The sequence below is a fragment of the Cryptomeria japonica genome, chromosome 9 (assembly GCF_030272615.1).
Source record: "Cryptomeria japonica chromosome 9, Sugi_1.0, whole genome shotgun sequence".
NCBI classification, from domain to species: Eukaryota; Viridiplantae; Streptophyta; class Pinopsida; order Cupressales; family Cupressaceae; genus Cryptomeria; species Cryptomeria japonica.
The window spans coordinates 534536698-534608786 of record NC_081413.1 but is presented as its reverse complement, the minus strand read 5'-3'; the positions used below and the strand labels follow the sequence as shown (position 1 = coordinate 534608786).

Genomic DNA, 72089 nt, shown 5'->3' with positions numbered 1-72089 from the left:
TGACTCTCTTTGTTTCTCTTCCTTTGCTTCATATTTGCACATTGTCTTTGTTTACTGCTCTCTTTCTTCTGCAACTCTGATTTGTTTCTACCACAAGACTTCATCTAGTTTGTCTCCATAAGCTTTTTATCATCTGGTTCTATCTGTCCATCAGACTTATTTATCAGGTCCTTCTATAAACTCATGTCACCTTCTAGTATAAATTGAATATAATATAAACACCATATTTGACCACTAGACAACCCTACTAACTCCAAAATGGACCCACTACACCTATCTTATATCCAATAGTGTTGCCAAAATCTGCCAATATCTAGATAGTCTCATCAACTATGGCCATTTTATACTATCATACTGGAAGCAAGAAAAAAATATAGAGATAATACTACTCAAAATTCAGGGTTTCTACCCTGCAAATACACAAAAAACAAAACAAAACCATAATCTTCACACTGCCTTGACATATGCATCCTTGGGTTCAATGGCATCTGGGTCAACCTCCTTGTCCTCCTCCAAGTCTTGATCAAGCACCTTTTCTTTTTGGGCCATAATAGCTCTCGAGACCACCGGGCACTCCAAACCATAATCTGCATGAACTTCAGAATCTGCCATTTCTTTAGAGAGACTATCATCATCCGGGATCCACTCCTCACCACGACTAAATCCCCACTCATTCTTTGGGTCTTCCTCTTGATTTTCCAGGATTCCAATATCTTTCCTTCCACACAAACTTTTCACCGCAATGTACTGCCTCTTCCAAGATTTGCTAAAGCCAAATAGTATGCTTGTAACCCTTAATAGGAAGAAGATATTTATGACCTTCATCTCCCATTTTGAAACCATACTCTCTTGATCAAGAGCTTGCACTACACAATTTTCTTAACCTCAACACCTGCACCAAGAGACATGTAATAATTTTGAGGAAGGGGGTGCACAAATTAGCATCGACATTGTCCAAGATAGTGTCAATCTCCCCCAGAAAACAATGCTTGAAGATTATCTTGGTAATCTTTTTCACTCTCTATTTAGTCACCCCCATATATATCAACATGGATACAAACATGGTCAGGATATCCGAATTAACCCAATATCGGTGATAAGCTTTGAGAAAATCCACACCCAAAATTATTTTCACAACATGCAGAATGAGAGGCTGTTTAGTGGCCATAACTGCTAACAACCGCTTGTCAGAAATTTCCCCCAAAAATGCCATCTGGCATTTTGTATCCTCCAGCATGATAGGCATGTCCATCTCTAGCTATACTCAGTCTCATAGCCCTACCACTTCAATCTAGCTCTCAACAACCAAATGTAGTGTAAAAATAGAGAAACAAAAAATTTATAAATAGACACTTCCATGTAATATCATGAACGCCGAGAAAGTATGAGATGTCCAATCACCCTCATCATTAATTTATCCTACATGCCACACAACTTCCAAGCCACCACAACTTGAGATTTCAATGACCTTGGTAATCCAACTCTTATTAATCATGTCAAAACATACCTAGCCGGAGCATATGAAAAATGAATACTTGAATTTACCTATCCTTAAGTGAAAATAGGAGAGAATAATGCCACATCAAACATTAGTAAAACACCAAGCTCATCCATATTGTCTCATGATGTGACCCATAGTACAAAGAAATTATGGATTAATTAATAACCCCACTATTTTTGCCAACCTATCTACCACCTCATTGCCTTCTTAATACACGTGGCTTATGTGATAGTCTTCCAATCCGTCCAAGATGGTTTTGATTGGGTGGAGCCATTGGTTAAGGATCCAACTTGGGGTCTCATTCTTCCTAATTGCATTAATCACATTTAATGAGTCACCTTCCAAGTGGATTCTTCAAGCCCCAACATCGACTCTAGCCTGGAGGCCACACAATGCAACACAAAATTTGCCACATTGTTTGTGGCAACCCCAATATGCTATATCACCTCAACCAAAGAATTTCCATGCTCATCTTTGATAACACAACCAATACCGCTAGGGCCCAGATTTCCAGTCGATGCCCCGTCAAAATTAATCTTGACCGAACCAAGTTCAGGAGCACTCCACTTGACCAAAGGTCTGGAGTTGGTCAAATGTTTGTTGCAATCGCTTCCAAACAAAGTAGGAACATAAAGGTCTGAGAAGGTTAGTTTCATTTTTCCATCCCATCTAGTTTATGAGTTCTTCAAGGTTTTCAATTTGGTAGATTCATTTGCAAGACCAATCAATTAGGTTTTAATCTTCTGGCAAAAGCTTTTGGAGCCCATGTTTTTGTCATGGAAGATTCTTTGGTTGCGCTCCTCCCATAGCTCCCAAATCAATAGGGAGGGGAGGATCAACCATAAATCACCAAAAATTGTCTTTGAAGAATATCATGACCACATCCTAAACCATTCATCAATCTCGAGCAGGAAGGGGCAAGAGAAATTTAACTTGTGCATGAAATGCCACCAACAATTGCTCGTATATTCACACGACAATAACAAGTGGTTGACCGACTCCAAGTTCTGCCCATAGAGAACACAACTGCTAGGCCCCTGCACACCAAATCTCATGAGTTTATCACTAGTTAGAATTTTCTTATGTAGAGCCAACCAAGAGAAAGCCCCCACCTTCGGTAAGCAGTGCTTATTCCATAGCAATTTTGACGACCATTCTTGGTTGGCAATCAAACTTCTTTAAGCTTATAACCTAGGCTGACTTTATACTTCCCATATTTTGATCCACACCATCAAATTATATCCTCTTCCTCGGAAGGGAAAATCATACGGCTACTTAATATGTTGCTCAAGGTATCCTTTGTTGATGATCAACATTTAGGCTGTCCAGGGACCGTCATACCCACTTGCCTTCTCCATTTTGTTGTACTATCTCCCCAAAGTCACCGATCTTGCATCCCCACAATCTAGATGTCACATCCTTGATCTCATTCAAATTAGGGAGTAAACTCAAGATCTCCCCAACCCCCCAAGAATCATTCCAAAAGGTTCAACATTCTATCCATTTCCTATTTCCCAGGTTACATGGTTGCTGGTGATATCCTGACATTCCAATATATAATTCCAGATAGATGAACCCTTGAGAGGATCGAGAGTTGTGAGGATCCTCTTTGGCTCAGTTGAATCTCGATACTTGTTCTTAAGTATCTTGACCCACTTTTTTTCTCTACCACTGCATACGAACCAAACTAATTTTGCTCCCATGGCCAGCTTCATTATTGAGAGTTGGCAGATGCCTACACCCCCTGCATCCTTGGGTTGACTGACCTTTTTCTAGGCAACTAGAGGAAATTTGTTTTGGTCACCAACCCCATTCCACAAGAACTTACGCATGATCTGGATGAGCTCTTTTTCTATTGCCATAGGGATTTTCAAACATGCCATTGAAAATACAGAGAGAACAACCAACACCGGTTTGGTCATAGTGAGCCTCCTAGCTGAAGATGGCCACTTTCCTTTCCAGTTTTCAAGTTTGGCCTTGCATTTCTCAATCAATTTATCTTAATAACTAACCTTGTTTAAACCTACAAACAAAGGTGTGCCTAAAAAATCTTCCTGGGAAATTAACAACTTTTAAATTTAAAATCCTAGACAAAGCTCTCTACAATCTAGGTTGGGTATTGATGAAAAAAACTTCCGATTTATTCCAATTAATGCTTTGCCCTAATGCATTACACTAATCCTCCAGGAAGGACTTGATGATTCTTGCCTCACACCTGCTTGAAACACCAAATAGAATTGTGTCATCCATGAATTTGTAGGTGGGTGGTATGCTCAACTCTATTTGTCACATTAACCCCAAGCCAATGCCCATCCTAATAGAGTTTGCATATTGATCTTCCAAGGGCCTCTACCATAATGATGAATAAAAAGGGGGAAATTGGGTCCCCTTGCTGAATACCTCTTGTGGAGGGGAGGAAACCATGGGCAACCCCACTGATTAATATAGAGAAATTAGGAGTAGACAGACAAATCTTAACCCACTTAATCCAACAACTTCCAAAGCCAAACCTATCCAATACTTCAAAAAGGAATTGCCTATCCACCAGATCATAGGCATTCAAGATATCCAATTTCAAAATCATACAAGCATTTGTGGTTTTTCTAGTAGAGTGCAGGGTTTCATGGGTTGTAATTATACTTTTCACAATCAATCTCCCAAGGAAAAATCCACTCTGCTCGTCAGATATGATGTGATTAACAATCTATTTCAACCTATTTGCAACAATATTCGTGACTATCTTATATATTGTATTACAAATGGCAATTGGTCTAAAATCTCCCATCTCTTGAGGGAAACTTTTTTTGGGGATTAAAGCTAGAAAGGTGTGATTGATTGTTCCCACCATTGTCATCTTCCTCCTTGACTCTTCCATAGCCAGATGAAGATCTTTTCCTATGATGCCCCGATAAGCTTGAAATAAATTTGCAGGGAATCCATCAGGCCCAAGGGCCTTGTTTGGGTTGAGTTGAAAGGTAGCTTTTTTTACTTTCACCTCATCAATCCTTTTGTATAGGTTCTTGTTCCGTTCTTCTGATATCAAGGTTGGGATGGAGTCCAAAATATTGTCCCTAGCGCCTTTGTCCACTTGGTTGTCTCTGTTCAAAATTGATTGAAAATAATTTACAACCTCTTTACTGACATCCTCTGAGTTTTGGGCCAAGCTGGCATTCGCTCTCCTAATTTCTGAGATCATGTTCTTGTTCCTGTTAGCAATTGTAGATATGTGAAAGAAATTAGTATTTCTATCCCCCTCCTTGAGCCATATCTCTTTAGATTTCTGCCTCCAATGTATTTCTTCCCTTTTCAAAATTTCATTGTGTTCTTACTTAAGAATCTTTTCTTTCAGGTAATCCAAATTATCCATTCCTCTACTGATCACAACTTTATTTATCCTTTCAAGTTTAGCCTCCACTCTTCTTTTATTTTGCAAAAATATTTTTGAATTGGTCTTGATTCCATTCTTTGAGTTTTATTTTAATATATTTTAGCCTCTTACAAAATTTGTATAGGTTTCAGTTATTTCCCACGTTAATCTCATTCCACCAAGTTGCAATCAAGTTTTGTAATCTAGGATCTCTGCTCCACATTTTCTCAAACTTGAATGGGATGCCTCCCCCAGGGTGACAAGGTGATGTGGTTAGTCGAATAAGAAAGTGATTTGAGCCCGTAAGAGGGAGGATGGAAGTTTCCATAAGAGGACCTTGCATAATCCAATCCCCACACATTAGGAACCTATCTAACTAATGGGGAGGTAGGGCAAGGGGGTTGCCAAATAGGCTTGTATTTTTACTAAGTGATAGGTCCTTTGCTAGTTTCAAAGTGTAGTCACCAAAATCAGAGTGCAAAAAGCTTATAAGAAACCTAGAAACTCTCCTTGATCCACCTCCCTAAGTCAAACACTCCCTGGTTGCTCAAGGGCTTCAACTCCATTGTTTTAGGCTTTGTAGTCTAACGCCTTACTCTCTCTCAATTGGAATTCATTTCCTCTGTACCTGACCTATTCTCTGACTGCACAAGGTCTCCTCTTGATGAATTACAAGTTTGTGTCAAGTTCTACCCCCATGGGTGTCTTTGGTCTTCTATGGTTTGGAGTGTAGTAATCCTTCACAAGTGCTACAAACCGACTTATGGAGTCTATCTCACCAAATGTTTTAAATGCATGCAAGATTAACTTATTTTGACTTGATTTGATGGGTTTTATGCTTTACAAGCTTCCTTTGTGTACCCGATTTGACAAAAAACCATATTTTAGGCCTAAAACGGGCTACAAGGAATTAGCCCTCTTTTTGGGGTTTTGTGCTCATCTTGCTCCAACGATGAACTTCCAGACAAAAAAAACCTTATATTCTGATACCCTTTTGGAAGTTCTTGAGGATTTTCTAAGTCTTAGGGTCCATTAGGCCTCCTCCATGACTGTCCCAAAAATGGGTGCAAAAAGAAGGGTTTGCTAGGGTTTTGATAGCAAGAATCAACTTACAAGCTAGAAACCTCCAATGTGAATCATGCAACCTTAGTTAAACCATGCCACATACTAATTAGGCCAAAATAAAGTGGTTTTACACCTTCAAAGGTTAGAGAACAAGGTTTTACAAAAGATGCTCATAAGGAGTGTGCAACATTTACAACTTTTCCCTTTCTTGCTTTCCACAAATACATCATTGCATGAGTACCAATTACATTCAAAACATGTAAACATGTCCAAAATTAGTGACAAAGGAGAACCACATTAGCCTTCACAAAAAGGCATTAGGCAATTACCAACCAATGAATCATTCACTGTCAAAACTTGTTATCACTGCACTTTGCCTCTTTCACAGCATTTTCACTTTAACCTGCATTTACCACTGTCAAAACTCTTTTCCAAAGGTCTGTTTGGTGATTTTGATCAATGCTCTATCTTTAAATGTTTGTTGACCTTCATACCTGCTATTTGGAAGAGGAAGATTGCATAAAAAACTCAACAAAAATGCAAAAATCAGTCATAATTGACTGTTACAGCCAGCTGGGCATTACAACATTGCCTAAAGGATCATTAACTGATCTTGGCAATATCAAAACCCATGGGCAGGGTCAAAGACCACTCCTTGTTCTTGTTTGCAAACAAATAAAAGGAGATACAAGGCTTTACAAACACCGATATATGGTGGAGAGTAAGCAAATGAGTGGAAACCAACGCCAAAACAGTGACTCACTGTTTTTTTTTCACAATTTTCACAAACTGAAAAAATGCAACCATCCTTATCATGGCTTAGAAATCCTCTTTGCTTTCACATACAACTTGAACATCAAGATAGGTCTGTCCACCTGATGAATGCATTTGCTATAGAAGAGAAAAGCATCAAACCACTTCAAAGACCCTAGCAAAATAGCACACTTGCCTAGGGCTCCATGGCCACAAAACTTCTTGCACCCGCATTTTTGAAATAAAAACATGTATTTACATATCTTACAAGTTGACCAACTGGTTCTTGGGAAGCCATGAACATTTAGGGCTTCAAGAAGCCAAGTTGGTCAAGCATCCTTGCCAAATTCCTAAACAAGGCAGGGAAACTGTCAAAACCAATTAATTTTGCTTAGAACTCAAAACTTAATGAAATTTGATGCCACCAAAGGGAAAAGCTCGAGGAAGCATAAGAGAACTTGAAAATGTAAGAACAGTATGGCCAAGTACAGCAGGTGTATGGACTGCTGCTCACATGGAGTTAAAACTTAGAGAAAAACAAGATAAAAACTAGTGCAAACTTTCAAAATGCTTGATATCTCCACAAAATCAACCCTTACAATGGTTAAAGCAGGAGAATAAATACCTCTACAAGTCATTTATCCTCCTGTACGGACATGTACATGTCCAAGAGCACTCAAATTTGACATTTTCATGTCTAAAATGACAACTTTTAATGCCTAGATGATGCAAGGTTGATCTCAAAGACTACCAATCACCTAAGAACACTACTCACACCTAAAAACCAAGCACAAAGCATGTCTAAAAACTTTTCAAAACAAAAACACATTGAAAACTCACTTTTCCCAACATTTTGCTAAGCAACTCCAAACTGACAACTTTTGAGCAAAAAGATGAAAATGGGAAACATGACCACACAATGAGTTCAAAACTCATCCAAACAACTTAGAACAACTCAAAAACATCTTAGACAAACTTTCCAACTCAAGACTAATAAAAATCAAACCTGCTATCAAATCTGTGATGAAATGAAGCTAGGTGCTCTTGCACCATACTCCCCCGGTGACAAAGAAGTCATGTGACTCCTTTGGTCAGAAAAGAGAGAGGAATACCAGCCTTGTGGAAGTCACTTTTAGGTATCCAAGTGGCTTCAGAGGCTGGTTGATCCTTCCACTTGATCAAATGTTCAAAGTAGTCATGTTGTCTAGTCTTCTTGATGATTCTGGAGTCAAGTACCTATTCAGGAATGGGAAAAGAAGAAGAGGGGAGAGATAGATCAGAAAGGGAATGTGAAATGTCTAAAGCTCTCTGAGTCTCTTCTGGAGGCTGCCCCTTGAAAGGTACCAAATCTGCAACATTAAAGATAGGAGACAAGGAAACATCAACAGGTAAATCAATCTTATAAGCATTAGGACCATACTTAGCCAAAATCCTGCAAGGCCCTATTCTTCTCATCTATAATTTGGTAGGAACTCCCTTTTGCAATCTGGACTTGTTGAGATGCACCATCACAAAATCTCCAACTGAGAATTGGACATCCCTCTTTGAAGCATCCACCCTTGCCTTGACTCTTGTTGTGGTGTCCTGCAAAGACTGCTTAACCTATTCATGGATCTCTTTCAAAGACTATGCCATATCCTCTGCTGTCCCACTGACATGTTGCAAGTTAGTCACATCATGTAACTCAAAAACACCTTTTGGATGCATACCATAAACAATCTGAAATGGACTCTTACGAGTGGATCTGTTTACACTATCATTATAGGCAAATTTTGCCTGTGGAATGAGTTGATCCCAGCTTTGTCCATACTCCTTGGTGAGACATCTGAGTAGATTACCCAATGTTCTATTCACCACTTCTGTTTGGCCATCTGTCTGTGGATGATAAGCTGAGCCAAAAGACAAGTTAGTACCCAATTTCTTCCACAAAGTCTTCCAAAAATGACCCAAAAACTTAACATCTCTATTTGACACAATGTTAGATGGCAAACCATGTATCCTAACAACTTCTTTAAAGAAAAGGAAAGCAATATAACTAGCATCATTAGTAGTTTTGCAAGGTATAAAGTGAGCCATTTTGCTAAATCTGTCAACAACCACAAAAATACTGTCATACCCTACTTTTGTCTTTGGTAAACCTACAACAAAATCCATGTTGATGCACTCCCATGGCCTAGAAGGAATGGGAAGTGGCTGATATAAACCAACATTAGTGCTATTACCTTTGTCCTTCTGACATACCATACACTGCTCAACATACCTTCTGACATCTCTCTGCATCTTAGGCCAGTAATAGAAGCGTTGAACCAACTCTAAGGTCTTATTGAGACCAAAATGGCCACTCAAACACCCATTGTGTTTCTCTTGGATAAGGTTTTCTCTCATGGAACCTTTAGGAACACACAACTGTCCTCCCCTGAATAACAAACCATTCTACAATGTATAATCAGCATAATCACTATGGAAATGATTCTCAAAAGCGTGACAAACTTTATAAGTAGCAGCAAAATCATCATCATTAGGATACAAATCTTGAAAGCAATCAATACCAATACTCTTAACTTGAATCTCTTGAATAGTCAACAATCTCCTACTCAAAGCATCAACTACTTTGTTACATTGGCCTTTCTTGTGCTTAAGAGTAAAGGTATATGCTTGTAGGTATTCGACCCATTTCACATGCCTATGGTTGAGTTTATCCTGAGAATTCAAAAAACTGACTGCCTGGTTGTCTATATACACAACAAACTCTTTAGGAAGCAAGTAATGCCTCCACTTCCTGAGTGCCTGCACTAATGCATATAACTCTAAATCATAGGATGAGTACTTTTTCTTTGCATCATTCAATTTCTCACTAAAGAAAGCAACTGGTCTATTATCTTGACTCAAGACTGCACCTACTGCAAGATGACCGACATCACATTCTATAGTAAAGAGCTTATCAAAACTAGGAAGGATTAACACTGGCTGTGTAGCAACTCTAGTTTTGAGTAACTGAAACCCCTTATTGGCTGCTTCTGTCCATTGAAACTTAACCTTATGACCACCCTTTATTGTATCTAACATGGGTGCACAAATCTCACTGAACTTTCTGATAAACTTTCTGTAAAACTGGGCTAGACCATGAAAACTCCTAACTTCACTAGTTGATTGTGGGGTTGGCCAACTTGTTATGGCTGCAACTTTAGATTGATCCATCTTAAGATCTCCACTAGACACAACAAAACCAAGATAGACTAGCTCTTGCTTCATAAAATCACATTTCTCAAGATTTATAGTTAACTGCTCATCAGATAATCTTTGCAAAACAATGGCTAAGTGTTTCAAATGCTCCTCTTTAGTCTTACTAAAAATGAGAATATCATCTAAGTAGACTACTGCAAACTTACCAAGAAAATCCTGCAATACTTAATTCATTAACCTCATAAAGGTACTGGGAGCATTAGAGAGTCCAAAAGGCATAACCAACCATTCATAAATACCCTCATTTGTTTTAAAAGCAGTTTTCCACTCATCACCCTCTTTTATTCTTATCTGATGCTAACCACTCTTTAAGTCTATTTTTGTGAAATACTTTGCACCCCCTAAACAATCCATCAAATCTTCTATCTTGGGAATAGGGAATCTGTACCTTATTGTGATTTTGTTTATGGCTATGGAATCTGTGCATAGTCTCCATGTTCCCCCTTTCATAGGTGCTAACACTGTAGGTACAACACAAGGACTTATACTCTTTCTTATTAATCCTTGATCCAACAACTCTTGAATCTGCCTAGCTACCTCTTTGTTCTATTCAGGAGTCATCTTATAGGCTGCTTTGTTTGGCAAAGAAGCTCCTAGTATAAAGTCAATCTGATGACTAATGGCTCTAGGAGGAGGTAATGTTGTTGGTTGTCCATCATTGATGATGTCCTTAAAGTTATCAAGAATTTGTTGCACTTGTTGTGGGATCTCAACTTGTTTTTCTTTCTTCTCCTCCTTAGGTTTCACTACAAGTGCATAACCAATCCCATCTCCCTCTTTCATGGTTTGGATGAACTCTTTTTCATTGACTAATAACACTTTAGGTGCCTGTGGTTTGCTATTCTCTGTCTCTTCACTAAGGGACTGTATTTTGTAGACAATGCCATTCTTTTGAAAGGGATATGTGTTTTTTTCACCATCATGGTGTGCCTTACTGTCAAATTGCCAAGGTCTACCCAATAGTAGATGGCAAGCATCCATAAGAAGGATGTCACATAGTATCCTATCCTTATATTCACCTATGTTGAAGTCTATCCATGCTTGTTCATTAACTAGGACATGTTGCCCCTTGTTCAACTAGGTTACCTTGTAGGGTTCACTGTGCCTCATTCTAGGTAGGTTCAATTTGCTAACTGCCTCCTCTGAGATAATGTTATCTGTGGAACCTGAATCTATAACCACCTTACATACCTTGCCCAAGATTTTGCACTTGATCCTAAACAATGCTCTTCTCTGAGACACTTCACACTTGTGAGGTTCTTGCATCAATACTCTCCTCATCATTAGACTCTCACCATCTTCGGGTGCTAAGTTCATTGCTGGAGTTCTTGTACTACTTCCTTCCTCCTGAACATAGTTCACTCTCTTTTCACCTCCATGGGAAGAACTAGGCTTTTCTGGACACCTACAAGCAAGATGACCCAATTTCTGACAGTTATAACATTTCATGGTGGAGAAGTAAGACCCTCTACCTGATCCACTAGATCTACCCCTTCCTGGGTTGCTTGATCCCCTACCCCTATAGTTGGGCTTGCTCTAAGAATCCCCACTTTGCTCTATAAGTTTAGATTCTCCCTGGGACCTTTGATCTATGTGTCTTCCCCCAAAACTACCTCTATGGCCTCTACCATCTCTGCCTCTTCCTCTACCTCTATTATGTTGCTCTTGCTTCTTCCTACTCCTTTACTCTACCTTAAGTGCAAGTTGATAGCACTTCTGGACTGTTGTAGGACACAACAAACTTAACTCTTCCTGAATGTTCCATCTCAAGCCATTGAGATACCTAGCAACCTTGACATTTTCATCCTCTTGGATCTTTGACCTAAGGCATAACTTCTGAAACTCCTCGGTGTAACTACTGACATCTAACTCTTTTTGCCAGAGGTTTTGCCTTCTCCTATGAAGTTGTATTTCATAGTCTTCAGGAATGTAAGTCTCTCTGATCTTGGACAACATTCCCTTCCAAGTTGCTATGGGCTTTTTTCCCTCTTTCTCACGTTCATCCTGAATGAACTTCCACCATGTTAAGGCAGATCCTCTCAACCTGGACTTAGCCACCTTCACTTTCTGGGCCTCTGTCACACCATCACATTCAAAATGGTTCTCAAGACCCTCGATCCACTCCATGACCACTTCTGGATCCATTTTACCACTGAATAGTGGGAATCCTTCTAGTGTTCTCCCACTCATAGCCTTCAAGGCTTTCAAAAAGGGTTCATTCTCTAACACAGGGTTTGGTAGAGGGATTTCATCCTTTATAGCTAATAGCTTACCCCTGCCTTCTGTTCCCTCTATCTTATTGCTGGCTTCATCTGCCTTCACTTCTACTTCTTCCAATTTCTGCTCTAGGAGGTAGCTTCTCTCTGAGTAACCTATTTTCTTCTTCCCGATCTTCCATTTTCTTGGCTAACTCTGCATTTGTCACCATGGTTGCCAAATTGCTACTTCTTCCCAAGTGTACTGGGCTCTAATACCACTATGATAGGGAGGCAGGGCAAGGGGGTTGCCCAATAGGCTTGTATTTTTACTAAGTGATAGGTCCTTTGCTAGTTTCAAAGTGTAGTTACCAAAATCAGAGTGCAAAAAGCTTATAGGCAACCTAGCAACTCTCCTTGATCCACCTCCCTAAGTCAAACACTCCTTGGTTGCTCAAGGGCTTCAACTCCATTGTTTTAGGATTTTTAGTCTAACGCCTCACTCTCTCTCAATTGGAATTCATTTCCTCTGTCCCTGACCTATTCTCTGATTGCACAAGGTCTCCTCTTGATGAATTACAAGTTTGTGTCAAGTTCTACCCCCATGGGTGTCTTTGTTCTTCTATGGTTTGGAGTGTAGTAATCCTTCACAAGTGCTACAAACCGACTTATGGAGTCTATCTCACCAAATGTGTTAAATGCATAAAAGATTAACTTGTTTCGACTTGATTTGATGGGTTTTATGCTTTACAACCTTCCTTTGTGTACCCGATTTGACAAAAAACCATATTTTAGGCCTAAAACGGGCTACAAGGAATTAGCCCTCTTTTTGGGGTTTTGTGCTCATCCTGCTCCAACGATGGACTTCCAGACAAAAAAAACCTTATATTCTGATACCCTTTTGGAAGTTCTTGAGGATTTTCTAAGTCTTAGGGTCCATTAGGCCTCCTCCATGATTGTCCCAAAAATGGGTGCAAAAAGAAGGGTTTGCTAGGGTTTTGATAGCAAGAATCAACTTACAAGCTAGAAACCTCCAATGTGAATCATGCAACCTTAGTTCAACCATGCCACATACTAATTAGGCCAAAATAAAGTGGTTTTACATCTTCAAAGGTTAGAGAACAAGGTTTTACAAAAGATGTTCATAAGGAGTGTGCAACAACTACAACTTTTCCCTTTCTTGCTTTCCACAAACACATCATTGCATGAGTACCAATTACATTCAAAACATGTAAACATGTCCAACATTAGTGACAAAGGAGAACCACATTAGCCTACACAAAAAGGCATTAGGCAATTACAAACCAATGTTCATTCACTGTCAAAACTTGTTATCACTGCACTTTGCCTCTTTCACTGCATTTTCACTTTAACCTGCATTTACCATTGTCAAAACTCTTTTTCAAAGGTCTGTCTGGTGCTTTTGATCAATTCTCTATCTTTAAATGTTTTTTGACCTTCATACCTTCTATTTGGAAGAGGAAGCTTGCATAAACAACTCAACAAAAATGCAAAAATCAGTCATAATTGACTGTTACAGCCAGCTGGGCATTACAACATTGCCTAAAGGATCATTAACTGATCTTGGCAATCTCAAAACCCATGGGCAGGGTCAAAGACCACTCCTTGTTCTTGTTTGCAAACAAATAAAAGGAGATACAAGGTTTTACAAACACCAATATATGGTGGAGAGTAAGCAAATGAGTGGAAACCAACATCAAAACAGTGACTCACTGTTTTTTTTTCACAATTTTCACAAACTAAAAAATGCAACCATCCTTATCATGGCTTAGAAATCCTCTTTGCTTTCACATACAACTTGAACAACAAGACATGTCTGTCCACCTGATGAATGCATTTGCTATAGAAGAGCAAAGCATCAAACCACTTCAAAGACCCTAGCCAAATAGCACACTTGCCTAGGGCTCCATGGCCACAAAAATTCTTGCACCTGCATTTTTGAAATAAAAACATGTATTTACATATCTTACAAGTTGACCAACTGGTTCTTGGGAAGCCATGAACATTTAGGGCTTCAAGAAGCCAAGTTGGTCAAGCATCCTTGCCAAATTCCTAGACAAGGCAGCGAAACTATCAAAACCAATTAATTTTGCTTAGAACTCAAAACTTAATGAAATTTGATGCCACCAAAGGGAAAAGCTCGAGGAAGCATAAGAGAACTTGAAAATGTAAGAACAGTATGGCCAAATATAGCAGGTGTACGGACTGCTGCTCACATGGAGTTAAAACTTAGAGAAAAACAAGATAAAAACTAGTGCAAACTTTCAAAATGCTTGATATCTCCACAAAATCAACCCTTACAATGGTTAAAACAGGAGAATAAATACCTCTACAAGTCAGTTATCCTCCTGTACGGATAGGTACATGTCCAAGAGCACTCGAATTTGACATTTTCATGTCTAAAATGACAACTTTTAATGCCTAGATGATGCAAGGTTGATCTTAAAGACTACCAATCACCTAAGAACACTACTCACACCTAAAAACCAAGCACAAAGCATGTCTAAAAATTTTTCAAAACAAAAACACATTGAAAACTCACTTGTCCCAACATTTTGCCAGGCAACTCCAAACTGGCAACTTTTGAGCAAAAAGATGAAAACAGGAAACATGACCGCACAATGAGTTCAAAACTCATCCAAACAACTTAGAACAACTAAAAAACATCTTAGACAAACTTTGCAACTCAAGACTAATAAAAATCAAACCTGCTATCAAATCTGTGATGAAATGAAGCTAGGTGCTCTTGCTCCACTAACCTTTCAGCAATATTAGTGAATCCTGCCCTCCTATTTGTCAAGGTGAAAAAACCATTCTTGGGGATAATATCCATAAGCTGATTCTGATCCACTGGGTCTCTAGATGCCTCCCAGTTTCTCTTGATCATTCAAAATGGCAATGAAGTTTCCTGCTATGATGCTCCTATCATTGCTACTACCTTCCAATTTGCTAGTAATTAGATTCCAAAACTCCCTTTTTTAAGAGTTTGTTGTAGGTCATACACATTGATAATAAAAAAACAATCATTATTGCTCATAAGAGTTATCTTAGAATGATGCCAATTCCTACCCTCACCCACTACTTCTCCTTTTACTGCTAACAGATTCCAGATGATGACAATGCCTCCCCACGCCCCCTCAATTTTTGCAAATTGTCTAGACCATTGCCTCCACATCCTCATCTTTTTATCTATTTCAACCCTACTCCACTTTGTTTCTTGTAATAACCATATGTCTCATTTTACCTCATCTATTTGACACTTGATAAAGCACCATTTTTAGGGGCATTTAAGCCCCCGACATTCCAGGTTGTGATCCTCATTACCATTGGGGAAGGGGAACTCCCTTCCATGTCAAAAGTTTGGTTTGTCTTGCAGCCTTTGCTACTATTTCCAACATTGTTTTATTTGATTTGTGCCCTTTCCTACCTTTAGGTTTGATGTTGGGTTTGTGGATTTTAGAGACAAGAATCTCAAACCCCTTTGTGTTGTAGTCTCCCAACTCTTCAAGCTCAATTTCATCATCTTCTTCCCACTCGGATTCAGTACCATATTTCCTAATAGTTTCCAACTAGGGTTCCAAGTTTTATATAACTATATCCTCTTTATGTTCTATGGAGGTGTGATCGTCTTTTCAGATCATTAGAGGGGGTGATTTTGACTATGTGTAGGCTGCCCTCTGTATCCCCTGCCCTGATTGTTTTGATCCCTCAATGGAGGCAACATCTCTTGGTTCCCCCATAGTGATTTGACCTAACCCATCTCCTTGTGACACTGGCAAAATCCTCATCTGCATTTATATCTTAGATTGTAAAGTTCTAGCTTCCATTAGCAATGCTTGCAGGCCTACTGAATTGCCTTCCAATTTTGTTTCTGGATAATCCTGTTCTTGACCACTTTGGTCTGGCAGCTCCAGGTGTGGCTCAGAGATGGGGTTAGAAATAGCGACACATAATCCCATAATTTCATCGATCGACAACTCCTTCTATGACCCTATAGAGTCCTTATCTTCATCCATCCACCCTGGCTTTCCTGGATCAATGAGAGGATCCTCGGTTTGACCCTCTGCACTAGAATTGACAATGCTTCCCATATTGGTCAATTCCTTGCTTTGGGTGCATGCATATGCTTTAGATATTTTTGCAGTAAGTTCACGCAACACACCTTCATGTTCTCTAGAAAAAACATTTGGGACATATAAAATTTGATCCTCTCTGTTGACCCTCTATGTCCAAACCTCTCCAACAGCCAAAATCCTGACTTTACTTGGCATAGATGAGATCTGGTTGACATTGACGCATAATCTGACAAAGCTTCCCCAGATCCTATCTTCCAAAATGTCATTTGTTGAGATAAAGGTTCCAAGGCTTTTGCTAATTTCTTTCAGTATCTCTGTGTTCCAGTAAACTGATGGAAAGTTGTAGAGCCTTACCCAAACTAGATTGTTAGGAAGGGTATGAGTCCTAGGGTTAAAGTTGGGTTGCCATTCAATCAAATGGACTCCAATACCATCCAACACGTATGGACCACTGTTTAGGGTTTTCCATTTTTCATTTTTGTTCGAAAATTCAACGAAGAAGTAATCGTTTGAGAGCAACTTGATCTTAATCCCATCTCCCCATTAATTTCTACACCAGTTTGCAAAATTCCCTCTACCCCAATGACCCCCACCCCAGTTGACAAATAATCCTTGATTTTGAAGACTAACCCTAATCTCCTTGATTTTATCATCTTCCAAATGGATTGTAGCAAGGGATTTTCACTTACCTGCTCTTGTGGTTCAACAGGTTTTCGGGAGCTTTCGCCATTTTCTTTGAAATTCACTTTCCTTTTCCATGCTGCACTGGATTGGGGGGCAAACATTGGATACCTGGATCTCCAATTATCAACCTGATCAACTTTAAGTATATTTGTTTACCTGAACCACCCACTCCTGTCTTTCTTGAAACCATGCCTTTGGAGATGCTCTGCACCACTCGTCGTGGGGGGGAGCCCCTTCCTCTTGAAATCATGATGACTATTTGCCCTTTGCCTAGCCCGTGGAGGCCCTAATCTCTTATTCAATCACTGCTTATGCCTTGAATTATGACCTCTTCCCATCAGTGGATCCACATGGTGTTGATTTTGATAATAGTGATGACACTTGTTGATCCATCTACCCCCCTCAAAAACCCATTGGGCTACATGCGTTGCTTGATGATTTTGGTGTGGATCACCTTGAATTCCATCTTTAGGTGATGTTGAAGGTTGAAATATTTCTGAGTTTGAGGCCCTCCATTTTTCCTTTGTCGCCTGATCTCGAATGACCTCCATAAGAATTGCCTCCTCAGCTTCCTAAGCCCAAACACCAACTCCTCTGCACGCCGCACCACACTCGCTGCCATGCTCCGCACTGCTTCCATCCTTCTACGTTTGTCACAGATTCAAATCTTCGGCAATTCGTGCTATCTCCTCAATATCATTAATAATATTAAATAATAGTACATTTAACAATAGTATATTGAATAATATAAATGTATTTGATTGAAATGAAATATATATATTTTTGTAACAAGTGAGTTTGTGTCTATTTGTTTTATTTCAAAATAGACATTTAATTTTAAAAATATCCGTAGTCACATAAATCTGTCCATTTTAATTAAATGAATATTTGCTATTTATTTAATTAAAAATCCACTAGCCATCAGTTAATTAAATTAATATTTAATTAATTCATCCTCAAACATTCTACTATTAATTAAATAAATTATTCAATTGATTTTAATTAATTCATTAAACCAAATTCACAATCAATTAAATGAATAAATCTTATTTATTCAATTTAATCCTCTTTCCTCTTTTAAATAAATTAAATAAAACATTTATTTAAATCATTATCCCCCCACTTGCATTTTCCTGCATCTCCCATTTGACTTCTAAATCCCCTTCCTAAATTCTTCTAGAACCTATCTAATCCTAATCAATTAGCCTAATCCATCCCCTAATTATTGTCACATTCCTAAGCAACTTGGAGTCACTTCTCAAAGACTTCAAAGTCTTTGAAAAGCATTTAATGCTTTGTGTGTTCAACAATTTAACCTCTAAAGTCTTCCAAACCATTAATGACTCTTACATGACCATTTATGGTTAACCCCTAACTCAACCCTCATGTGACTCATGTGTCTCCTCAAGCATTTATTGCTTTGACCATGGTTATCTCTTTTATCTTTGCACAAGAGTTTATCCATTGGATAAAGACTTTATTCTTTGAATAGAGAATTTATTCACTCAACCCAACCTTGAACTTAACTCCTAAGTTAACTCTCAGGTCATGTCAAGCATTTAGTGCTTATTCCCTCTCCTCTCAACCTATCTCATATTGACACTTGTCATCCTAGGATTGGGTTGAAAGCCTTCACGTGGAGTGAATACCATTCAATCCTGACCCTTGTTGAGCTTACTCAATCTCAACCATCCATTGCCCTATTTTCACTATAAATAGAGCTCTCATTCCTCATTTTCAAATCCTCAAGCATTTAGCATTCAGAGTCATAATCCTGAAAACTTGTATGCATTTAATCTATAGTGAATTTTAGAGAGTATTTAGCATAAATCACATATATTGTCATTTTGGACTAAAATAAATCTTAGTTCATTTCATAATATGTCTAATTAGTTTGTTTTACACTTGCATAGCATAGTTAAAACATTTCAATCTTGAACCTCCATAAGCATCCATAGTGCAAAAAGCTGCTGAGAGCTACACTAATTTGGAACTTGGAGAGGAGAGGAGCAAAAGAGAAAGAGTTAAGAGCATGATAAAAGGCATTTGGAGATGTCCAGTGGTATCTACTTCCATAGTTAAATCCTTTATCATATTTTTAGTGTCTCTTTTGATATGCCTGCTTAGATTTGTTTTTGGTTGAATAACACTAACCTTTGATCCTTGTTTCTTGTTGTTTTTGTGTGTTATATGACCACAGGCTTTAGTATAACTGTAGACGTCTAAAAATGGTCAATGCTTGCGGAGTCATACTTTAACATTTGCGCATTGCCTTATTTTAGGGTTTTTGCGTTGCATTAACATTTCTTCTATGTTGGGCACTTGGTCTTTATCATTTGCAAGCATCGAGTCCTTCTTCTGCATTCTTCATTTGTCTCGCTTTCGAATTTGGTCTTGTCGATAATAATCTTTAGTCATGATTTTGGTCGATCTTATCCTATTGCATCAATGTGCATGCTCATTTATCATCATTTTGGACATTGTCAATCCTAATCGATGATAGAATTAGGGTTTTGTCCTCTTGTCAATCTTTTCACCTTGCGATCGATTCATCATCGATCCTCGTCCTTGTCAATCTTGTCATCTTGTGATCGATTCGTCATCGATCCTCGTCCTTATCAATCATGTCATTTTGCGATTGATTCGTCATCGATCGTTGTCCTTTTCAAATCATGTCAATTTGGATCAATTAGTCATTGTTCCTCGTCAATTGGCGCCTATCAATTTGATCTCCTTGTTAATCTTGGTCAATTTATCAATCAAATCATTTATCAGCACTGGTCCTTTGTCAGTTAGAATCCTGATCAAATCGACCTTACATCAATTATCTTTTGTCAAGACCTAATCGTCGTCCTTGCATTTCTAATTCATCCTCTAGGGTTTTATGATTTATTCATTTAATCTTGTTTGTCATTTTCCCTCTAGGTTAAATAACTTGTTTATTTATCCTAAGTCTTCTTGTCACAATTAAATTTTTATTTAATTGGCTAATTAATTCCCCCTCTTTTTGTGAATTAATTAATGAATGAAAAATTATTAATTAATTTACCTAATTTTCATCAATTTCTAATTTCCTAATTTCCAATTCATCTAATTTTCTATTTTCTCCTATTTTTCTAATATTTCCCCTAATTTCATGGGAATGACATTTCAATCTTGTCATAATTTGTCATAATTTGTCAATCAATCAATTTTGCATAGAAAGTGTCAATTTTGTCATAATTTGTCATATTTGTCATCCTTGATTTGAAATTTCCTTTCAAATCTCTTCATGCTAATCTTGTCATCTCTTCGATTTATCTATAAATTGGATGAATTTCTTCAATCAAAGGATCCAAATCAATCACGCTTCTAGTATCCTTACGTCGTCATCTCATCTTGTCAATCTTGCTTTCATCTCATGCTTATTCACTTGTAGGTGAGATCCACAAACAAAGCAATTTGAAGGAGAAAGAAGGACAATGGAGAATTCTGGAGGAGATATTCGCATTTGGAATGGTTTGCATTTGATTTGAATGTCTTATTTTTCAGTATCTCTATTGAATGTTATTAGGATTGTTATCATTGCAATCTGGTTTTGTGATTGAGCTAGTCTAATTTGCTACTTGCTTTGATGATTTCCAAATTCCTATCTACAATAACCATTGTGTATATTTTGCAGAGCATCAATATCATTTATGCGAATGAAAATGAATTGAAGTAATTAAAGAAGCTAAACAATCATAAGCTGCCAACATTTAAAGAAAGGTTTTTGGAATCCATTAATTTTCAACTCTTCAATATTAAAGTATGGAATAGGATGATATGTTGATTAATGGTAATCAATAAACGACGTGTCAATAAACAATAAAAAAGTTTGCATAAATTGGACTTGCCTTCAATGCGATCTGTAACTTGTATTAGTTGAGTTGTCTGTCTAGCAAACATCTCATATAATGACCAAAATGTATGCACAAAAATGGTCTCTCAAAAACAACTTGAAGACTTTGAGGCAAATGCCATTAATAGGTGTGAAGCCAATCTCCACAACCTTTGCTTGCATCATTCCAATCTAGGGCAAATTTGAAGATTTGGATTAACAGATGCACATCCATCATGTCATAATCAAATATAAACATGTATATAAATATATATAAAGCATACAAAGAATTAGAGTAATGGATTTACAACTGCCAATAGCATTTGTTGACATGAATGACCCATGCTCCAATCCCTCCCAAATGATGCAAGCATGAAGAAGAATTTGTAAATAACATATATTAGTCACTAATTAGTATCATAGATTGACATTTAAAATATCATTGGTTTTGACAACCTCTCTCCTTTAGAGTTTCCTAGAGATACTATTACCCTCAACAAGAGACAAAAAGGAAGCATTTGAAATGAGATATTTAAGGCTTACCTGATTTCTAGTGACCTAATAATCCTTCCTCAGATATTGTTGAAACTAATTTATGTTCATAGATTACCTTTTTGGAGAGTGTCAATTTGTAACTAGTAATGATGAAACAAAATCAAATATAAACACTTCATTTATTGATGTTTATGGCTTGTAGCTTGTATTCATAAGGATTTCACATCTTTTTTACCTTTGAAAACCTTTCTAAAATATCACCATCATCATCCCCACTCTTTGAGCTTGACAATAAGCTATGAAGTCCTTGACACCTACTAATAAAAAAAACCAAAAATATTTGCAAATTCTTCAACTAATTCAAAATTCTTTTTGTCTATTTCAATAGTTGGGATTTTTGGTTCTTCAACTAAATCGACATTAAGGGATGAGGATTGAGATGGAGTGAAATGATATTTGTCATGGTGGAGAAAAATGAGAGCATTCCAATATTGTGAGAAAAACACCATTTGGAAATAGAGATAATTTCATGCATACCCTATATTTGAATATATCTCAAGGTTCAACCCTTTGAGCAACACCATTTTGCAACACACATCATACAACATATGCAACAATAACAAAAAATAGTTCTTGCTTCAAGTAATGATGATTGACTACAATAAAAACTACTATATGAATGTCTCCCATAAAAAATGCTTTAGGCAATTATGAATGACTATATAATTAATAAAAAAATTCATGTGGCAACACAAACAAAGCATGTGATTTTTTTTGCAGAAAGGCATGTGAATTGTTTTAAGATTACTAGAAACAAGAGATGACCCACACAACATTCCAACATTGTCAATCCCAAGCTCTAGATCCCATCATCATAATAAAATCATACATCTATTTTATTCATCAATTTCTACTTCCCTTTCTTCTTAATTGGATGTTTTTTATCACCTAGGATAAGACCATGTTAATATGATATGTAATAGGTACATCTAAGAGGTCTTAAAGGCGAATTGTTGAAACCTTAAACAAGTGACGTGTTAGACTTGTCATAGCTCCCCATAGACACATGACATCTTGTGATTGTTCACAAAACAAGGTAATTAAAAAAGTCAAAATTTCTTTTGTTTATATCTCTTTCCCTTTATATCTATCCTTGCTCTCTCTCTTTCTCTACCTTTTATCTCCGTAACTACTACCTTTTTATCTAAATACTTTGTCTCTTTTTATCTTTGTTTTATTATTTATCTCTCTTTATCCCTCTTTCTATATTCTTATCTCTCTATCGACATTCCCCTCCCCCCCTCTCTTTGCCTTAACACATTATTACTTTTTCATTGAGACCTTTATTGCACAAACAATGTTATTTTCTAAATGACCCATCAATTCACAATTTTTAGTTCCTGCCATGGCAGGATACTTATGCATTCATCATGCCTTTAAATAACTTAAATAGTTATTAAACACTTTCTTGTCAACCAGTCAAGTTTTTAAAATTTTCAATCTAAAATAAATTTTTAACTTTTCAAAAGTTAACATGTAAAATTTTTAACAAAAGTTATTTTAAAAATTATTTATTTATCATTTGATTGGTCTATACTAATTTCTGTAGGCATAAAATTTAATTTTGCTCAACCAAAAAATATAGATTTTTTATGCACAATCAAATCAACATTAATGTACAATCAAATTAGTAGTACAATCATTTAATGCTATATATTACTCTCCTTACATAAAATTTTATTCCCATCAAAAGCTTTACATTGACGAGATGATTTTTTAATTCTATTTCTTTCTCAACTTCCATTATTCCTGAAAAAAGGTACACCTTGTTTTTACTCAAACATTACTGGGGGTAATAATTACAGAGAACATGGTCCGTCGATAATCATGGATTCTACCAAATTTAGCGAGAGGACTTTTAATGCATATAGTTTAACTTCAATGTATCAATTTAAGAGGCTTTTTGCTCCTCGTGAACATATTCCCCTCTTCATTGTGGCAAGTGGGTTATGGCATTGAGTTTGTGCGCTTATACATTTAATATTTTTTTAAAATTTAAAATAATTTTATTTTATTTTAAAATTTTAAGTGTCTTTCTGTTAGAAAATAATTTTTTTATTGGAAAATAATTTTAAGTGTTGATTGGTGGTTTAAAGGTGAATTTTAAGAAGCAATTTTACGAAGCAATTAGACAAATAATTTTATTTCTAATAAATCAAATGAGTTGTGCAACAAATGTACAACATTAGATAAGAAAGTGAAAATGCATAACACATCTTATATTGTCAATTCAATGAAATCATATAACATGGAAAAAATATAACATTAAATAAATTGTTTGTTTAAGAAGTAATTTATTCAAAAAAAAATTAACTTTTTAAACTTATATTTTTATAATAGAAATTAAGGAAGGATTAAGAATTCTTGTTTGATATGATTCAAATTTTATTTATTTGTAAATAAAGTATAAATATTAAAAAATTTATAGTCTTTTTAGAGTAGGTAAGAGAAGGGAAAAATCTAATCATAAAATATTATGACAATTTTTAAACATCATAAATATCTAGTAGAGAGGTACATGCACTTATAAATGTGTAAGGATTAAAAATGCATTTTTCATGTAATTTTACCAATATAAACATGCTTCATAACTAAAGCATCCATTATTCTTCAAAGGAGGTGCTTCAACAATTTACAAGTTAAATGTAATTACAAGTTACATAATTACCTTGCTCTAACTCTAGAGGCTCAGTAGAGTATGCTAAACTTGAAGGAAAAAAGACCAATATTGTAAACTAATAGTCATGGGAAGCTATGTAATAAACTTGAGTCAACCAATTTTCTAATTAGATTTCTAGTGGCTTCATAATTTTTCTACCACCAAGAACAATTAAAGGCAACTATCCCAAAGGTTGACCAAATTAACTTCAGGGTAGAGTGCGACATCTTACTTTTGAATATTCACTTTTGTAAAATTCCAATTTGCTAATCGGTCCAATTTGATTCTCTTCTAACTTACTATAACTCACTAACTCTTGCATCAAAACTTTTAAATTGCAAGTCCGAGACATTCAGAAAATGACATCACCCTATAATATTTTAATAAAGCAAAGAATCATGCCCATCCATCATTTTAAGAAAACTTATCTATGACAAAGAGCACCGAAGAGTTCGAAGTCAATATTCTATATGTCATATTGGCTCTTACATCAACAACCTATTTCTTGCACTAGGTCACTTTGACACCTATTTTCTTGTATTCTATTATATCAGTCTCAAATCTCAAGCAGTTAACATATCATAAATTCATTGTCATCATGTGTATGTGTTATTTTTCCCCTCCCCCTCTCCCTCTATATCTTTCTCTGTATCTCTCCTTCTCCCTATATACTTATATCTTTTTATCTCTTTCTTTCTCTTGACCTTTATCTCTCCCTCTACCTTTTCCTCTCTATCTCAACTCTCTCTATCACTATATGTCTACCTACTAAAGGCAGGGCCTTACGCTTTGCGTCTCTTGTTCCAAAGTGCAATTGCTAGTATTATCAACAAATATTTAAAACAAGTGATAATGTGTCAAGGGACATTCATCAAAGTGCACACTAATAGATAGTGATGGACTATCAACAAGTGTCATCCCACGTGAGAGGACATTTGACCAGCAATCACATTCTCTCTCTAGGGTTAGGTGAACCACGAGTTTAGAGGACACTAAACGTTAAAAAGGGATTTTTGGGTAACCTCTCATTTTATTTGACATTCTAAAACAAAACAAATGATTCAAAATAGCGGTTTTCTTAACCAACCTGTTTTCAAAAAGCGGTATTTTGGAGGTTAGGTGGCTCATAAAGATTTAGGAAGGGGTTTGATCAGCGTTTGTATCACCATATATGTCTAGATATTGATTGCTCTTCAGTAGCGATCGACACAAGTGGGTTTGCTCTGTTTTTGATCAATCGAAGCGCAGGGGGTTTCCTGGGGTAAGTTCCGAGCTTAAGGTTTTAGATCCACAGTCGGTTCCTTTGTTTCACTAGAGTAGTAACTAGTGTAATGGCGGTTGACCCATTTTTGTTTCACTAGTGTAGTAACTAGTTCCAAGTTTAATCGATCTCTATATTGATTCCTAAGAACTAATTATTTAGATCGTTTTGAGTTTTTGGATGAGGGTTTTGTTGTGGTAGGGGATTTCAGATTTATGTTGCCTTTGACTTAATTTTTTTTGAAGTGGGCTACTAGGATTTAAACTGGGTTTGCTTTTGATTTGATTTTCTGATCAAAATTTGCATTTCTATGAAGATGGATTGTTTTTCTATGTTTTGTTTTGGCCCTCTAGAAAATTGGCACTAGAAGCAATTATAAGAATTGGGAAAATATAATTATGTGTAGAGTGTATGTACCTTTTACGAGACACTGAATAAAGATGATTCATAGTAGCAAAATAAGGAAAAACCCAAAAATGTATTCTCTGATCAGTGAGTTCTGATTGGGAATTCGTCTAATTTTGGGCACATTTGGCAGTTTTTTCGTTTTTGGATTCAAATGAGACCTCTTTGCCTCTTTGGCAATTGGGTTTTTTAGTTAATTTCGGTGGATTTTGTTTGGGTTTATTACTTATTAGTGATTTCAGTTGGTTAAATATCATGAAATTTCTTGGAAGTTCGCTAGTAGACGCGTAGGCAGGCATTGTGATTATCGAAGTCTACGACAAATTTGGGTTTCTCGCTCATTTAGTCGGGGATGTTTTTTGATCGTTCTTATAGGGGGGAGTCTTACGCATTTAGATAACTCACTTTTAAGTGCTTTTGCCTATATTGAGAAAATTCAATATCCGCTTTCGTTGCTCATAAATGGCCTTCGTAAGTCTTTTTGGGTTTTTATTTGTTTTCTTAGACTGGTTAGTAAGAAAGACGTAACGTTTCTTTAAATATTTTAACAAATGGTCAACAAGATATTTACAAATTTTAAGTATCGAATAGGTCTATATTGATTGTTTTTTTTCGCCAAAGCGCTTAGAGATCCTCTGTGTGATAAGGATTTGTTTTCGCAGATCACAAATTTCAAGCCATGGGCTCACTCAAGGCTGTTGCTGTTCTGACCGGCAAAGAGGGTGTTACCGGGGTCGTGAATTTCGCTCAGGAGGGGACTGGTGAGTTTCATCTGTTTTGCGTTTCTAAATAAGTATCTTTGGAAAATTTAAGCAGCTTGTAGTGTTTTCTTAGGAAAGTGAGGTATGAGATTTAGATAGGATGATATGTTTTGGGTTCTGCTGGTTGGAGTTTGTTATGTATCAAAAAGATCTCGCTATTTATATGTGGTCTTTTTCTTTATAATATTTTAAAATATCAAATAATTGGATTGCATTTAGGAGTTGTAAGTCCTTTTCTTTATAATATTTTAAAATATCAAATAATTGGATTGCATTTAGGAGTTGTAAGGTGTACAGTAACACCGTGTCTTTTAGTCCTGAAACTGACTAAAAAGGTGACGATTGAGACTTGATGGGTATGTACATACCTTCGATATCTTTTGCTAGTAGATTCCTGTTTTATGATTAATAGAGCTAGATTAAGGGGCAGTGATTAGTTGGGCTTCAAAATTACTTGCCTTCTTCGATCATATGGCGAACATAATGACTGCGAATATCAACATGTTTTGACCGCGGCTGAGATGTCTGATGTTTAGTCATAAAAATGGCATTGCTGTTATCACAAACAGAGCAAAATCTGATTGCTTCAAACCCAACTCGCTGAACAAGAGTTGCAACCATACCATCTCTTTTGCTCCCTCAGAAAGAGCTATGTATTCAGCTTCCGCGGTTGATTGAGCAACTGTATGTTGCAATTTTAAAGCCCAACTAATTGCTGCCCCTTAATTTAGCCCTGTTTTAAATTAATGTTGGAAGTTCTAGACCGTAGATTTGAGATATCTAAGTCTTAAGATGTAATAGTTTGACCCTTTAATAGTGCAAAGGATACATGACTTATTTTGAAGACAATTCTTTTTCAATTGGAGTAATTTGTTGTGAGTAAGATTTTTGTTTGCTGTAATGGCTTTTGCCTGACCATCAAATCCAATACCATCCGTCCTTGAGATGATTTATCAATGTATCGCTACCAAATTTGAATTGTAGTTGTTGGATGCCTGTTGTATACTTTGTATTTTTTAATATTCTTTGTGGCTTGGGAATGGTTCTGGCTGGGGGATTTGGGGATGGTAGCTAGAGATTTTGGAGCCCTTCTTCAAGGTGTTTTTTAGTGGTCCACAGAACGCCAAAGTATATGAAAGAGAAAGTTCACATTGAGAAGAAAAGAAAAGAGTCTTTAAAACGCAGCAAACAGAGAAGATGGAGGGGCGCAAGAAGACCAATAGTTAAAACTTAATATTGTAGATTATAACAAACACTTTGGCAATAACAGGGCAGCGCAAGAGGAAGAGAAAGGTAGAAGCAGAAAGGTAGAAGCATCGACTAGAATCAAAGGGAAAAAGACTTTTCAAGTGCAAAATTACACAGGGACAAGAACAGAGAAGGGGAAGTGTGCAAGAAACAAAGAGGAGGATAGAGTGAATGTGTGGAAAAGAAGAAAACCCACGTAAGGCACTAAGCAGACGGAAGTTTGGCTTGCGCAGAGAACTGAAAGACCATAGCAAAAACAGAGAATGGTGCATTGAATTAAAGGGCCCGTCTGGCAGTAGAGGAAAACACTAGGAAGTGCATGAAAATGATAAGGAATGAGGCTGCTTAAAGACACAATGAAATTGGAAAATTGGTTAACAATGGAGAAGCAAATTGAAGAAGACTTGTGCAAGAGAATGTGAGTTAAATAAAGGTAATAAGAAGTTGCAAAATTTAATGAAAGTGAAGAGGGATCGAATGGTATGTATGGTGCAGCGTAGGTGTACAGGATAATTAATTGAAATCCAAATAAGTTGTGGGCAATTAGTTGCAGTTTGGGTTTTTAACTCTTGATCATAACAGTAGTTTTGGGATTTGTTCATTGGATGTGTAAAAACAATTTGTGAGTTTTGATTGTAGAATGGAATATATGGAGTTCATGTTTCCAAAAATTGATCACATCGTGATTTGGAATAAAGTTATTTTTGTTCTTCTTATCCGAGTTTGTGGATGAAGCTGCAAACTGAGACGATTTGTTAAAAGTCTCTTGGTTTGTTTTGCATAAAAAATCTTATGAATTGAAAGCTTGTAAATTTGTAATGATCTTATTCATGCAAATTACATTATCCTAATCTTTTAGGGTCCAGATCAATTAAACCCTAATCTTCCTTGGATGCTATGTACATATTATTTAGTGCAGTTTTTATTTCCCAACGTGGATTTCTCCACTTCAAAAGTACTGTATTAGCATAATTCGAAACACACTATTTTCCATGTGAAGAAAACTATACCCTCTCAATAAAGGAATTCCTAAATTAAATAGTATTAATACTAAAGAGTACAAAAATGTCAAATACCATCAAGAGACTATAACTTCTGATTCGCATAAGAAGGATTTTATTAAAAAAGATTATATACATCCACAGTAGAGGGAAAGAGTTTTTCGATCGTAGAAAGCATACAATAATAGTTGTAGGATTCCACTTGGATGAGTGGGTGCCTGTAATAACATTCCAATAATTGATTTTGACTATCTGCATATTTTCAATTTTACCCTCCTAGGTGGAAGAAAAAGGAAGTTGAGTTATTTATGCTAGGCAACTTGTGGTTATGGTTGAGAACATATGGGGTTTGGATATATGATGATTAAAGCATATTAGTCGCTTTAGTTATTTGGTGATAATCAGATGTATTTAGTGTTAAAGATTATATGGTGCAAAACACTTACAGTTTTTTGGAATCATTTGTGTGCACGGCAAGAGTCATCATTCTGTATTTCTCTAAATGTTTGGGACAACCAAAGAAATTTGCCATATTCGAGAATAGCAGGGGACTGGGCAATGAATTGAAAAATATATATATTAGAAGATTAAGAAATACACACACTGTAATTTTTCATTTTGAGTGGCTAAGCATCATGAACCATTCTAAAGGGTTACATTGAAATTTTAAAATAGAAAATCCAGGATAATTTCATTTGCAGTAGTAAGCAAATAAACAATTGGAACAAATTGCTTTGAGAAAATAAAACATAATAGACTTGACATTGAACATTGATCAATGGAATTGGATACAAAGCTTTGATAAATCATGAACATAATTATAGTAAGAGTTTTTAGCGTCAAATGACAATCAAAATAAAATATAACAATGTATATAAGCCATGAGAAAATCAGAAGTTGCAAGATTGGAGTAGCAAGCTCTATGATTAGACTCTAAGTCACCAGGTTCGGCCGAATTTTATCCTTGAAGTTCGAAATTCGCCGAACTTAAAAAAAAAAAAAAAAATCGTTGAAATTCGCCTAACTCCAAAAAAATAAATAAATAAATATATATATATATATATATATATATATATATTTTTTTTTTTAAATAAAATTTTGGCCTTCTTCTGTTAATATTTTTTAAACACATCTTCTTTTTTTTGGTTAAAACCCATTAACCCGTTCTTTCTTCAGGATATTTATGTCTGTTAGAACCCTCAATTAGGATGAGAAAAAAAATGCTGAAGATGATAATTGATTACCCAATCAATGAGGTATTCCAGTATTTGGTGATTCTGTTATTCTCATAAGATGAGATAAAAGATGTTACTTACAATAAACCTTATTAGCAATTCATATGGAACCATCCCCCATATGAAAGATTGGTTGTTCTATAGAATATATCTGGCATATTTATACATATGGCGAACTTAATTCGATTTTTTCCCTCATCGAACGTCATTCGAATTTCAAAGTCGTCGAACTTCGAATTCGAATTTGAACCTGGTGACTTAGATTAGACTTATCAATGAACACATTTGCTACGAACCCCAATAGGAATCTAACATTTCATAGTATACACAATCATCTTGCTATGTAGGAGGTGAAAACCCTATGAACGACTAGTTTCTTTGGTGTCTTAAAGGTAAGCTTGATTGTCTTGATATGGTGGGTATAGTCTAAATACACATCTTTAGTATTTTACTATTTTAGCACAAGGTAGCTATTTGGAGGAGATCAACACTTTTTTGTACTTCAAGAATGTCGTAGCATCCAATAAATTGGGTGATGTAATGTTCTAACAAATTGCTTAAATCAAAGTTTTAAAACTCGGACTCGTTACGGACTCGAGAAACCAAAAAATTGGACTTGGATTCGAACTCGGACTCGTGAAAGACTCGCGAAGGACTTGTGAAAGACTCGGCAAGGACTTGGCCAAAAAAAAATCATATTTTTACAAAAAAAAACATAAAGAAATTAAATTCATTTAGAGAACAAAAGAGCCATAATCGAAACATTACACGTCATATGATCTCCAAATGCTCAATATTTGAAATTTCATCATTCATACTCATAGTTTCAAACTTTAAAATGTATAATAGCAGCATAAGTTTATAAATGTTTACAAAATTACATATGATGATAGGTCTAGATCTTGGGGGAGAGAGGAGAGAGTGGTAGAGAGAGGGGATAGAGGAAGAGTGATAGGGAGATAGATAGGTCTAAAATTCAGGGCCAGATAAAGTGAGTGAGATAGAGAGGGCAAGAGAATGCTAATAGGAGTCTATCTGATTACTGAAATTTGATTGTCTGAAAATATAAAAGATCTTCTAAAACCTAGGATTTGCATTATAATTCCTAGAGATCTGAAACCACTCTCAAACATCCTGTCAATATATACATGAAATATAACTTAAAGTATAAGAAAGGAACATTTCAAATGTCTTTTTCCTTTCTTATACTTAAATGTTATATTTCATGTATATATTCTAATGAAGAGAATGAGACTGACCTCAAAAAAAAAGATTTAGATAATTTTTTGACGTGTTTTCTGGGTTGCACGAGTCTAGTCAAAAGACTCGCGAGTCCAAGCAAAAGACTCGTGCAAGTCAATTAGAAAGACTGGCGAGTTTTTCAAAAAGACTCGCCAGGACTCACCTCGCTAGTCCATGGCGAGTTGACTCGTGGTGCCACTGGGCTCGCGAGTCCGTGGCGAGTCCACGAGTTTTTAAACTATGGCTTAAATTAAGGGGAAAAATCATAAAACAAACATTCAACTAAAATATGTGGCTAACCATCCATGTCTTTGTTTCCACAAATTCTTAATTTCTCAACTCTTGAGAGAAATCTAACTATTTTGAGGGGAATATTATTTTGAATTTTGGCTCTTAGAATTTGGAAATCTTGGCAAAGATGTGTGAAATCAAATATAGCTATTGAGAGAGGTAAGTTATATTAAATTTTGATTCTTAAAGTTAGATAGATGTATAGTGCATGTATATGTTAACTGTGTTGTAGGAATGAGCCTTGTACATGATGGAGAGTTTTGTTTGTGTGATTAGGTGAATTGCATTAGATTTCTTTCCTTGATCTTGACAATGGGACAAATTAGAGAGATAAAGGACAAGAGATCTAGTTTAGTCATCAAAACCCTTTGAAATGGTTTTTGGAGGATGATATGACAAACAACTATCAAAGATAATGTTTGGTTATTGATAAATGGGTAGGTGCAAAAGTTGAATTTAAAACCCTTTGAAATGATTTTTGGAGGATGATATGACAAACAACTGTCAAAGATAATGTTTAGTTATTGACAAATGGGGAGGTGGCAAAGTTGAATTTGTTGGGCTTGATTTATGAAGACGCATGGAGCACATTTCAAGGGGCAAGGCACTAAGTACTACAATATCAGAGCTACAACTCTATAGTACACAAGAATATTTCTATTATCAGAACATACGCAAGAATATTTCTATTATCAGAACCATAATGCTTCATGTTTGTTTGTGTGCATCATTCATTGTCATGATGAGTTATCGTTTTTAAGTCTTGTAGTCTATCGGCTCTTTGAATGAAAAGGTGTTTCTAAAGTGAGTTACATATTTAACATTCTGCAAACTGTGGTTTTTATGAATATGACCATTTTCAGAGGTAACATTTTCAGTTTCGAAAGTATGATTTGAATGCAGTTTACTGTGTAATATCTAAATTTGAATTAATTTTATTTAGGAGATATTGAAGAGAACATATGCAATATCTGTTCACAAAAGAATTATATAAATTTTTTTGTTTAAACCGTGAATGGTGAAAAGATTGGCCAGAAATGCCATTTTTTTGTGGTGGTTTAATATTTATTGTTACCATCTATTTAAGGTTTGAAAATATTTTTCTCCTCCTTCGGGACAAGCAGAAGCTAGCTTTACTTACAATTTTGATGATGAAATATGAATTAAGTGAAAATAAGCCTCATTTGCGTAATTCTCATCATTGTTTGTGTATGTAAGGCAGGGCTTTAGTTTAATTGTAAATGTTACTGTTAGTGTACAATAATAATGGAAAGTGGTACTTACTGTGGGGTTTTGAGGAAGAAAAACAAACATATTTATAATAGGGTACTTTTAGTTTCCTATGGATTAGAGATCAGAGGCAACATCAAATTGTTTAAAAGAAATATCACTGTATATCTTATACTTTTTGATTATTCAAAAGAAGTGCACTGCATATTGAGTTTTGACTTGACAGATACTGATTATTGTGACCTAGTGGAAGTAGAGAGGCATTTCAATGGTAAATTCAAATTTTCTAGATTTGATGAAATATGATAAATGAGAAAATACGAGAAAGTCATCCGGAGGATTCCTTGTTTTGCATCTTGAATCTGGAAAATGTAGCAATTCATTTACACACGTTTTTCCAACAACTCAGACGATAATATTTTAAATTTGACATTTGTTTGTAAATAATTATCTGTAGGGAAAACATCCAATTCAAATTAATCAAGCCTTGCGTGTGTTCCATAAAATAATATGCAAATTTGATATGTGTTTTCTGCTTCAGTTCTCTTGAGTGGTGTTGTTATCTTGGTCGGCAAGTAACATCATGCAGAACTGTTTCTGAAGTTTGGTTAATAATTTTATACAGGGCCAACAACTGTAACTGCTAAGCTCAGTGGTCTGCAACCTGGTCTTCATGGTTTCCACGTTCATGCATTGGGTGATACAACAAATGGTTGTCTGTCAACTGGTATGGTATATTTCCTGTCTTTTCAGGTTGTCTCTAGCAAAGTCTTTGTGGTATCAATGCATGGCATGTAGGAGTTGATTGTTCAACATTTTCATGAACCTTGACTTTGAGTGACAGGAGCGCATTTTAACCCTCATGGCAAAGAGCATGGTGCACCAGAGGATGAGAGCAGGCATGCTGGAGATCTAGGCAATGTAATTGTTCGGGATGATGGTATGTTTACTCTTGGTTAATTGATTATTGTAACAAGCAGAAGTTTTTGAATTCTTCAGATTAGTTATAGTAGCTATGCTAGGACAAACAGAATGAAATAAGTTTCATATTTTAGATTTTCAGCACCACGTGAATGATTATTCAGAATATGATATGAGGATCATGTGCTCATTTGTTGTTTATTTGTTCTTTTTATTCAGGAACTGCTGAACTTTCAGTCTCTGACAGCCATGTACGATGATCTCTCTTGCATGCACTTTTTGCATATGTTTTTTTGGCTCCACCTTGCTGTTTCCTGCAGTCTCAGGATCTTTGAATGTATTTACATTGGTGATATGTTTTGCAGATTCCTCTTTCTGGACCACATTCAATTATAGGACGAGCTGTGGTTGTCCATGCGGATCCCGATGATCTTGGCAAAGGTTAGTTTCATCTAATGTAGGGTCAGCTAAAGAATTAATGTTTTAACTTCTAAAGTCAATATCTTAGCATTTGTTCTTTGAGAATTAAATGCAACAACTCTTTTTGATGACTCAAGTCACTAGGTTCATCAATAAAAACGGTGCTGATCCATAGGCTTTTAATATTAAGTTAAATTTGAACATCTCAATATCTTAGAACACAAAATTTTCTGGGAATAAGTACTCGGCATTTTTCATTCAGTTTGGATGCAGTGATTTGCTTTTGGTTGTTATTGACTTGTCTGTGTGGAGATGTAACTATAATTAATTGTTGGAACCTCAGGTACGGGGATGGGAACCACCCCTGTACGCATATCTTATGTTTACTGGTGACCAACTATTATCTAACATAGAGTACTCTACAACGTGTAGCGATCTATTTAACTGTTTGTGTTATTTTTCTTCAGGTGGCCATGAACTCAGTAAGACCACAGGAAATGCTGGTGGAAGACTTGCTTGTGGTGAGTGTTTTGTTCTATTTAGATTCTAAGAAAAACATTAATTGATTAGGTATTTCTCTTCTACTTATGAACTTAGGCACTTGGATCATTTTCTTTTCTTTGGCAGGGGTCATCGGTCTTCAAGGTTGATTACAAGGAATTGACTGCATAATCGACACCTTGGCAGTAGTTTGCTTGAGAGAAAAACATTTAATGTACGTAGCATGAGAATGTTTAGAATGCAGCAAGCGTAATAATAAATGAGTACATGCGAGATACTTAAGATTTTGCTTGGTGGTGTTTTGTTGTTTGTAATACAAACTTATGCACATCCAAACACGGCATCTTACCAACCTTCTATAAAGAATAAATTACTATAAGTAGATCATTTGTAAATTTGTTTGGATGGTGTAATTTCAGAGTGAATGTTATTGAAGGGAAAAAAATTGTGTTTTACTAGAATCTCTTTACAATTCTCAATTACACTCGTCTTTGGGAAAAGAAGTCAATTCTAATGCACATTTGTATTCTTGTTATCTACACTAATGGCATGGTTATTTTAATACTGTAATAGAATCAGTTTTATATCAATTTGAAGAATCGCTATAGGTTTTTTGTTATGGTTACTAGGGAGGGGATGGCATTTTTGGGAAGTAGGTCTATGACTTGAACCTGTGCCAATGGCAGTAAGCCCCCTAAGATATGCTTTCAAACCTCAGCCGTTAGGCAACTTTTTTTGGAGTTTGCATATAGTTCAATTAATCTGATGTAGGCTGACAATAGTGAAGAGACAGGTTATAACATTTTCAATACAAAACTGACAAGCAAAGGCAGGCACTAGTGAAGATACGATTTTAATCTGATGTAGGCTGACAATAGTGAAGAGACAGGTTATAACATTTTCAATACAAAACTGACAAGCAAAGGCAGGCACTAGTGAAGATACGATTTTAACTTTATCGATACAAAACTGATAAGCAACCTGATACGATGAACGTGATTGTTTTACATTCATTAACGTACTTTTGAATGTTTCGTTCCACTAGAGATGTTTGGTTATCTTTGTTATTTTGAGTCCGTAGCGACTAACATTAAGCGAGACTTCTATAATTGTATCCTTATTAATTGAGAGGTAAAATCAGTGTTGGTTTTTTCTAGCATTACTTGCCATTTATATTTTTGAATGTTTCGTTTCACTGTTTGATGTTTGTTTGTCTTCGTTATTTTGAGTCCATATCGAGTAACATAAAGCTATAGACTCCTATAATTGTATCCTTATTAATTGAAAGGTAAATTCAGTGTTGGTTTTTTCTAGCATTACTTGCCATTTATGCATTGTGGGAGGTTACAGATGGGAGGTTCAAGAAAAAAATGATTTTTTTAATGGTTTTTTAACTGCATCTCATGAAGAGTTTGAAAGTTACGAGTGTTAAAGGTCTACAAAAGGAACTGGAAGGTGCATTCTGGTTTAAGTGTTGTGTTTAATATGAGTTTTGCTTGGAAAGACACTGAATGAATATGATTAGGCATCTGAAATTGTTGACATTGTAACTGGGCATTAAATATATTTTGGAGTGTAGGAAGAGGCAGCACCATGATGTCAAATGGGAGTATGTACATTTTTCGTTTACTCTCGAGCTCACTTCTAAAACAGTCAAAATTGCTATTCAATATCTGTGTTGCACTACATTCGTACGGAGTTTTACATGAATAATACTAGTTTTGCTTGAAAATTTTACCTTTTCCATAGCAAGAAGGTGCAATAGACAAGTTGGTTCAGAGATCAAATGATAATGATGCATCAAGGGATGAAAAACAATTTATATTGTAATGATAATAAAGAGGAATCTATTAATTTGTGAGGACTAGGCTAGTCTTTCAAGCATTGCTGTAAATATGTTCATACTAAAATTCACAAGAGTAATAATTAATTTATGTACGAGTGTGATAATGGGTATGCTGTATGCTATTTTAGGTTGAAAATTTCTACATAGGTAATGGGTATGCCGTATGATATTTTAGGTTGAAAACTTCTGTAAATGGCAAGTGCAAAAAGACAAGTTCTAAAAATGATATGCATCAAGGGATAAAAAGAATTTATGTATAACAATAATATGCCTGAAGTATCTCTTGTTTAGGACTAGGCTAATCTTTCTAATGTTGCTGTATAGAAAATGTTAATGCTAAAAACCATTGAGTTGGTTATTATACAAAACACACCTTTGGTTATCATAGCGACTAATATGACTTCTTTGGTTATCACAGTGACTAATATGACTTTTATAACATGGTGTGATAGAAAGATGATGGGGTCATGATTGCATACTTCTATAGGTTTGTTTTTTAAGCTTTGTTTTATATTTATGTCATCTTATTGGTGCTACAGCAAAAATCAATGTAAGATGTAAGATTCTTGAACCAGTATAATTTGAATAGAAAAGTAAATTGGACCCTTGAAGCGAGTCTCTAGGCTTTTACAAACCATTGAAGATTCCTCGAGAAATTGTCATCGATGTTTGAATCAGATGGAGCAATTGAGAACAATGCTTTCTTAATTTCCAAATGGTTGAACTCTTTGCCAAATCGTTCCTGTCTACCCTTATCACTAATTATGTTTATGGAGTGCCTGTTTAAATGCTGTTAAATTTCTTTAATACTGTTAAAATGCAGATACAAACAAATCAATAACCGAGGAAAATAAAGGATCTTAACCCAAAAAACAAAGGCATATGAATGTGTAAAAATCTCCTCTAGTTGTATCAAAAAGTTACAAAAAAATCTTTTTTATTTGAAATAGATGAAAATTGGGTTTTCGTTTCGAGGTAGATTGTACGGTCGAATTTGGACTAATCAGACTTTGGCAAAAGACAAGATGCAAAAATTCTCCTGTTTGTGGTTGTGCCGGCCGTAAGTGGAGGATCAAAGTGAAGTCATTTGGTCAAAACAGCAGAAGTAAATGACACTATTTGGCAAATGCCAGTCTTGTCAAAACAGTCGTGCAAAATGACAGATTGAAAAAGGGGGATTAAAGGGAAAGGGTAGATTGGGGATACAGGGAAGCGTATCAGTAGTGGTTATATCTAACATTACAGTGGATTCAATTGTTTTTTTGTTGTCTGCATATGCAACTTAACTGCTTATAGTTATTGTTTTGGCTTTGGGTAGTAATGATGCACACTGTGGAATCAGTTATCCGCACAAGGACCAAAAGTACACATTTCAAAGTGTTGCCTAATACTCACTTAAAGATGTTCCAATAACTGCCCATTCAAAATTGCCACGACTTGTGGACATTTGGTTACATCTAACATTACAGTGGATTCAATTGTTTTTTTGTTGTCTGCATATGCGACTTAACTGCTTATAGTTATTGTTTTGGCTTTGGGTAGTAACGATGCACACTGTGGATTCAGTTATCCGCACAAGGACCAAAAGTACACATTTCAAAGTGTTGCCTAATACTTACTTAAAGATGTTCCAATAACTGTCCATTCAAAATTGCCAGGACTTGTGGACAAATGTCCCAGTAGTAGTGCACAAATGGACTAAATAGACCAAAAAACGAAAAAGTGACACGATGCACAAGACTGGTGCTCCTGCTCCTGCTCCTGCTCCTGCTCCTGCTCTTCCCCTATGAGTGCTAGAGTGCCATCAAATAAAAAAACACCAAAATAGACGATCATGCATTTCATAGTAAACTTTGAGCCAAGAATTAAGTCGGGTTTTTGAAGGACTTCTTTTTTCATCATTCACGTTAATTGGAGCTTGAGATTTTGAGAGATCTTTTGCGGTAAGAGCATTTGAAGGCATTTGGAGGAAAGCACTCCGTAGCAAGACGGTTAGTGGAAGATTCGTTGCTGTTAATAAAACCTAGTATGGAGGGAGAGGTGTGAATGTTTCGGCACTAGCTATAGGGGTGCATTGCCCCCATCCCTATGCTGGTACATGTATGTACCAATCCGTCACATCCACGCCTTAATATTCCTTATGGCTTCGGACTTTACCATAATAATTTATTTTAATGTATTTAATAATTTTATATTTATGTTTTTAAAAAAAAATTACAATTAGTAAAATAATAAATATAATAAATTAATAATGAATTATATGTTTAAATTTTTATTATATATTTAAATTAATTTTTTTTTTTTTGATCGGTAAAAGGTCATAGTCGAAATTTTATTATTAAAAATGAGATACACTTCCATTATGTGTGGGCACCGGTAGGAAAGAATGGAGGGAAGAAAACCTTCGATCTAGCCTAGATCTTATAATGGATCAAAAAATCCCATTCATAATTTACCTATATTAATGCTTACGTTCGAGGAGACATGCATTTTTGGTTACATATGTTTCCAAGATCAAATGGAATTGTCTTAGGATCAACCTTTATCCATTGGAGATCAGACCTCTTTAGAATTCTTTGCTAAAGTAAACCATGGAATTGTCTTAGGATCAACCTTTATCCATTGGAGATCAGACCTCTTTAGAATTCTTTGTTAAGGTAAACCATGTCAATGCCAGAGCCCTGTTACTCAAAAGAGAGCACCTTACCACACCTCACAACTAAGACCATTGTCAGTAGCTCTAGAAAGCCTTGTTAATCAGTAAAATGTAATTAATTAATAATATTTATACTTCCATACTAAGTATCTGAAATCCCTTGCGTATGAAAGATATTGTACTTTGATTTATCTCTTATTTTGGGACCATACTCCACTGTTGTTATAATATCAATATAAGAGATTATCAAGGCTACAACAACCTAAAGGAGGGGTGAAATAACCAAATATTTCTGAGTAAAAAGATATTATGATTGTAATGTCAGAACTAGTATCAGAGACATGTTTTTCTTCTATATGCCATCGAACCTTTACAATGCTTGCATAAATCAAGATGTTAAATCTAGTGTATTAACAGAAAAAAGCCGCCCCTGTCCTCCTCCATATCCTCAAAGGACAGAGCATATACCAATAATGACAGATTCATAGCAGAAAAATAATTAATTGCCATGCTATTTTAAGCCTAACACTAGAGATCGAATCTACAAAGCTTTTTAGTCAATGTAAAGAGTAGCACTAAAGGTCTATCATTAACCTGACCAGAGATCTTAGCAACGAAACGAAAACATCACACATTTCCCAGCCCTTCTGCTGATTTGGGCTTCTTGCTTGATAAATGCCTGCTTTTGTCTCTGAATTTTGGAACCGACTCAACAAATTAAACACACACACACACACACACAAACAAAAGAGGCAATACATATAAGTCCTACCCTCTGAATTAAATCAAACTAAACATCATCGAAGCAAGAACAATATATATTACTATAAATCTTAATAATATGTCAATTCTGTCTGATCGGGAAGGAATTTAATCCTCCTATTTGTTTACTTAAAAACCAGGAGATAGCTAAACTCCTGCAGAAACATACCAGTTAGTACTATCATATATTTATAGAACAAAGTAATATATATCCTTGACAGTCTTTAAGAGTAAAAGAAATTCAAACCCATATTATATAAGGGTCTATTTAAAGTATACTAAGAGCGTCTATTACTGCAAAAAGAGATTAAGTTCCTCAAAAGACAATCTTATGTAAAATGGTTAATTCCTAACCCTTATCCCTTATTAGAGAACCTCCATTAATTCTCTTCCATGTTTGATAAGTCCACGACATCCTCTGCAGCCGAGTGCGGGGTACTTTACCCAGTTCGACTTGGTTCTGCACGACTACTAGAGGCCCCCATATCATTTATGTTCATGCCTTTTACCCCCGCGACCTTGATAATTACCGGTGAGAGCACTTGAATTTTATCCACAAGAATATCATAAGCAGGTGCAGGGGTCTTGTACCCTTCTTCCTTAAGATAGTCAATCCACCAATTCGGATATGAGGCCTCCTTAATGTGAAGCCATTTTAGCAAGAAATCCACATTCCTACGAATGGCAAGCATACGTTCATTGAATTTGGCTATATTCCTCACCATTAACACTGACCTCCTAATAATATAGTCCTCCTTCTAGCCATAATCTTCTGGAAAGGGGATCATAAGCCTTTCATCTATACTACCAATAGCTATCTCAAAGAGGCCTAAAAATTCCTTCTTAAAAAGCATTACTCCAAGGAGAATTACCTCATTTTTGCAAATGCCTGCTCGCAGCAAGATGGCTGAGAATTCCGCAGGGATGTCGCAATTAACCCTATAGCAAAATTTTCGATTGAAGTGTTCTTCCCCCATGATTACTTGAATTGCCTTGAGGGTGAAGTCGTCAACATCCTTGAGGACCCTATACCATCTTTCTGCCTTAATTTCACCACGAAAATCCATGAGCCTGTTATCACTAGCCGATACTAGTTTGATATTCGATTCCATTGATAGAGTACTCAACACAAAATCTTGAAACCTTTCTCGGAAAAATACATCCTACATACCAAGGTATATAAAGAGAAAATCCAAGTACCGATCACAAAGAACCATCAATTCACATGATTGCTAGTGAGGTGGCTCTTACATAATTAAGCTAGAGTCACTTGATGTACTCATTAATTATACTCCCTTCGTCATTTCAAGTAATTATTACCTCATCGTTCTGTGGAAATCGATTTCCAAGACTAGCCTAAGGCTTAGTTTGGATACATAAATGTACATAATATACACACACACACACACACACATACACACACACACACATATTTATATATATGTATGTCTATATATATGCATTAATTATACTCCCACCGTCATTTCAAGTAATTATTACCTCATCGTTATTTGGAAATCGATTTCCAAGACTAGCCTAAGGCTTAGTTTGGATATATATATATACCTTCATTCTAAAGGGGGTAGCATGGTTCATAGGAAGAATCCCCAGAGAGGTACCAAGATCCTGACTCTTGGAGAACAAAAAACCTAAGAAATCTAAACCTTACATTAGCCTCTTAGGACAATATGAAGGGCCCTATCTTAACTTAGAAATCGCCCATCAGCCCCTGCAGTGGCTAATTCATCTGCCCTAGAGTTACCTTCTCTATAGATATGATTGAAGGTTGTTTTCTTGAATACCTTAAGAAGGCTTAGAGCCCTTGATAAAATCACATTTAGCTTCCAATTAGGAAGAAAACCTTTTCTTAGGCCATTGATAATAATACGAGGCCTTCAACTAAAGCTAAAATTTCTGCTTTGTTATTGGATTCAATACCTATAGGCTTGGCCAACTTAGCTAATTCCCTACCAACATCATCATGCAAACAACGTCCTATCCCTGTAGGACCCGGATTCCCATGAGATGCTCCATCGAAGTTAAGCTTAGCCCACCTTTTTTTGGAACCTTCCATTTGCAAGCTTCTCTTAACTCCTTTTTATTGGAGTTGCTCACTCCTATAAAGGGAGGAATCTTCAGACCTGACCATTTGCCAATCATTTTCTCATCCCAATATGTCATCTCAGAATGTTTACTAGGAAATTTAGATGTCCTACTATTAAGAGTTTCTACTACTAAGGTCTCAATTTTATTCACCAGTTGGAGCCAATCCATTTTCTTTTCCTTAAAGAGTCTCCTATTGCGTTCCTTCCAAAGTTCCCAAATTACCAAAGAAGGGGCCAATTTCCATAGACCTCCAAAGAGGGAACACTGATGAAGAATGGGCCATGCCTGAAACACACCTAGAATGGAATTAGGGAAAACTGAGCTCCATCCTAATTTGTTATATAACCATAACCAACATCGGGAGGCATAATTACAATTAAGGAGGATATGATCCTTATTTTCTTCTGCCTTCTCGCATAAAGGGCATCTATTGGGACCCTCAAAGCCTATTTTCCTGAATCTATCCGCAATAAGAATCTTATTTTGGAGGGCAAACCACGAGAACAACCTTTCCTTTGGCTAACACATCTTGTCCCAACACAAGACTGAGGGGACAAAAGTGTTAAGGAGCGCTGCTAACTAAGAAGGAGATTATAACCATCTTTAGAGGTGTATTCTCTCGATTTCAATCCATCCCAAACAAGAGTGTCTAACCCCAAGTTGAAGGAGACCTTTCTATTCTTAAGGATGTCTTGAAGCTTCTGATTCTCCATTTCTGGGATATCCACTTGATCTAGAGTTTTCCACTCCCAACCCTTAGCTAGATCCTTATCAATTGGCATTATGTAGTCCCTGACATGCCCACCCCATGTGGATTCCAACACTGCTCTAGTAGTCTTTAGATTAGTACTCTTATGTAGTGCCTTGAATCCTCTGCAAGAATCCGTCCAAAAAAGGGCTTCCTCACCATTACCCAAGTTCCAAGATAATTTATCTAAGATTATTTTTTTGCAATCTAGCATAAAGTTCCAAATGTGAGATCCTTTCGGAGGAGAAATTTCCCTAAAGAGGCAAGTATGGTCCCTACCACTAAAATATTTGTGGAATAAGATCTGAGCCACATGAGGTGGGGGGATCTAAACATTCTCTAGACTAATTTTGCCCCTAGCGCTCTACTCTGGTCCTTAATATTCTTAATCCCTATGCCACCTTCTGACCTTGGCCTACAGATCTTATCCCAAGCATTGAGGGAGATCTTCCTCTTATCCCCAGTACCCTGCCAGAAAAAAAGACCTTAGATGTTTACTCAACTCTTCCTTTTTAGATTGTGGGAGGTTAATACATGATAACTGATAGATTGACATTGATGCCAAAACTGATTTAACCATAGTCGCTCTGCCTGCAGAGGATAGCCACTTACCTTTCCAGGTTGCTACCTTCTTCGTAATCCTATCTATCACTGAATCCCACAACTTTGAAGATCCATTACCCTTATCTAAGGGCAAACCAAGACATTTGCAGGGGAGCCTACCCATATTAAAGCTCAAAAATTTGTAGATGTCTTTTTGTAAGCATTCCTTAGTGTTAAAAAGGAAGACTTCAAATTTAGTTGGGTTAATTTCTTGTCCTGAAGCCCTAGAGTAAGAATCTAGGATCTTCTTATAAGCTCTGGCTTCTCCTATATCACTAAGCCCATATAGCATACAATATCTACAAATTGTTGGTGCATAGTGTTAAAGTAATCGGGTCTTTACTTGATTAATTAAATGATATTGTTTAATTAATTAAGTTCCCCTTTATCTCTTTTACACTTAAGCTAACATTAGGTGCATGATTATTAATTCTTTTATTAATTATTATGTGCAAGCCTAAGGTTTTCCCTTTTAGGGTTTCTTGACCTATTAGAGGTTAATTCTTTTTTTTTGTATAATTATCACATTACACATTTTGGTGAATATTGAGCTCTCATCTTTTTGAATATTCTTCTGTGTATTTGTTTTTTCATTATTGCTTCCTTGCTTCTCCTTGTAACAAGTTTATTTCAGCTTGCAGAGATCATTTTGGCTCCTGTGGTGTTGTATTTCTCAACTCTCACACGTAGTAGGATTTAAGTTGCTAGTAATTCTTATTCTTGAAATCTGATTGCTTTCCCTGGCTCTAGAAATAGCCTTGCCCAGTGATTCCGCCATGATGATGAAAAGGAAAGGGGATAAATGATCTCCTTGTCTTAGACCCTTGGAAGAGCTAAAAAAGCCCTCTGGAGTACCATTAACTAACACCGAGAATTTAGGTGTCGAAATGCATTCAAATATCAAGTTAATCCATGAAGAGGGGAACCCAAAGGCTTCTAGGCATTTGCACAGGAATCTTCAGTCCACCTTATCGTAGGCCTTTCTAATGTTTAGTTTTAAAAGTATGCTAGGGGTTCCATTCTTCTGAACAAAATGAATGGCTTCTTGTGCTATAATAACCCCATCATAAATAGACCTTCTAGGAACAAAACCTGTTTGTTTCTCACTAATCAAAAGAGGAAGGAGTTTTTGAAGCTTATTAGCTAAGGTCTTAGTAAAAAGCTTATAGATGGTGTTACATAGTGCAATTGGTCTGAACTCATCAAAATAGTTAGGCTTTTCCTTCTTCAGGATGAGGGCCAAGAAAGTATTATTGATTTCTTTGAGAATATAACCTGAATTCCTCATACCTTCAAGAGCATCCGTCACCTCCTCCCCTATGAAGGACCAACACTTCTAAAAAAATCCAGTCAGAAAGCCATCCGGATCAAGGGATTTATTTGGATTCATCTGCATTAGAGCTACTTCTACTTCTGATAAAGAGAATTTTGTAGTAAGACCATAGGTTTGTTCCTTACTTAGTAATTTGGGTATAAATTTTAGAAACTTGTCTTGGTCTGAACGACGAGGACTCAAATCTATGTTGTAAATTTTGAAAAAAAAATCTATTGCCTCCTTGGAGATGAGCTTAGGATCTACCACCTCAGAGCCATTACTGATCTTAATCTTAGAGATTCTATTAATGACTCTCCTAAGTTTGACACTATTGTGAAAGAATTTAGTGTTCTTATCCCCCTCATCCAACCACATTTCCCTGGATTTTTGTTTCCAAAAGACCTCCTCTTTTGCAAGAATGTTTTCTTGTTCAAGAAGAAGTTTCTTTTCTCTAAGAAATAGAGCTTCATCCATCCCTTTCAACATAACAACTTCATTTAATTCTTCTAACTCTGCTTCCACTTGTGACTTCTTGTCAAATATATTCCCAAAGTGTTCCCTATTCCATATTATGAGCTTCTGCTTAATTATCTTAAGCTTATTGACTACCTTAAAGATCCTAGACCCGGAGACCTCTGCCTCCTTCCACCATTCCTCTACAAGCCTAAGATTATTATCATCTTTCAACCATATTTGTTCGAATTTGAAAGGACATCTTCTCGGTCCTGAGTCCAAAAGGATGTTAAGTTGAATCGAAAAATGATCCAAACCCGAGAAGGGTAAGATTGAGGCTTCTAAGGTATAAGGAAAGTTGATGAGACTGCCTGATAAAAAGAATCTATCTAATTTTTCTGTGATATTATTAAAACCTAACCTTCTGTTATTCTAGGTAAAGACATCCTTAACCATGCTAATCTCTACCAAGCCACTGCGATGGATCCAATCTACAAAGTCTAAAGTAGCTCTAGAGGTTTTGCCTTTGCTTCCTCGTTTCTCAGATTGATTAATAATAGCATTGAAGTCGCCTCCTATGATACAAGTATGTTCCTTTTGTCCCCATTCTGTGTTGGTCCATAAACATTAATAATGAGAATTAAAATTTTTTATTTTTATTTATTAAAATTATATTATATTTAATTGATTTTAAGATATATATTATACATTATTATTTTTTTCTTTTTTTGATAGGTAATGGGCCGAAGCTAAGGTGTACATACCCTACCCCCTTTGTGGGATTTGAACTCATGACCTCTATTTCAAGAGCATAAGTTCTCCACCACTTGCTCAATTGTACATATTATACATAAATTTTAATAATATATATATTTTTAAATACTATAATTTTTTGATATATGTTAAAATTGCTTAGTTATATATTATTTAACTAAGTTATACATATTGAAATATGTTAAGTTATATATTATGTTATGTATGTTAATTTTTTTTTAATGTTAAAATCACTTAGTTATTTCCTAAGTTAAATTTAACATAAGTAATATTAACATACAAGTTTTTATTTTCTATGTTAAATTTATGCATGCTAAAAAAAATTCTATGTCAAAATCACTTAGTTATATATTATCAATGTTAAAATCACTTTAACTATTTACTAAGTTAATTTCAACATACAAATTTTTATTTCTTAAGTTAAATCTATGTATGTTAATATATAAATAAATAAGTTTAACATATGAATTTTTATTTTCTATATTAAGTTTAGCATAAATGATTTTAACATACTTATTTTTTTTAATATACAAATTTTTATTAAATACAACTTTTTTTTTAATATATATAATAAATTATGTATATTATAATATACTATTAAAATTGGTAAGAACAATATAAAAAAAATCACATATATATATAGACTATTATTTACTTATATATATGTATTTAAAAAGTTTTAAAAATTATTATTAAAATTTATATATGATATATATATCTTGAAATCACTTAAATATATATAAATATAATATAATTTTTATTAAAAAAAATAAATTTTTTAAAACAAATTATTATTAAAAGTTTTAAATATATTTCATTATTAATCTATTATATTTATTATTTTACTAATTGTAACTTTAAAAAAATGCAAAACATAATAAATAAAAAATTATAAAAAACATTAAAATAAATTATTGTTTGTATCGGCATGAGGATGGGGCCGGTGCCAATTTTTGTTATTTTAAACCCTAAGTATGTTAACCAAATTTATCTAATTGATTATGCCCTAGGTTGTATTCAGATTTGCAGTATTTTAGTAAACCAACATAGATTAAATTGTGCTCTAGATTGTAATCAGATTTGCAGTATTTTAGGAAACCAACATGGATTAAATTGTGCCCTAGATTGTAATCAGATTTGCAATATTTAGTAAGCCAACATAAATCAGAAATAGAAAAGAAGACAAACAAGCATACCCTGTGAAAACCTCCAAGGAGGAAAAACCCATCATGAAAGACCCACAGGTTAGATTATATATTCTCCTCTAAAATATAAGTACGATACTTAGCTCGAATCTTATCTTCACATATCAGATCTGTCCTTGTATGCTTCAATGACTTGCATCAAATCTACCATGTCCCTTTGACAATTTTGCACCAAGCTAAATAAGTTCGCACTCTTCCTTAAGTTCGCACAGCAGAGCTAAATCGCCTTTCGATATGATAAAAATTGATTGAAATGACTTGCAAATTGTCATTTACTTATATGCATCTTTATTCATTTTAAGTTGGCCTCCTTGTAGGTCGGCCTCCTTATTATTTTTGGCGCTAATGTTATTTTGGAGTGTATTTAGCGTGGCATGGAGAATAAGGATGGGGTCATGTTATTTTAGGGTAGGACCCGGTCCTAAAAGGGGGTTCGGATTGCCTTAGGATGTTGCCTTAAGGCAATCCGAACCCCTATACCCCTAGTTACAATCAACACTCCCTCTTAACTAGGGAGGAGGAGAATACATAATCTGAACCTTTTAAGTTCCATCTAGCACACAAGCATAGAATGGATCTAGCACACAAGCATAGAATTACATCTTCCACCTAGCACACAAGCATAGGATGGTTCTAGCACACAAGCATAGAAAGTGTAATACATCAGTGGGTCTTTACATTATTACAATTATCCATCTAGCACACAAGCATAGATTGGATGAAATTCATTTTTGCACACAAGCAAAGAATGATTCAAAGTGCTACCAATAGTCACTGAGATTGAAGCTCCCTCTCAATCAGGGTTCTGTTTTCCATGACACCAAGTCTATCTCAGAAGTACTCGAACTTCACTCTGGATAAGGGTTTGGTGAAGATGTCAACAATCTGTTCATCTGTGCTAATGTACTTTAGATGAATGGCGCCTCTCTGCACCATATCCCGAATGTAATGATAGTGTGTTTCCACATGTTTGGACCGATCATGAAATACAGGATTTACTGACATCTTTATACAACTTTGATTATCACAATGAATGGTGGTAGGATCATCGACTTGACCAAATAACCCAACAAGGAGCTTACAAAGCCACACTGCTTCTCTGGATGCAACATATGCGACAATGTACTCAGCTTCTGCAGTGCTTAATGCTACCGAAGATTGCTTTCTGCATGCCCAAGAGATCACTACGGAGCCCAAGTTGAAGCAGATGCCTGAAGTGCTTTTCTTGTCCTTGACGCTTCCTGCCCAATCTGAATCTGAGTAGCCTTTCAGGAGGATTGGGGTATTAAGTGAATACTTCAGCCCATAACCAATCGTGCCACGTAGGTATCTTAGAATGTGCTTGGCAGCAACCAGGTAAACATGCTTAGGTGAGCTCATGAACTGACTGAGAGCATTCATAGCATAACAAATATCTGGCCTAGTATTGACTAGGTACATCAGGGAGCCAATCAACTGCCTGTACTCAGAAGGATCTGCAAAATCCAAGTTAGCTGCAGAAACACTTAACTTCTTTAAGTTAGATTCCATAGGAGTACGCATAGGTTTACAATCTATCATTCTAAATCTTTTCAAAATGTCAATAGTGTATTTTCCTTGACTTAGAAAGAATTCATTAGCTCTTTGCCATACTTCTAACCCTAGGAAGTAATGCATTAGACCTAAATCCTTCATTTCAAATTCTGAGGTTAATTCCTTTTTACATTTTATGATTAATTTATTTTCACCCGTGAGAAATAAGTCATCTACATACAAAACTAAAATAAGCATCTCATCATTATAAATTTTCAAGTAAATGTTAGCATCAACATCATTCTTGGAAAACCCTAAACTTAGTAAGTACTTATCAATTCTTTCATACCAAGCGCGAGGAGCCTGTTTGAGCCCATATAAAGCTTTCTTCAACTTGCAAACATGAGAATCTCTTTTATGGATTACATAACCTTCTGGTTGCTCAATATAGACTTCCTCCTCAATGACACCATTAAGGAAGGCTGTCTTAACGTCCATTTGATGTAGCTCCCAACCTTTGGCTGCAACAATAGCTATTATAGACCTAATAGAGGTATATCTAGCAACAGGGGCAAAGGTTTCTTCATAATCTATTCCTTCCTTTTGAGAAAAACCACGAGCTACAAACCTAGCTTTATATTTTTCAATAGTACCATCAACATTATGTTTAATTTTAAACAACCACTTAGAGGAAACGACGAACTTACCTTTGGGTTTGGGTACGATGTCCCAGACATCATTCTTGATGATAGACCCATACTCTTCATCCATGGCTAATTTCCAAGCATGATGGGACATAGCTTCTCCGATATTGTGGGGTTCAGACTCAATTATATTGCACATCACAGAAATGTAGTTGGCATGATTTTGGACACTCTTGCTATTTCTGAAGGTTCCTCTGGGAGCAGCAAACCCTTTAGCATCTTGAATTGTATTTCTAACCCAAAGTGGTCTCTTCTTGCAGACCACAATATCCTGAGGTATATCGGTAGATTGCCTGGGTTCTGATGAGTCATTCTGAACTTCCTGATCTGGAAGATCAGTAGACTCCTCCTGTAACTCAGGGTTAGCATCAACAATTGAATCTTGTTTTTCCATCACCATATCATCATTGTTGATTAATGAACCTTTATATCTTTTGAAAGCAATATCTTCTTCAAAAGTTACATCTCTACTTACCTCAACATACCTTTGACCTGAAATGTAGATCCTGAAGGCTTTGGAAGATTCACTGTATCCTACTAGGATGCCTTTCTTTCCAGATGGATCCAGCTTGGTTCATTTTTCTTTAGGCACATGAACATACACAGGGCTTCCAAATATCCTTAGGTGACTGATGTCTGGTTTGATTCCTAAAAAGGCTTCTTCAGGTGTCACATTCTTTAGGACTTGATGAGGACATCTATTCTGAATATAAATTGCGGTTTTGGATGCTTCTGCCCATAGGAAAGGTTGCAAGTCCCGATCATGTATCATGACAATGGTCCTGTTCTTTCTTTCAGCAACTCCATTTTGCTGAGGGTTGTAGGGAACACAAAACTCCCTCTTAATTCCTGCTTTAACACAAAAGTCATAGAAACTACCTGAGGTGTATTCACCTCCATTGTCAGACATCAAACATTTAATTTGATTTCCTGTAGTATTTTCAACTAAGGATTTGAATTCTTTAAATCTGTTTAAAGAATTGTAGTATTTTCTGACAATGGAGGTGTATTCACCTCCATCGTCAGACCTCAAACATTGTCAGACCTCAAACATTTAATTCGATTTCCTGTGGTATTTTCAACTAAGGATTTGAATTCTTTAAATCTGTTTAGGACTTCTTCAGACTCTTTAGTTTTAAGAAAATAGATCCATGTTTTCCTAGAGAAATCATCTATGAAGATAACATAATATAGGAAACCACTAGGAGATGCTACTAACATAGGACCACATAAATCTGAATGAATAAGCTCTAACCTTTCTTTAGCCCTACTATCTCTTTTATGAAAGGGATTTTTTACATTCTTACCCATTGCACAACCTTTACAAGCATCATCATGAGATAAACTGAGATTAGGCATACCTTTGACCATTTTACCGAGAGTGGGAAGAGCTTGAAAGTGAAGATGACCCAATCTTCTATGCCATAGCTTGCATGATTCAGGGGTCTCATGAATGAGAGCTTGAATTGGATTAGCTGCAAGCTTATATAAACTATCACATCTATTTCCAATAATACGAGCAGATTTGAAGTTAGATTTCTTAGACCAAGTGAGTACTTTCCCTTCAAAAAATGCTATTTGCAAACCCTTATCTTCTAAAGTAGAAATGGAAATAAGATTTCTTTTAATACCAGGTACAAATAGAATATCACAGAGTTGTAAGGAAATACCAGAATCTAGTTTTAAAGAGGTAGTGCCAGAACCTTTTATCGAGTATCGAGCATCATCACCGATTACTACATGAAGATTGGTGTCCTTTTCAATCAGATCTGAGAGATGCTCACGAAATCCTGAGATGTGTCTGGAGGCACCATTGTCAAGTATCCACATATTGGTGTCAAATGTTCATCACTTGTAAATGGGTAAGCTAACAATCTTATTTTTATAGGAGGCTCCCATCATCTAGTTGAACTATGTGATGAAATAAATTTTATGGGGGTTTTAGAAATAAACTTTATCTAATCGTATTTAGTTATAGTCATATCTCATGCAAGAGACATGACTCTTTGCCAATTATTTGTATTTATAGGTCCTTGTGATCAACCTTTTGGATATAGAGCAAATCTATTTAATCACCAATTTTAACACTAAAATCTTGTGCAACTCATCTCATTTTTTTTCACATTGATTTGGTAAATATTCGGATGGTGAAATATGTGACCTACATTTGCAAACGATTTGATAGAAAAAGCTCAAGAAGAGGTTGGATTGGTTAGAATCTTATTGTGAAAGCCACAACATTCCATAACTCCCTTCAATCTACCAAGCTTGCTTCATGACTAATATAAAATTTTATAGTTTCGTTATACAAGGAAATTAAAGGTTTTGATGGGCATATATTGGATGGATTCACTTAAAAGTTCATTAATGATCTCCATATGGCACTTCTACTTCAAATTTTGTTGTTAGGGTTATTATAATTTTATTGTTAAGGTTATTATGGATGATGTAGTGGTGGACCATTTTATTTTTCTGGTTTCCCTCCCATGTATTTCATGAAGACATGTAATTATGATGTTTTTAAACGAGCCAAAAATAAAGGATAAATAAAAGATAAAATCTTAATTCATTATTCAAAATGTTATGTTTTAAACATGTTGCTATATAACATTCCTCATTGAGATGAACAACTATTTAATAAAAAAACTATTGATTTTTTTAAGCTCTTCCTAGCTGCAATATTTATATGAGTTTCATAGAACTAATGAAACCAATGAAGATAATTTTTTTGGCTAAAGACCTCATAAATGCACTTCAATAAATGAAAACTAAAAGAATATTATATTTGTTGACCTTATTTGATAAACACTCTTGACTAGCACTTATGAAGTCAACCCACTTGCATCTCCAACAAAGATTCCAAAATCTCATAAGCATACTTCAACAAATAAATATGTAATTAATTATGTTCGTGGACCTAATTTGGTTACACCCTTGAATGGATCACCTATCAACTCAACACACTTGCATCTTCAACAAAGATTCCAAACCCTCACAAGCATACTTCAAAAAATAAAGTAAAAAAATTATTATGTTTGAACCTTAAAATTGTAGTATATCCCCATCTTATGTTGTACAAGGGTTTTGAAAAATGGACATTTGCCCTCTAAAGTGGCTCTTAAACGATTTTCCAAAAACTAGGTATTCCATAGGAAGCCACTCCATTAAAAATGACATCTTCTAATAATTTCCAAATGATTTCACAAGGTGTGCACATAAACTCTAAAAGATTCCAACTAACTTGAAAGATAACCCTACTATAGTTGGATTCAACCAATGCAAGCATCGCTTTCAAGATTTCATTTTCAAGCAGAGAGTGAAATTAATTAATGTGTGTGCCTCTTAAAATTCTCTAAGTTTAATAATTCTCATATATAATCGTCATATGTTCTTGTGTATGCCAATATTTTTAAATTACATGTCTAGGGTTGTCTAGTTAAGGATATTATCTCAAGACATTTTTTTGAATAAAAATCAATGCAATTTATTTGTGTCTAGCACTCATTATCAATCTCAATCACAATATACTTAATAACCAATATACATTATTCTTAGTAATTCTAGATATTTATATTATGAGCTACATTCTACTATATGTTAGCTAGTATTAGTTGGACACATATGCCTTGTAAATCACCCTTAGGTAGTAGTAAATAAAGGTGAGCGAATATGCTATATAATTCTTCTCACTTATTTTTAGAATGGAGTATGTATCCAACATATATGAAGAATTAATATGTGCAAAACTTTCACCTTCAATAAAATGAAAATATATGACTATAAATATGAATTAACCATCATACATATTATTTGATAATTTTTTTAATCTCCATTTCTTTATAATACGAATCCCTATATGAAGTAGACTAGTAATCCAATCAATTGATATGATTATATAAGAGGTAGGCATAATGATAGAATTTAAGGAGCATGCGAGTAGTAGATTTGGTAGAAGATGGAGAAAAGCTTAAATTAAAAGAAATAGAAATCCTAATAAAATTTATGTCATTTAATTATATTTGATCATTCTTGAGGTGACAAAATATTTATCCACAATATTGAAATTTATATTTAATCTTTACTGCATTTAGAATTACACCAATATCTTCCTCGGGTGTCATCTTATCATTCTATGGTGCACACTTCTATTTTTTTTTTCATGTGAAGGATTGCTAAAATATGCAATGGTTTGTTCATATTTATGGTCATTCTCTCATAATACAATAGTAGAAAAAAACATATAATGGAGTAAAGGGAAGAAGATAGAAAGACTCAACAACATTTGTACTTATCAAGAATATTACATTTTGAAGATTCTCTATGATTTACACATATGACTCAACTAAATTCTTTCTTGGAGTGACTAATTATTGATTCACATGGATTCAACCGTTAATCCTTTTTCTTTGTAAGTTAACCTCTTGGCATGATAATTCCTCAATTGACTTCTTTCCCCAACTTACCAATTCTTCATTCATGTAGATCCAACATGGGAAAGAAAAATGATAAAAATAGCTTTGGCTTTTAATCTTGTCCATCATGACATTCCAAGAGAAAATCAAGACTTGTTCAACATCAAAGGTTGCCAATTGTATTTTTCTAGATGTCTTCTATAATTTTTAGTGGATCCTTTTTCATTTGTAAGTTAACCTCTTGGCATGATCTATCTTTTAATGCCTTTAGCAAGTCTTCCCAAAGTGATAATATAATTGATGCACCTTGTGATGATTATTGGACATCATTTTTCCACTTATTTCTCTTACTTACTATCATACTTATAATTTGGATGCTCATCCCTCTCTTGTGGATGGTAATATCTTAGAGATTATATATTATACATCTTCATTCTACTACACACTTTTCCAATATTACATAGGTTAAGCTACATTATAACATTAACACTTCTCCTTATTCCCACTTTTCTACTCATCCTTTCCTTACATTTAAGTCTCCCCCTTTGTACATAGATCCACTTCATTTTGCCTGTAGATTTGATCTCTCTTATAAGACACCTTTTCTCTCTTCCACTATTACACTCCATTCACTCATCATCTATTCACATTATTTCTATTATGAGCCACAATATCCTCCTTACACTTCTAGTAATGTAACACATTTACCTACATTTCCCATCACACACCGCTTCACCCATTGTGCCCTTATTACCCACTTCCTATGATTTTCTACTATCCTCTTCTCCTTTAAACATTATACAAACATTACAATTTTTTTTATTTTACACCTTATTAAATTTTTCATTGGACCTTTTCCTCCTCCTTGAGATTTTCCACTTCATTATTCCATACCTAATGTTATACCATGCTTATATCCTCTATTTATTATATCACCATTATCATTATATAATCGTTTATTCCTACCAATTATGAGTTACCTATTCATCCAACCCACATGACTACATCTCCTTGCACATGTGGCACACATTAAACATGACTTCCTAAAGGTGTATTTCCTTTTGTACATGATGTTTATTTATCTCCTATTCCTAATTGAACCCATGCATATTGTAACTTAAGGAACTAGATGTAATATTTGTGGCTTTGATCTCTTTTTTTTTCCTTCCCATTTGAAACCACATTGGTTGGTTTGGCTCCTTTCATGTACACCACTTACATACCATCACTCTATTAGAAATGGTTCTTTAGATGGCCTTATTCTTAAAACATATCACTTTGGATATTAAATCAAGGCTTTTTCTTTTATTGCTTCATTTCTAGCCTAGTTTAAAACATCATAGTTACATTTCTTCATGAAATACATGTTATGGAAACTAGAAAGATAAAGTGAGTCTACCACTCTATCATTGATGGCTTTATTTTTGGACAAATATGTGGTTCATACATAAGACTATTGTGGATCATGACATCAATACAAAAGAGAGTATTCTCCCTTGTTTTTGAAAGCGAATATAAAAGTTTTCACCATCTCTCTTCATGTGATGGTGATGATAACATTGCAACTTCAAGCATCATTAACGTGTATAGTATACGATTTTGTAATGTAAATATATCTACCCTATGAAATGTGATCTCTTTGTTAGTTAAGTCAACTGAATCTTGCACTAGATTTGTGCTATCTTTGAAATCAAGTTTGTTAGTCTAGGTTAGGTTTGCAACTACATATTTGTCCTTTGTGTTTGAATTTGATTCTATGACATGTATACTTTTGATTTCTTCATCCTTTTCTCACCTTTACTTTTTTTTTCTAAGAGGTTTGATAGATTGGAGGTACTTAGATATACCTTGGAAGGTTTGTCATTGTGTCACAAGGAGACACGTTCTCCTAGGGCAACCCTAAGAAGTATGTGTAAAAGATCAAAGACATTGTAATATGTGTATGATTAATGGATATATTGTGACAAAGTAGCATAAGATTATGTTGTGGTTGAGATAGGAGCACATTATTGATTATAGTAATAAGTCCACATATATGCATCCATTCGAAAAATCTATTGAGAGGGAGATGGCTATTTTCCATACAAAACAACGATGGTTATTTTCCATACAAAACAACACCCAATCAAAAACTTAAAATCTGTAAATCACAACATATTTATATGAAATTTCTACTAGTTCCATCCTCTTAATCTGCCTTCCCAATTCTGCAAAAATGTCAAAAATCTGCTGAAAAATAATTGTGTTATGCAAATTTGTATTTTTGATCAAATGTTGTTTTGTATGAAGAATAACCGTCTCACTTTTGAAGTATTTGAAGGGCATATGTACTTGACAATTGAAGACCACAATCACCATTTTGTTTGTAGTTACTATGCATCCTTGTATGATTGCTTTTATTACAAAATCTATTTACTTACATGCTTATATGCTCAAATGCATAAACTTTTAAACGTTTTTCCTCCTGTGAGGATTCCCTCTAGATTTGAGAACACAACAGAGTTTTGAACGATCTGTTTCATTGAATACCTAATGGTTTTCTAAAACGAGAAACAAAAACTTGAAAGATACAAGTGGCTATACTGTTGTAGAAGTGGAGTCAGTCGATTAGAAATGGAAACAAGACTCAAACGTTAGCATGTTAAATTGAATGGTGTGTAATAAATTGGATGGTCACGGAGACAAAAACAATCTAGACGACTTCCTAAAATTTCAACTCATTTCTCAGACACATATCAAGCCAAGATTTATGGGATTTCCTCCTGATAGGAACAAGAATAATCTCAATTCAAGTCATGGTTTTTTCTCCGATGGCTTGTATAAGAGCTCAACACCATGGCTAGACATAAATTAGTATCTAATCAATCTAGTTGTGACCATGGTTTTTTCCTCAATGGTCATATTTATTTGCACACCAATGTATCTTTTTAGCGGGGGGCAGGGGGTTCTGGAAAGGGATATGACTATAGGGAGGCATTAAGTAAGAACATACTTTTCTATGAAGCTGAGAGAGTTAGAGGTCGGGAAAGCTTCCCCTCACTCAGAGGGTTACCCGAAGAGCAGATTCTAAACTCAGCGATGGAGGTACCAATGGGTTCGATTTAACTGGTGGAGAGACAATGTTAAGTTTGATACATATACTGTCACCATGCTAGCCCTGAGTGTGATTGAGAAAAAAAAAAACAATTGGAAGATAATGGAGAGCTGGACAATTCCCTGGAGGCAATAGAGCCTTTTCTTAAGCTTGTGGCAGTCCTTATTTTCATTTTTCTTGTAGTTCTTTTTGTATTGTTGATGTTTGCTACTTTTCTTATAATCATGATATATCATCATTGTTATCAACAAAATGTCCTATTCCATCACAATTAAAACATTTAAATGGTAACTTACTTTTGTATTTCTTTAGCTTTCTTACAAGGTTAGCTTCCTATTCATCTAATTCAATGCTTGTTTCAAACTCTTCATTCTTCACTTTCTTCTTTCAGGCTTTGAAGGTTGCTTCTCTCTTTGATGGCTTCTCTTGTTTAGTCCTCATTTCATATGTAGCAAGGATCCCATCCAATTCATCCATTATTAACTTACTTGGGTATTTAGCTTCTTCAATGGCGAAGACTTTTGCATCAAACCTGAATGGAAGAGATCTTAGCACTTTTTGTACAATCATTGGTTCATCAACTTTTTTACCAAATCCTTTGATGGAATTGACAACACAAAGGAGGTAAGCTATTCAGACTGTCAAATCATCTTCTATGAGTTTGGAGTTTGGTCATCTTAACTTTGACATCACCTTCATAGATGCTCTAGAGTTTATCCCACATCTCTTTTCCTGATTTGCAATGCATCACCTTAGAAAATTTTAACCTTTCCAAACCAAACAAGATAGCATTCGCAATGTGGCTTTTGCATCATTTTTACTAACCTTCTTTCCAGCCTGATCGGTTGGTGGGGTTTGAGGAGCTTGATAACCGTCTACAATTGATTGCCAATTATCAAACCCTATAACCATCAGATAGATCTGCATCATTACACTCCAAAATGCATAATCAAATCTAGTAGCATCATTACACTCCAAAATGCATAATCAAATCTAGTAAACAGTGGAGCTCTATTAGAGGAGAATCCTGCCATGTGTGCTTCCAAGATCTACCTTACAACTATTAGGATAAACAAAAGGAAACATCTCTCATACCAATTGATGAGCACACATTTGTAGTGAGAGGTGGGAGTGAATAAGTATAAGACAATCTCTTACTTAATCCAAGAACTTGATAATCATGAATGATTGATAAAGGCAACAAGAAAACAACAACATTAAGTCTTGCATCTTCAATTAGCATGCTTGCATCTTGTTGCCCATATTTTTGAACACTAATAAGGCCAAGCAGGTGGTTGATTCATATGGGTAGACTATTGTTTTACACAACGAACATATTGAACTTGACATTTAACATCAAAGCGACCAATGATGTTTCAATGGATGAGAATGTTGAACATGTACTGGCTTGATAACTCATTCAGACAATCATAATGTTTGTTTGAAGGATGAGATATTGAACAAGTTGAAAAAGAGAACTTGAAATGGTGGAATCATCAATACCCCACAGAATGATATCGGCAAAGAAAATGCTATTTGAATCTGTGAATTTGTAGAATCCTCTTCCAGAATTAGTTGTGGATCTTTCACTTAGAGGTCTTAATACACAGGTAGATTTCAGCATAGATTTCCTGAGGCAAAGACTTGAGGACTGAATATGTTAAGCATGTAGCTCTTAATTATGCACAAGGTTATGATGAACTACATGGAATGGTTGATGGTAGAGAGACTTGTGTATCATTTGACAATTTTCCTTATTACCTCAGCAAGAAGACAAAAGTCTGCAGATTGAAATTATTGTTTATACAGTCAATGTGGAATGAATTTAAAGATTCTATAAAGAGCTTTCTACTCTAATCCATGAAAATATTATTGTCTACCCCTCCAGTATGAGAGATATATCAAGAAAAGTTGGTTGTTGAAGAGGACATGGACAAGCTAGTTTTCAATGTACTTATCGAGGTTGTGAAAACTGAGAGCATCGAATAAGCTCAACTTTTCTATTTTCTTTCAGATTTCTGATCTGTCCATGAGGTATACCAAAAGTTTGAAGGGGGTTACTTATTGAACATCACAACATAGCTAATGATCTGAAATTTTCAAAAGTAGTATCTCATGAGCCACAAAGTACATCAAAAGCCATGTGAGGTGGAGGGAATTCTAAAAGTCACTTGGAAAGTGAACTTGTAAAACGATAACAAAAATAATGCAAGTTTTTATGAAGGAAGTTATAGGATGGGGAATGGAAAAGATATTATAAAATATATTTTCATTTGTAAAGGATAGATTTTTTTTCCTTATGCAACTAGGAGGGAGCTTTGTACACGGGAAATTGGTTTTGATGACTATCAAGAGCATTTTTCTTCTTGTTATGTTCACTATCAGACTTGAAGGGAGAGGAGCATGGCTCCATAGGGTCTCTAAGAGTCATTAAGTATTCACACGTGTGACCTCTGATCAATCCTTTGTTAGAGCTTGCACTTGAGGATTTAATAACCTTAACACCATATCTATTGTTAGATAGTTGCTTCTAGATTAAATTGTCTACACGATTTTTCTACCAATGTTTCAGATCACACTCTGTGATCCATCATCAAGATTATGAGAGTTAAAAGAATCATAATCATTGTTAAAACCTGTCTATTGTTAAAACCCATCACCTTAAGTTTCTCAAATGATGCACCTTGTTTAAAACTTTGTTCTTTGTCAAAATACGACGATGCTTTGGGGTGTCAATAAAACCCCACACAATTTTTGTTTAGTGAATGATGATGAATTGAAGGGGTTCAGTTTTGTTTTGTGAATTTGTGTTTATCATTCAGGCTCGTGCACGATTTGAAAAGACATATCATTGGGACTTATAGTGTTATTATAACGAGATCTTTATTTAAATTGTTTCTAGAAATCCTTGAGATCACAAGTGATGGTTCTCTATTTTCTCTTTAATCCATGATACACTTATATAATGTTAGTGGTAGTAATGAGTTCACATTCTAGAGATATGTGCACCCATTTGAAAAAAATAGTCAAAGAGTAATGCTTCTGGAAGGCCACATTTGAGGGGCATATGTCGTTCAAGTGACCTTATGAAGATATTTGCATTTGGAGGCATCATCACCATTGAATTGTCCAAGTTAGGGGTAGCATTATTTTTCATCTATATTATTTCCAACACAGAATGCATTGTTTGTAGTCACCGCTATACACGCATTCTTGTATGATTGCTCATCTCTCGTGACAATTCCTTTTATTAAACTCTCTCCCTCTACATTTTAGAAAATACAAGAGCAGAGTTCTGAACGATCTGTTTCATTGAGTAGCTGATGGTTTTTTGAAACGAGAAACAAAAACTTGTAAGATACAAGTGGCGGTATCTGTTGTAGAAGCGGATTCAGTCAATTATAAATGGAAACAAGAATCCGTCAGTCAGTCAGTCAGAGAGAGATCAGCAGGAAAAGGAAGCTGCTGGAGGAGTATAAACGCGATACTTATATCCCACATGTAGCGCACAAAATATGAAAAGCGCATTTAAACTTGGAGAGTTCACCCGTAACTTGTGTCGAGCTCAGTAGCGTGGGCTTGTAACCCATGTGGGGACGCATAAGGTGGAAGAACAGTTAGGTCAAGGCTGGTAGGAGGGAAGATGTTGTGGCATATAAATGTGACGCGCCCTGTTCCAAGTAGAGAGTTGTTGAGAGGCCCTCCCTCGAAGGAAGGAGGTTCTGTCTCGCAGTGTAAGGCGGAGGAGACCGCGTGAGGCTGGTTTCACAGAGCAACGACTACCTCCCGCTCCTTACAGTGGAGGGATTAAGCGCCGCTTGTCCCTCTGACCATTAATCCTCCCAGCCTGCCCATCCTCGGATCCCCATCTTTTATACAATAAATCAACTATCCATCTAAATGGATAATAAAAAATGTATAAATCAAATCAACTATCCAGGATAATAAAAAATGTATACATAATAATTTAAGATGTGAAGAGTTTCATATAAGGATCCAAAATAATAAATAATAATAAAAAGATAATTTAACATGTGAAGAGTTTCATGATCCAAATATGAGTAAAAAGATAATTTAGGATGTGAACTTTCAAATCACTTATGAAAATAATCTAGGATGTGAAGAGTAAAGGGACTGATAGATGATAGACAGAAATAAATATATAAAGAGAGGGTGAAACAAAAAGATATAGAGATAAGTGGTGCTATATAGAGGGGGAGAGATGGTAGAATGCATATGGAGAGATAGAGACAAAGAGGTGAAGGGATATAGATATAGATGTCTAGGAAGAGGAGAAGAGAGGGAGATAAATGTAGTGTAAGGGAAGAAAGCTCAATGTATAGAGAAAGGAGGAGAGATATAGATAGAGATGACATAGAGATATATATATATAGGTAGAGAAAAAAATGAATAGAAATATATAGAGGAGTGAAAGAGAGTTAGAGAGAAATAGAGATAGGTATATAGAGTAGGAGAGATGGTGTGAATGAGAGAGAAGGGGAGAGTGATATAGATTTAGAGTGAGATATGGAAAGATAGAGATAGATGGGGAGGGAGATAGAGCTAGAGATATGGATATAAAGATATAGAGAAGAGTGAGAGGTAGATAGAGAGATAGATATATAGAGCATGAGTGTGTGTGAGAGAGAGAGATGTATGAGAGAGAGAGATGTATGAGAGATAGAGATAAAGATATAGAGTAGGAAAGATGGAGTGAATGTGATAGAGAGGGAAGGAGTGATATGGATATAGGGAGATATAGAGAGATGAAGAGGGACGTAGAGAGATAAAGAGAAGTAGATAGAGCTAGAAAAGAAACAAATAGAGAGGAGTGAGAGGGAGACGAAGAGAGATAGAGATACAATGTAGGATAGATGGAGTTAATAAGAAAGAAGTAGAAATAATGAGGTAAATAGACAAGAGGAGGTGGAGATAGGGAGATAGAGATAGAGGGGGCATGAGCGAGAGAGAAGGATGATGATGAACAAGTAATACAGAGTCATGCATAGAAAGAGGGAGAGAGATAAAGAGGGGGAAGTAAGAGAGAGATATAAAAATACAGACAAGGAAGGACAAAAAGAGAGTGCATGAATATGAGTGAGAGAGAGATGTAAATAGATAAAGAGAGGAATGAAGATATATATATAAATAGATAGAGAGGGAGGGAGAGGAAGAGAGAGAGTGAAATGGAGATATGAGAGAAAAGTATACAAATATAGAAATAGGATAGAAAGGAGAGATAGAGAGATAGTTTTTATATAATATTATACATACTATTTTGTCTGTGGCTTTTCACATACCCATTTGATGTGGTGTTGGTTTGATGCCAAAATTTCCATTCAATGTGGATTCGATATTGGGAGTGGAACCGATCAACACGTTTAATTTCCAAAATGAAAGTCTCTAAAACCTTTTCCTTTCGATGAATATCCACACAATGCTCCAGTTCGTGATGATGTTAACAAGGTTGTGGAGGGTGGCTTTAAACCTGCCAATTGGAGTTGCTCGAAAGTATCTAAAGCCTTTTTAAAGAATCCATTTCTTTCATATCCTGCAATCATTGCAGAATATATGAATTTTACTAGCCACAAAGTTGATATCATATTGGCAGTTGCAGTTCTTTAACTATATTTTAAACTTTCTCTTTCACTCTTCACAGTCATCATAGTTAGAGCTAGATCGAATATGGAGATAAAAAACTCTACAAAGTTGATCAAAGAGGTGCCAACTGAAACCAGAATAGCCAAAACTAAAGCGTCAAGATTGATACGTACGTGGAAGCGTTGAACGACAATCAAAGTGGAATATGTTTACGCTTTCACTGGTTTCTCCGTCATTACGTTGTCAGTTTCATTTATTGCAAGGCAAAATCTAATTTGAAAACCACTTGTAAGGTAGGTGTGAAAGTGGTTTTTCAGAGCGTCAAAGCTTTCAAAAGGCTGGGATAACGTTCCACGGTTGGCCGAAACTTTTGCAATCGACGATTCAAACCGTTTGAATCGTCTTGCACTATTTTCGTATGATTTCAACCGTTGATGGTAAAAGTTTTCTCTTCTCTTTCAAATAAGGATATTCCTTCAACATAAATTAAGACTAGCAATTGCACTTTAGTGTGCAATGGGTACGCCTAATAGGTGTGGAAGGTCATTTTAAAAAACAAATTGATCTTTTTTTTCATAAATTTGTGCAATGCATGAGAAAGGGAGATAGTGAGAAATACAAAGGGTTAATAAGATAGAGATAGAGATGAACATAAGGATGGAGATGGAAGAGATAAATATATAGAGGGAGAGAATGAGAGAGGGAGAGATAGAAAGATAAAGATAGATATAGGAAGTGATATATAGAGAAAGGGAGATATATAGAGGCAGAGAGAGATTGAGAGATAATGAGATAGAGATAGAAGGAGAGATGGAAGAAAGAAATGGAGAGATAGAGCTAGAGCGATAAATAGATTCGACAGTTGAATAGGAGGAGAGATAGAAAGAGAGAGATTGTGATATAGAGTGATAAAGAGTTAGAGATAGAGAGATAGATATGAGATAGGGAGGGAGATAGCAAGAGAGATATAGATAAGGAGAGTGATAGGGAGATAGAGATATTGCATTCAAATCTTGCAAGTATATGAAAACATAATGTCAAGATGTATGGACCAATTTATAACTAACACATCAACAAAGATATTGACAATGGTGGCTATACCTTTGATAAATCTTTGGATCAATGGTAATACTTCTAATAGAATAAGAAACAATTTCTATTCAACATGTATAACCTCATTAAATAACCAATTATAAAACACGGTCTATAAATTATTATTTAAAAAAAAAAATTAAAATGATTATAAATTTATTAATAAAATAATATATAGATCCTTGATTTATTTATTCACCTTTAAAAAATTATTTCAACACAAAAATTTAATGATTAAAATAATTAATTTAAGTGTAATGTCTTTCTAAACAAACAATAGATTCAAGTTAATTTCCACTTTTTGCATGTTTTTGGACGTTAAAACATCCACTTGTCAAAAAGGAATTTAAAGAAAAACCAAAAAATAGGTGAAAATGACAACCAAATTTTTTAGAAGGCATGGCATTGCATTTTTTTCTTAATTTCATCACAAGAAAACAAATTTTTTTTTGCTAAGAATATGCATAAAGGAAGAAAATTTGCTAACAAATTCAACCATACAAGGAAAGTGCATTCTACTTTAAATACATATGTTCTTGAAACAAATAGTCAATTTCCAAACATTTAAGGTGTAACACAAAAATGTGGACTACAAAATGGTATGAAATTTAAAAAATAGAAAAAGCAGTTGCTCCAAATTATTATTATGGTTCCTATTCACAACTTGTCATATGTGGGTAGTCTCATTAGAGAGATAATAGGCCACTAGGTGGAGTGAAAAATAGTGAAGTAAAATCTCATATTTACAATTGATCTTTGCTTCGTGCATTTGATGAGAGAAAAATAACATAAGGAAGGAAGGAAAAATGCACAAGAGGAAGAAAGAATTAAGAGTAAAAGTTGTGGTTATGTGATTTTTAAAAATAACATAAATAGTTTTTTATTAAGGCAAAAACAGGTTTTGAAGGGACCTGAAATCCTTTACAAGAAAATTGCATATATAGAGAGAGAGGTGATTCATATATATTTATTATTACATATATTATTCTTATTATACGAATATAAGAATATTAACATTGATATTGTTTTCTCAATTATAGATATATTATACTATAGACAAATGTGATTATAGTATCCAAATGTGAAAAAAATGGTTCGCAACAAAATATATATTAAAAAGTAAAAAAAAACTTATAATATAATTTAAAAAAAATCTCATTTGAAGAGAGAATATCTTATAAAAGACTAATAAGAAAAGTATAAATAAAAATAAAAATAAATAAATAATTAAATATAAGTATACACAATTAGCATCATCTTATGTAAATGGTCACTGTGTATATTGTGTTTGTGTGTCGGTCTTAGGGAAGTCAGTGTGTCGATTATAGGGAAGTAGGTGTGTTGGTCATAGGGAAGTTGGTGTGTTTGGCTATAGGGAAGTTGGTGTGATTGGTCTAGAGAGGCCTAGTGTGTAATGTTTTTAATGTAAACTTTTTTGGAAGTAATATAGGGAGCTATCCCCATCAAGAATAACAAACACTTATCCTTAAAAAAAAAGTATACACAATTAAATATATAACAATTCTAAATTTACAATGCTTAAATATTATTTTTTGACTCTTCAAAAAACAAATGTTAATTTTAATAGTATAATTTTCAAATGCGTATTTGAGATGGACGACCTGATATTTGAAATCTATGGTTAACACTTACTCTTAGGAGTGCAATAGAAGAGTATGGATAGAAGCTTTTTTTTATGAATTGGCCAGGTTTGATAATTTATCATATGGAATCATTCATTTATCATCAATGTAAGGTCATTGAAATCAAAGAGAAGAAGATTTATATGTTAGAATCTGTAGTAAATATATACATGAAAATATGATCTATGACCAATAACACTCCCAACAAGTATCTACAATATAAGCATAGTACATTCAAGCAAATTGGTAGATTTAACACTATTACCAAAAACTAATCTTAGGAGTGCAATAGAAGAGTATGGATAGAAGCTTTTTTTTATGAATTGGCCAGGTTTGATAATTTATCATATGGAATCATTCATTTATTATCAATGTCAGGTCATTGAAATCAAAGAGAAGAAGATTTATATGTTAGAATTTGTAGTAAATATATACATGAAAATATGATCTATAGCCAATAACACTCCCAACAAGTATCTACAATATAAGCATAGTACATTCAAGCAAATTGGTAGATTTAACACTATTACAAAAAACCATAAATGTGTCAAATATTGTTTTATAAAATAATTCCCAACATATGGTTGACATTGTTTTAGCTTGAATATAAAAATTTGTTTTATTACTTCCATAAATGATGTAATTGTAGAAAATGTAGATGACTAAATTAACAAAAAACAAATCTATAAAAAAATCACTATTTATGAATAAAAAGAAAAAATAATTTTATATTCCAATTTGAAACTAAATTTAAATTTTAAAAATCTATTTTTTTCTTAAGATATATATGTTTAATAGAGATTAACATTAAAAGCGTAGTCCTACAAAGTTCCACTAATACATGTGCATGTAATCAATGCATATGGTGTTGGTGCGGTCATGTAAAGACCATATTTTTAAGTTTGGTTAAATCTTCAATTTATTAATATTTTTTCAAAATTGATTTTCTATCTTCTTTTACTCTTAAAAAGAGAAGATGCTACCTTAAAAAAGAAATATTTAAATTAAATTGGATAAACTAATCTAATTGACTCACTGGATAAGGATGTGTCAACTAATAATAACTAAAAATGTAGATTTTTTTTTTGATCAATTAAAAATGTAGATATTATAATACATTAAATTTGAAAAAAATTTAAACATTATGCAAATATAATATAATTTGAAAGAAAATAGCAAAATTAATATATTTTAAAGAGAAAAAAGACATAATACAAAACTTTAAAATATTTCTTAAGAATGGATTCTACTAAATAAAATAATCTATAATTTTTTTTCTTAAATTAATAACACACATTTGATTATATTTTATATTTTATAGTAAAATTGTAATTTAAAAATCTTATTCAAAACAATATAACAAATATTTGGATACAGAGACATAGACATGTCTAGAGATAGAAGTGGAGAGAGGAAGATAGACGAAGAGATGAAGATAGAGCAAGAGAAGAAGATGGAGAAAATAGATAGAGAAATAGAGAGAGGTAGAGGGAGAGATAAGATATAGAAATAATAGGGAGATATTGAGAGATAACAAATGTAAAGGAAGATATTAAAATAAATTTTAAACTTAAAATTTAAATTAAAAATTAAAATATAATAAACTATATGCAAATTTAAGATATATCAAAATTCAAATATTAATAAAAATAATAATTTTGAATAATAATAATAAATAGTAAACATATTAAGTTAATAAGTTATTAAATAAAAGAGTAAAACTATTTTTTTAATTTATTAGAATTCAAATATTAATAAACTATGTACTTAAAATATAATAAATATATTATAAAAATGTTAATAAGATAATTTTAATATTTAAAATAAAAAAAAATTATAAAATTAAAGGTAAAGATAATAATATTGTTAAATAAATCAAATTTTAAAAGTTATAACGGTATTTAAATAAAATATTTTAAAAAAATTAATTCTTATATTAGAAGGCATGGGTAAAACCAAACTTAGGGGAAAAAAGAAAAACCAAACTTAAAAAGTTAAAAATAAAATGACATACTTTAAAAAGGTAAGGTAAAATAGTTAAATATAAAATGACATACTTTAATAAGGTGAAATGTTTTTTTATTTTTATTTTTATTTATCAGGGGAATTGTTTTTGGGAGAGAGGGTCTTAAACAAGAGTCTCATATAATTTTCTTTTGTCTTGTTTTAAAAAATCAAATATTTAATCAAAGTTAAAAATCTAAAATATTTTGAAGTTAAATAAATTGGACAAATTTTTTGAAATAAAACCTATATTTAAGTAATGAATTTTTGAAAAAGTAAAACATTTGTAAGTAAATATTTATCTTTAATAAAAAGAATATTATTCTTCCCTCACTATTAATGATACAAAAAGACATGCTGGAAAAAATCTAAATGTTCTCTTCAAACACTTAAAAATAAGCAAATCAAATAATTTTAAAGAAATAGTCACCACAAAACAATTTAATTTAGACCCTCTACTCATCAAAATGTCATAAATTATAATTTGTAATAAATATCAAATATCTCATCATATCATGCAATGGAAAAATGAATTAGATTCATCCAAAATAACATATAATTTATTAAAAATAATTTTAATAATAAAATCAATTCAATTAAATTAAATAGAAAATAATTTTTTTTTTTTTTATAAAATCTATATACAATAGTTTATAAATTTAAAATAATATATAAACTTTTAAAAACATATAATAACACATTAAAAAATTAACTATTTAAATGAGTTGTAAACTTACATGTAAGACAGTTATATAAATCCTAAGCCCATTAATAAACTCTCTTACCTTAGAATCAGTGAAAAAATGCCATAAATTTCTCTTTATAGCGGTGACTGTTGGAGTGAAACTATTGGTAAAATCTTTTTGATTTTGATGCAGAGGGAGTAATGACGAAGCATACATTCTTTGGAGTTAGCTGTGGCAAGGAAAATATCCAAAATTAATGGTCACGATGCATCTGATCGTCTTGCATTCCCTCTAAAACAATCTATGCCATCCATTAACAAAAATCAGCCGGTGTGTTTCATTATATGGGAGTCTACAGTTGTTATTTGTCACATTTAAATCTCCGTAGTGTGTACTAAGAAATGTAGAATTTATATTATACAACTAATATAACTCTTTTAATAAGAAATATGGAAGCCCTTGCGTCTGCCACCATGATAATTGTATCCGCCAGTTTTAAAAGCACAACGATTGATGTGAAATGTAAGGAGATGCGTGTACCGAGAAACTGACAAAAAGAAATCCGATCAATAAAAACGAGAGAAAATGAAGTAGTATTTTTTGAGGAGACTTCCCTGCAGATGACGATGAAAACAATAGACGCACACGATTCTCTCAATCGTCTTGCATGCTGTATTGAGGAGGCTGAACCGTCGATTCATAAAAATTAGCTCGTCCATTTCATAGTAGGAGACGCCTTCGGTGTAACAACAAACATCAAAGGAGGTGTCTTCTTTTATTTCTGATCCATTTTAAAACATCATAGTTACATGTCTTTATGAAATACATATTACATGGTTCATATTGGCTATTGAATATCGATTTCTATCGTATTTTCCCCCATCATCAAATGCTTAGATACATTGTCAATTTCGCTACAAAATTATGATCCAATAGTAGTAGCATTGTTTGGTGTAGCACATGTTCATTGCTGGATCGCTATCCACCACCGCTGTTTCTGCATGGGTTGTTATATCTTCACATGATGCCTTAGATTGTTTGGTTTTATGTTGCATGAGTTCCACTAGACTTTCCATACTATGAGCAACAAACTCATGGCATTTCTTGATGATTGCCATTTAATTTAGGCGAATAGTTCATGTTCTTTAGATGAAATATGCTATCCCTATATATAAGATCATCCTTGAGGTGACAAAATATTGATGCATAATTAAATTTCTCTTTAACCTCTAATGCATCTATACTTACACCAATATCTTCATTGGGGCATCATCTCATCATTCTATGGTGCACACCTCTATTTTCTTTCATATTAAGAATTGACAAATGCAATAGTTTGTTCATAACTTTTGTCACTTTCTAATAATAATTTAGTAGCAAAAGTATATAATCTAGTAAAGGGAAGAAGCAAGAAAGACTCAACAAAATTTGTGCTTATCATGAATAGTGCATCCTGAAGATCCTCCATGATTTATGCATAGGCCTCAATTCAATGCTTTCCTAAAGTGACTAGTACTTCATTCACATGGAATCAACATGAGCAATAAAAATGACAATGATCAACTATGCCTTTTAACCTTGTGTATCATAATATTCCAATGGAAAATCAAGACAAACATAAAAGGATGCCACTCAACTAAATTGGTTTTGTAGATGTCCTCAATAATTTGTTGTAGATCCTTTTTCATTTGTAAGATAATATCTTGGCATGGTAGGTCCATTCGATTCTGCGAGAAGGTCAATTGATTTTAATTAGGAATGAAAGGCATGACCTGACTCTAAGAATGAACCCTTGGCTCTCCCTTCTACAATTCAAAAGTAAAAAATGTATTTATATTGTCGATATATGAATATTCTTCTATATGTTGCAACCATTGACTATAATTAAAATTCTAGAATTGGATGTACACTATTAAGGTTGTGATGAATAAAGCACTAATGCCTTACTTTGTTTAATCTTTGACAAAATTGTTTAAGTTGAATACTATTACTTGTTGATTTGTAAAGTGTTGACCATTAACTACATTTAATCTTGGAATGGGTTTGACTCTAATAAATAGTGTATGTTATAATGTTTGATATGGAAGCATTTGTTGCTTTCACTCTAATATTTTATTTATTTATTTGAATGCAAGTTGAAACAAATTTAATTTTCCTAGTTTTTTGTTGGTTTTTAATTTTCATGAAGAATAATCTAACAAATAAAACTATGCTAATAAGTGACTCTTTTGTTGTGTCTTTCCTTTCAAATAGATAACAACAAATAATATTAGAAGCTTTACTTTTGAAAATAAAGACAATTCAACAACATTTAAATCTCTTCTATACTTTGTTTTCACAGAAGGGGGAGAAATGAAGGAAAATAGAAATAAGTGTCTAATAGAATTTATGAGAAATATATACAATAATAGATGACAAAGCCATTAAATTTTTTTAACATTATAGAAATGCCATAAAATGACCAAAAACACACCAAACATAAAAAATTTCTTGGATTTTTGCAAATCCTAATGTACGATAGAGATATAAGGAACAATGAGGAATAAGATATATATGATTTTGATCATTATCTACAAGTAATACTTATTCTGGAGTGTCATGAACCAATAGCTTGAAAAGATACCGACTGAAACTTGTGAGGTAGCATGCTCTATCATTATTCTCATTAGCAACTTTACATGGCCATGTCACGAGCTATGTTGTTGTTGTTGTTGTTTTTTTTTTTTCCCATTTTGGGCATTTGAGTAGTTTTCCACTACGATCTTCGTATAATAAACTAGTATGTATCAACACATACTTTAGGAAATATAGATCACATGTTTCTTGATGATTGTCATTTATTTTAGGCAAATAGCTCATGTTATTTAGATAAAATATGTCATCCCTATATCCTAGGTCTTCTTTGAGGTGACAAAGATTGGATGCATGATTAAATTTCTCTTCAACCTTTGATGCATCTAGACTTGCACCAACAACTTCCTTTGGGCATCATCTTTAACATTCTATGGTACACATCTCTATTTTATATCATGTGAAGGATTGTTAAAAAATGCAATGATTTGTTCATAACTATCACCATTCTCTTATAATACAATAGTATCAAAAACATAGAATGGAGTGAAAGGAATAATCTAGAAAGGCTCAACAAAATGTGCACTTATAAATAATAGTACATCTTGAATATCCTACATGATTTACACATAACTCAACTAAATTCTTTCCCCAATTGACAAATTCCTCTTCCACATAGACTCAACATGGGGAAGAAAAATCATAAAATCAGCTATGGCTTTTAATCTTTTCCATCATGATATTTCAAGAGAAAATCAAGACGAGCATCAAAGGACGCCACTTAACTTGTAGTTTTGTAGATGTCTTCCAGAATTTGTAGTGGGTCCTTTTTCCTTTGTAAGTTAACCTATTGGCATGATAGTCCCATTCAATTACATGTGACAAGGTGCAATTATTTGAATTAGGAATGCAAGGCATGATTTGACTCTAAATGAATACTTGCCTCTTCCTTCTTCCCTTTTTCTACACATTGTTCTATCAATGGCTAGGATTAGAATGATCGTGCCTCATCATTTGGATCTTCTCCTTTTAAAATTTCAGGTTAATGAGATTTTAGAACTTCTTTCTCTTCTATTATCCACTATTACAATGGGTTCTTCCTTCTATCCATCACTTTCTTTAAAAAATTAATGTTCCATGTTTTATTTTATACGATTTTTCTCCTTACAATGATATATGTGTCTTACATTTGATCCAATAGTAAACTCAAATGACAAAAAAATATGAGAAATAGGAGCAAAGCATAATTTTATGCCTTCACAAGTTTGACGATAACTAACCAAGGGTTAAACAACCCAAAATGATTATGAAAATGCGATCAACAACATGACAAAGATCCTCCACAAGGCTCAACATCACACACTCACAACAAGGTAATACACAAGATAATCAATTAATCTTACAAAAACTACATCCTCTTCCAACCTTAAGCTAGGAACACCTTATAAATGTCACACAAAGTGGTGCATCCATGACCGGTGGATCCTCAAAGAGAACCGACCGACTCATGCAGTAAGAGTAATACAACAAAATCAACAATAAAAATTAAAAGATCACATAATCAGGTCATATTATTGTCTTAGAACCTCTGATAACCAACCAATTATCAACATACAGTCATCATAAAAACATCCGATAGTCAACCGGTTACATGTAGGCTAACATGCCAGATACAATCCATCTGAAATTCTCAAAGTCATCTTGATCTCTAATCATGAATCTAGAATCTCATATTGATCTACTACTCCACAAATTACTACATAATATCATATATATAGCCTCCGTAACATATCTGGGTCAACCACAAA

At 34.5% G+C, this 72089-nt stretch overlaps 1 protein-coding gene across 1 annotated transcript; it reads left to right on the top strand.

Moving 5' to 3' along the window:
* Positions 1 to 25015: 25015 nt before the first annotated feature.
* LOC131077081 (superoxide dismutase [Cu-Zn]) lies at positions 25016 to 34949 on the top strand. The gene is made up of 8 exons (XM_058014498.2): positions 25016 to 25239; positions 26307 to 26405; positions 33278 to 33379; positions 33497 to 33592; positions 33793 to 33824; positions 33939 to 34014; positions 34461 to 34514; positions 34621 to 34949. The coding sequence occupies exons 2-8, from the start codon at positions 26324 to 26326 to the stop codon at positions 34641 to 34643; spliced, it is 465 nt and encodes a 154-aa protein (XP_057870481.1). The 5' UTR covers positions 25016 to 25239; positions 26307 to 26323; the 3' UTR covers positions 34644 to 34949.
* The last annotated feature ends 37140 nt before the right edge of the window (positions 34950 to 72089 follow it).

Excerpts from the sequence above, each read along its gene's own strand:
- LOC131077081 (XM_058014498.2), top strand. The coding sequence starts at position 26,324 with ATGGGCTCACTCAAGGCTGTTGCTGTTCTGACCGGCAAAGAGGGTGTT. Across the intron at positions 26,406-33,277 it reads TTTCGCTCAGGAGGGGACTG|GGCCAACAACTGTAACTGCT; the intron begins GTGAGTTTCATC and ends AATTTTATACAG. Across the intron at positions 33,825-33,938 it reads TTTCAGTCTCTGACAGCCAT|ATTCCTCTTTCTGGACCACA; the intron begins GTACGATGATCT and ends TATGTTTTGCAG.